We start from the raw sequence: 72089 nt of genomic DNA on the forward strand, positions 1-72089 counted from the left end.
AAACTACCTTGATAAGTTGGCCGGGATGAAAATTTTTACCCTGTTTTAGTAGATCAGGTATAAACTTTAAAGGAAAACTTCACTACGACGCAATATTGTCTACTAGGGGTGGACATTTGAAGAGGAGAGAGAATATATGATCCATGGGTGGGATATGAAAGGGCATGCACAAGAATTTGCACATTAACGCGGTGTGCTTCTTTTTCTCAAACTATAATTTACTTGTGGATTATTGTTCCATAGGTCAATCAATAATCTGCGAAAGCAGTTTAAACCAAAACCAACCACCTTAGCCTCAGTTTGGTTGCTTGTTTGGGGTTCATGCTGGGCAAGCGAAAGTGAGATTTCATTAGGTTGGGCTTGGGCTTGGGCTATGCCTCAACCCACACAACCACACAACACTTGTGCATGAAATGGAGGAAGGGCCTAGGAATGTCCTGTGGGCTTTCAAGATTACTTCTTATGCATAATCCAAATCAGTCATTTCGAATGAATTAAGTCCAAGACCAACACGCTAGTGTCCGTGCTATTGGGCTCAGAAAGCTTTCGGTTGGACTGGATAATAGGTGAAATGCAACTGGGCTTCCAATGAAAATTTGAAGAGAGCTAATGGGCGACAACTGAGCCCACTTTGGCCATCCAGTCAACACATGGGGCTTTATTTTATTGGATAAAGCCCAGGCCCAGTATATTGAGGGCCTTATTGGTAAGTTATTGGTAAGGTAGTGTGTCTTGATTATGTGGTGGTGGTTAACTGACTTGGTGATGACGATGATCATGTCATGAATGAATGAGTAAGATGATTGTGATGGTTGATGTTAACCACAACTTGGGTTGTCATGGAAAAATTGATTTGGTCCTTATTGTTCAATGCATAGGAGACATCATCTGGATAATTCTTCTGATTTTTTCTCTAAAGAATTGAAAGTTTTGATAGTTACAGTGGCTGTTTTTTGGGCAAGGATCACACGTAACCCACCAATCATATCTTGAATCGGTGCACCTTGTGCGTTATCTTCATTATTGGTTCTCAACCAACTAACGGTCCATGGTAGGGGGTCAACAAACTACCGGTCCATGGTGAAACTAATGGTCCATCGTCCACCTTGCGTGTTATCTTCGTTAAGGAGATTCTTTATATATATGAGAGAGACGTGAGGCCTAGTGGTTATATTTGATAGTGAAACAAATTTCACCTCACCATAAACGCAGAAAATCTTGTTTCTATCTTTTGAGGATATAAGAGAGACAATCTTATTAAATCACGTAAATCCTTACATTATGTGATTTATTTGTGGGAATTTCCATTCGTTTTTTACATCGTTTTGGAATTCAATTTCTGCAAAATAAATACCAAGATAATAGACGATGATTGAAGCGACACGTCAATGAAAGATTTCAGAGCTAATTAATCTGCCTTGCAGTACGTCAATTCAAGGAATATACTAAATCCTATCCCAAGTGGAGTAGCTGTCTTTGGTCTCAATTATTAGCAATATCTCTCTTCTAGAACACTTTTACCTTAGAAGGCTGAGGAAGACAGGGAGAGGGATATTTTTAAGTTCAACCCAAAAGGTGATTAAATTTTTCTTGGATGAGGAAAAAGTGATTTAAGTTGATAATATAAAAAATGTTGTCCTTTTCACATCTAGAAGCAACCTAATGGATGCTTTTACTATTAAAAGAAAGGGAAAAAGAACGTTAATTATGTTTGATCTCAAAGTATACTTCTTTGCCTTATCATCTATCCATGCCTCAATGGGTATATGATTTAGTATGAAGACTTTGTTCGTGTATCATCAATGAAAGCCTAAGGAGTTTGGATCAGCTCTTCATATATGGAGCGCATCTATTATTTATGTACTATTTCCTGACAAGACGTGTCATTTCATTTTATTTTTTTTGTACAAATATTTTTCTAAACACTCTTATATTAATAATAACATGAAGAATCATTTATGGAAATGAAAGGACATTGTGTCTTCACAAAAACATATGTGAAGGTTGAAATTTGAAGGTAATGTATCAGACATATAACATCATGTGGACGAATTAAGGCTATTAGAAAAGGCAGACCAAGTTACGTGAAAGAAACCATTTGCTCGATTTAGGTTTACCAAAAAGGAACATTAGTACATATAAAATCTCTGAGAATTGGAGGATAGCTAGTAGCACTCCTGGCTTGAGGCTAGTGTAGTGGAACCTTGCCTCTAAGGAGGTTTTGAGTTAAAATCTCCAGAATGGCCTATTTATCTTCAGTTGGAAGGTAACTCATGACAACTTTCTTCCAAGCATAGTTTTAAAAATCGGATTCCATCAGGCAGGATTGCCCAAATTGAATTGGTATTGGCCAAGATCAATCACAAGACTATTCTGATCCAATATCAATCCATTGGTAAAATAGTCTAAAATATTATTTTATTAAAAAAATAAACAAACATAAATCGTGGCTCGAGATTGGATCAATATCAGTTGAGATCAATCACAAGACCAATTCCTAAGTAAAATTCAATAGTGGGCAAGAGATCTACATATGACTGGCATGTAAAGATTAGTGAGGGAATGCCTCATGATACATATACTGAAGGGCCCACATGATCAAGAAGAGAGAGAGAGATGTTCTCATGGTTAAGGAGAAAAAGAATGAGCGCGATGCACATCTTTACTTCAATTTATGGAAAAGTATTACCCATGCAAGAGTGTAGGTACGTGAAAGCCAATTAAAGCACAAGAGAAAACTAAAAAACCTTTTTCCCTTTCATGGAGAGTGGGCATCATTTAACACCCACCTCCACCCTGTATCATGTGTTTGGGCACAAGAACCACACACCCCCACAAAAAAACATTTTCCCTTCAATTTATTTACTCACAAAAGAGCAGAAAACGCATGGTGCACTCATTACACACCACAAGCTCATCTCCCCTACCAAACTTTAATGAAGCCAATATAAGGGACAGTTTCTCAATCACTCTTACTTATTTTGAAAAGTTTGATCCCCAGATTGCTTTGTAGTTCGTAGGCAGTAAAACTAATTAAAATGAGTATTATTTCTAAAAATAAATTATTATTACATATTCAAAAATACTATTAAAAAAAATTCGTTTTGCCAATTATCTTTTCTCATACTGTGGCAGTGCCCCACCAGATGAGTCTTATAAGCTAAAGGAGTTGGGGATTTCAAAGCTGCAGACACTAGGCACATCATAGAACATGAAACAGCTCAAAAGCCAAGAAAACAACTTTCCAAAATGTTATGTCTATTTTCACAACTAATGAGGTTACATAGAAATTTTGGTACCTGATAATCCAAGGAAAAGTAATTGAACTGCACTGCCCTTCATTTAGAAGTACCATCATCGTCATCACTCAAAAACAGGGGAATGCCGAATGCGTTCCCCAAACTCTGCTTTAGATGGCATTGTGCTTTAAGAATAATACACCCACTACCAACTACAGAAATCAGAATATAAGTTCCTCAGAAGAGAAAAGGGGAGGGGAAGGTTGAGCAGAACAAGTGGAGGGATATGAAAAATGGGGGTGGAACTCAACAGATAATATGTGGTAATCTCGAGCCACCCATTAGGATGTCACCCACACCAAATCGCTTAAAAGATCTTGAAGATGAGCCCACCGTGTGTGGCAAAGAATGGAGCAAACACAAGCGACTCCACAGCCATGAGCTTGATGAGGATGTTAAGTGATGGGCCAGATGTGTCCTTCAGCGGATCCCCAATGGTGTCACCGATAACAGCTGCCTTGTGTGGATCTGATCCCTTGGGACCAAGGGTCCTTGCATGCTCCGAAGCACCAGCCTGTCCACACCAGGAGGCAAGAGTGCCAAACATAAGACCAAAAGTTTAATACGAAATCACAATTATAATCTCATGAAAGGTTAGATAGGGAGAGATCTTGCAAGCGCATCATTCAATAGATTTTTACCTCAATGTATTTCTTGGCATTATCCCATGCACCTCCAGTGTTGGATGCAGAGATCGCAATCTGATCATCAAAGAAAAAGGAATGTAAGTCTAACAGATCATCCATGAGAAGCAGAAAGGGACCAAGCAAGCTCTTCCAATATTACCTGCACACCGGAAACAAGAGAACCAGCCAGGACACCTGACAGAGTCTCCACACCGAAGATTATGCCAACAATGAGCGGTGTCAACATGACCAAGGCACCAGGTGGGATCATTTCCTTGATGGAGGCGTCTGTGGAGATCTTCACGCAAGTTGCGTAATCAGGCTTAGCAGTTCCCTCCATCAGACCAGGAATGGTATTGAACTGTCTGCGCACCTCCTCAACCATCTTCAAAGCTGCTTTTCCAACACTCTTCATGGTCATGGCAGAGAACCAATACGGAAGCATTGCTCCAACAATCAACCCAATGAAGACCTTTGGAGAGAGCACATCTACGGTTGTAATAGCTGCACGGCTCACGAAGGCACCAAAGAGTGCGAGGGACACCAGGGCAGCTGACCCAATCGCAAAGCCCTACAAAGAGATTGAAAATGAAATCAGTATCAAATAAAATATAAATAATATACAAAAAAAAAAAAACTAGATAAAAGCACAAAGGGAGTGGTATGGACATAGGCAGAAATAAAGTATACAACCTTCCCTATAGCAGCAGTAGTGTTCCCTGCAGCATCAAGGGCATCAGTTCTCTCTCTGATCCTGTGACTCATGCCAGCCATCTCAGCAATGCCTCCAGCATTGTCACTGATGGGACCGTAGGCATCAATGGCCAATCCAGTAGCAATGGTGCCCAGCATTCCTAGAGCAGCGACTGCAATACCATACATGGCAGCAAAGCTGAAACCTACATATATACAGATTGCAATGGCAAAAATGGGAATGATAACAGATTTATATCCCAAAGCAAGCCCAAAGATGACATTAGTAGCAGCTCCAGTTCTGCAGGCATCCGCCACATCTTGCACGGGGCTGCAATGACATGATTAGACATTAGTGTTATGTAACAAAAACTACCTAAAAATAATACAGATGAGAGATTGAAATGCAAACAATTACAAACCTGTATGCATTGCTGGTGTAATACTCAGTTACAAAACCAATAGCAAGTCCAGCCCATAGACCAACAGCAACACAAAGGAATAATTGCCTGCAAACAAAAATCAATGTCCTTGACTCCAATGCTAAACAAACTCCAATTAGAATTAAAAACGTCTCAGTTGGTCATTCCACAATCATAGGAGCAATGATGTGGCTTACCAGTTCTTCACAACCTTCTGAGTTCCAAAATTGAAGATTGTGAAGGATGATGGGAGCGCAAGCCAACTAATGAGTGCAACTCCAACAGTCATCAGAGCAGTCGAAATAATGAGTTGCTTCTTCAATGCAGGCTCAATTTCCTTGACAGCTTTGATTTCAAAGAAATCAGTCGCAAAGAGGGTGGTGATCAAGCACACAAGGATACCAACGGAACTAACAAGCAATGGATAACACATTGCAGTAAAGTCATGGTTGATCCCAAAAGAGGAGATGGAAGCAACAACAAGTGCAGCACAGGAGGACTCAGCATATGAGCCAAAAAGATCCGATCCCATTCCAGCAATATCCCCAACATTATCACCAACATTGTCAGCAATGACCTGAAAGCATATAGGAACAGAGATGAGCTAACGAAACAGAGCATCAAGTAAGCAAAATGATCAACAAAAAAGTGGAAAAGATTTCTTACAGCTGGGTTTCTCGGGTCATCCTCAGGAATATTCCTCTCAACTTTTCCAACAAGATCAGCACCTACATCAGCAGCCTTTGTGTAGATACCTCCACCAACTCTACCAAAGAGGGCCATGGAGGATCCACCGAGACCATAGCCCGTGATAGCCTCAAAAAGACCCTCCCAGTCATCACCATAGTATATCTTGAAGAGGTTGATAGCAATGTAAAGTACAAAAAGACCATTGGCAGCGAGAAGGAAACCCATAACTGCACCTGATCTGAAAGCAACAATGAAAGCCTTCCCAACTCCCTTCCTTGCTTCTAGGGTCGTTCTGGCATTTGCATAGGTAGCAATTTTCATTCCAAGGAAGCCAGACACCACTGAGGTGATAGCACCAAGGACGAAGGATACAGTACTGAAAACGGCAGTGGCAAGAGCAGGCTTGCAGAGTTTTTCAGTACTGTAAGTGCAAGGCTGGTTGTTGGTACTGAATCCCTCCACCGAACCAAGGAAGACAAAGATAAGAATTGCAAAGGCAACCATGAACACACCAACATACTGATATTCAGTAAAAAGGAAAGAAGTTGCTCCTGCCACATTCATGAACATGTTTGACATTAGAGAAATTTCAATGCTCAGCATAGATATAGGATAATCTTAAGAACAGATTTATACATCAAACACAAATGAACATGTTTGACATTAGAGAAATTTCAATGCTCAGCATAGATATAGGATAATCTTAAGAACAGATTTATACATCAAACACAAATTAACGTAGTAAATGCAAAATGATCGAGAACAACAACAACAATTCAGCCTACCCAACTAAATGGAGTCAGCTACATGGATCCTTGCCTTCCAATCAACTCTATTCGATGTCATATTTGCTACAAAGCATAAGCTATGCATGTCTTTCCTCATCACTTGGGTTCTCAATCATTTGTGACCCAACACCAAATTCAGGAACTAGAATAAACCAACGAATCCCAAACTAAACCAACTAACTCAAGAGAAAATACAGATGGCAATCTGTCATCATCCATGCCATGGTAGGTGTTCTCAGAGTTTGCCATGATTTCATACTATCTAAAGAGTTCTCAGGCTGTATGGGCCCTGGGAAGCCAACAGAGAGGATAACCAGACAAATTACCAACATACAGAAGTCAATTGAGATATCAGAGGCACCATGATGATTGGCTGTGCATGGCAACATACCTGATTCCCTCAAAAAAACCCAAATAAATCATGCTGTAAACATAAAAGATCTACATCTCAAACAGAAGGTAATTCCAGTCCATCTCTTGATAAATAATTATGAGGGGTAGTCAGTAGATCTAACTCCTTGAAAGGACCAAAAAAACGACTGATCCATTTAGACTCACCAAAACAAGCAGGAAACAGAACAAAGAGCAAATTTTAAAACCACTATCTTTTGAAACCAGTTTTTCCAAATTTTTCGATTAATCAAACCAGAAAATTTTGTTTAAACGGGTGCATAAAAGCGAAATCTAGACCAGCAACTGAACAAGAAACAACCTCATCAGCAAGGGAAAAATTATTGGAATAAAAGACCGGGGAAAAAGGGGCACCTGACATCTAAAGGACAGTCACAGACTAACATAAGTTGTCTGTAGCAGCAAAACTAATAGCAACAACCAATAAGAAATAAAACACGAAAATTTGGATTCATAAGAAGTGAAACTGCATATATTAGTTCTCATGTCTCATCACTCACGAACCTCCCTTCGAGCTTACATGATCCCAAAGAAGCAGCTTCAGATAAGCTCACCAAGTTCTATAATCACCAAAAGGGGGAAAAATCCAACCGAAGGAAATACCTTTCAAAGATCAATTCATAGAAAGAAAAAAAAAAATGGGGTAAATTAAATCTTCGGCAGCAACAAAATTCTTGCAGTTGCAATCCCGTACACGACCCAACTGCCCTAAACGACCTAAGCTGTATGTAGTTCACTCCAGAATAATAATAAGCACCAAAACTAAAAATACATTCCAAAACAATAAGAAAGCAGAGTACAACAGAGAGCTTACGAGATTAATTGAAGTTTTTCAAAAGCAAAGCAGCGCGAAGAAGACCGAGAAAAAGAAGAAATATATACAACAAAGAGAAGTATAAAGCGACCAGGCGAATGAAACCGATAAAATACAGACAACAAAGATCCGCATAAAGCCGCCACGCTAATGCAACCCATACCATAATTAAAGGAAAAACCACCAGATCTATCCGAAAATATCCCAAAAAAGATTTAGAAGATACTCGAGATCTAAGGTTGAAAGTTTCACCTTCAGAAATGGCAGTCTGTATTTCAGCGCATTTAAGAACAACGTTGTGATCATTGAGACCTTCCTCTTCTTCGATAAGGTAATCATTGTAACCATTCTTACTGTTGTTCGAAGAACTCTGTCTCTCAGGGGAGAGCTTTACACGAGAGACGAGAAACCATTGAACCCCAGAGAACACAATCCCGATGACCGCACACAAAGGGATCAAGATCTCCGTCGTGAGATCTGAAATAATCGCCATTTCGTACCGAAATGTCACCTCAAAACGGCAATTTCCACACCAAAATCTGCCGGCGACAATGAAGAAATGAAGCCTAAACGAAAACCAGGAAATCCGGAGACCGAAGGGTGTGTATACTCTTCGCTTTCCTCTCGCTTTGGGTTTTTATATATATGACGACCACTCAGAGAGAGAGAGAGATCTAGCCGGGAACGAAGTGGGAAAATAAAATAAAAATCATTATGTGAGAAAAAAAGAAAAAAAAAATTTTTTTGGCTGGCAGGGCATATTCGGATAATTTTCGGGCGCTCATCGTGTCCGAATCGGCCTTTTCCTTTCCCTCTAAATTTTCCACTTTTCCTTTTGAGAGTTAGTGCTCCCTATATCAGCATCTGAGCCTGATCAATAAATATCCACCGTTAATCTACATCAATCAACAACCTGATTTCATTACATCAATGAGACAGACCCCACTATTCTTAAACCATAATGCATCCAAGGATCTAGGATCTAATAATATAACTGTGGAACTAATCAAACAGTCTTGATGACCAATCTGGACGTGGGGTGTATAATCTTCAGTGTTCCTAGAAGTAGTATATCGTTTATTTTAGTTGCGGATACGGGGGGATTTTTGAACGGCTTGACGTTGCAGGCGTGTATTGAATGGCGTGCAATAACCCTTAACGGATAATCCTTTTTTTCTGCTGCTTTGACCTTTTTTGGTAAAAAGAAATTTTAAAAAAAATATATATTGGCTAATTTTAACCACTGCTTTGGTCTTATCTGCAATTTTACTAATTATAATTTGTCTCCTTTATCTTGAAGTAGAAGTTGACGAGTTCGGTTGAGGGTTGAGACACGGTTCTCATGGGCTGGTCCACACACCCGCTGGTACTGGACCTTCTAACTCACAAACCCAACCCTAACTGTTACGATTCCAATTTCTCAGATCCCATTTTCTCGTATGGTGATAAATTGAGAATATTAGGCACGTGGGAATGAACTTAGTGGCATTACTGACACGTGTGGTCCATTAATATAAATTAAAATAGGCAAAACCCGTTTTAACATTTTCGTAAAATAGGTTAATAGGCAACTAGGCAAGGAATCGTCAGACGGGGTTGTTCTCCTGGGGAAGATATCATATGAGGGAGGTTGCTACTGTATGTAATGACAAAAAAACCCTTCGCTTTCAATCTTATCTGAGGCTGACTCAGCCTTCTGGTTTTCGCTGTTGGTAAGGTCCTCTCGGCAACCAACGTGAACGAATTCCGAGGTGAATCTGTAGGGGTATGATTGAGATTTTGTATAGTTTGATAAGATCGTCTTGACTTCGACGAGGGAAATACGAGTGCCTCAAACCGAACCATGCCATAATGAGTTGCACAGCTGGTCCAAATCCTATATTGAACCAGAAACTTTTACTGGTCGAACCAATAATTTATTCCCTTTTTTTTTTTTTTTTTGTATATAAACCAATAAAAGTTCAAACACTTCAATCCATGGAAAATCTTTTGTGGTGGCTTCTGCCATTACCATTTGTTTTTGCCTTTTGAGCTCATTTTTAAGATAATATTAATAAAACTGAAACTCCGACGAACACTCTTACTTGTTGGCTAATAGTTGATGGTATTGTTCTCTTGTTTTTTTTTTTAAGTGGGGGAGTGGGGGAATAGGAATGGTAAAGTTGCTGGATGAGAATTTGATAAAGGATTTTTTTTTTTTTTGAAAAATATTTAGATAACATTTACAGAAGTCCAACCCAGAGCAGGCTTTGATCCTAGTGGAAAATTTTTTTTTTCTTTTAATTAAAAAATAAAAAAACTAGTGGGTTGACATGATAGTTTTATACTAATGTTGGACAATTAGGCTCTAGGGAGGACAAATTTTTTCCTACTATATTATTTGTGATTTTTTTATATATTTTGTGTCCTTTTTTTACGGTGGAAAATTATTGACATAAATGTCAACAAATTCTTTTTAACAATTTTTTTTTTTTTTAAGTTTCAAATTTAATAGTAAAAATTAATTTTAAGACAATCATAAAAATTAAGAGGACCAACAATGTCATTCCAACCATTTGGAGGATTAACTTGGCTAATGAATTATTATTGGTAAACAGTAAGAGTTGCAACGTAGATTAGTCAAAGTTTCATGATTATCTATGCGAATGGTATACCTATAACTATTCATTATCCTCATGAAAAATCGATCATGTTAGAACGTTTTCATGATCGAATCTACTTTGGATTTAATAAATGTATTATTTATGAAGTAGTTTTTCTTGCATTCCTAATTCTCATGAGCATATAGATGCAAGTCCAACTCTTCTCTCTGTGGGAGGTTTAGAATCAACAACTTATTAAACTATGTGTCTGCTTCCTAGATTTGAAAATATGAACATTGATTGTTGGAGTAAAATATTTTTCAACATGAGTTTTTTATATTTTTATTCAAGACTGGTATCATTTTGTTGATGCCATAGGAATCGCTAGAAAAATATGAAGCATTATTTTTAATAAATAAGGTGTCTTTAAATTGATCGCATGCTAAATTTGTGATTGTCTCAATTATATTATTAATATATATATATATATATATACACCTTTTGTTATATTTTCAATCATGTTTTCTTGATGACTTTATTTTACCATGAAATTGTGACTCTTCAAAACCTTAGAAAAAAATATACATTGATATAAAACAAAGCTAAAAGAGGATACCGATTAGAATAAGATAACACAAAATTTTATGGACAAAATATACGAGAAAAGTTATCTACTATGCCTTTCTCATCTTCAATTGGAAGCATTTCTTGTTACTTCACCAGGTACTATCATATGAGTTTATCATTTGGTCATTATAATATTTGTATAGATTATGAATACATTTCACGGGCAAATGTCAAAACTGATGGGCTAAGTTATCCATTTAACTAATCGCATGTATTCATGTTCTTCAAAGGTTTTACTATTTCAAACCAGGGAATGATTGATACATGTAAGTAAAGTTTGGGCAGCAACATATACCATCATATTATGAAAAAATGAAAAACATACAAACTAACTTTTAAGTTGAGGCATTGTTAATCACCCCCTCCCCCAAAAGAATATCATAGAAAAACAATGAATAATATAATAATATACTGAATAACTAAGGTAACAATAGACCCCCTCCCTTTGTAAAGGTAAATGTCATTTTTAATAAATCTTTCATACGTTTAATAAACATATAGTATGAAAATTACCGTGGAGTACTAAACCTTTAGCTTGAGTATTAAAAAAAATCATCGCTGGTTATGATGTTATTATTTATAGTAGTTGTTGTGAGAGAAAACTTGTATATCTTTCAAGTTGAGGCATTATTAATCACCCCTTCCCCCACATACGTATAAACAAAATATGTAAAAAAAAATGAGATAAAAAAAAACACCCTCAAAAGAATAAAATAGAAAAATAATGAATAATATAATAACATATTTATGGGTTAAGATAAACAATAGATGTCTTCCATTTTCAAATATGAAAGCCAATTTCAATAAATCTTTCATATGTTTAGTAAACATATAGTATATATGCAAATTATCGTAGAGTATTTAACCTCTATGTTTATGATGCTATTGCTTCTAGTAGTTGTTATAAAAGATAACTCTATATATTATATCTTTAATGAAATAATGTGTGTATTACAAGTATGAGGGGGAAAAATGACAAATAATAAAGATACTTATAGAGTATGATCACAGTGAATGATACCACAATAATAATATAATATAAATATACTTATAGTCTAAGTGAATAATACACATTTTTTTCCGTTTTGTATAAGTGAAAGCCATATGGAGTCAAACTTTGGTTTTACTTTTACAAAAATAAAAAGAAACCTTCGAGTTATGACAATGTTATTATCCATAGTAGTTGTTCTCAGAGAGAACTTTATATGATGTAAGATTAAATAGAATAAGCAAGTCTGATATTACAAATATACAATAAAAATAAACAAAAATATGATAAATATAATAAGAAAAAATAATAATCTAGCAAGAATATACTTATGAACTAAAGAGAACAAATGCACCACCTTTTTATTTTTTATATAGGCGAAAGATGTATTTAAAATTAAATTATTCAAACATTTAATACTATAGACTCAACCTTTGTTTTAGTCTATATAAACAAAGTTTTTTTTTTTTAAATTATGCATTAGTGTTAAATCAACATTCATGTTCAAGTACATCCCAATGAAAATAGGGAGACATACCCTACTATTTATAAGGAGATGTAACATTCAAAGATATTACAAAAGAAACTAAAAGATGAGCAGAAAAGTTTATAGACCTCAAAACATGTAAAAAACAACAATTAAGTTAGAGATTAAGCTACATATATCATGGATGAAAGGTAAAAAAATTCAAGTGGTACTAGAAAGATGTCTAGCGCACTAGATTAGATCAGCACAATATGATTCCACCATAATATTCTAAATTCTCAACTCTAAAACAATTTGGAGACCTAACATTATGACTTCATGTTTAGAAAATAGGGCACATCTAGGAATGTTTTTTGGAGCAACACCCGCCAAATAGTACACATCATTTTACTGGATTAGAGCACCATAATCAATATCTAATCCTTTAATAAAGGCACCATCATTTCACAATAATAATAATAATAATAATAATAATAATAATAATAATAATAATAATAATAATAAAAACACCATCAGAATTTAGTTTAACATATTCGTGTATGAGAGTATTCTAATATGAGATTCCCTACGAGGGATTGTTGATGAAAGAAGGAAAATCAATAGAGGCAGCTGCCAAGTTCTACACCAACCTATTAGCAAAGAATGAAGAGTATGTTCAAGAACTTTTTGTGCGCCAAAGTTCCTAAGAAAGATAATAATATTAAATTGGGCTAGTTTTTATAATAACTCATATCAAGATTTAACCCACTCTGCAAATATTTAGTAAGACATAGAGGGCCGAAGGCAAAATGGTTGTCCAAACCAGGCTAACTTAGCTTGGTTGTAAGATAAAAAAGTATAAGCAATGGTTTCATTAGGTTAATTGCAATAAGGACAAGAAGGATTAAGTATTTGATTCCCCTCAACCAAGTTGAATTTTATAGCTGAAGTATCATGATAGGCTCTCCAAACAAATGATTTAATTTTGAATGGGATATCTTAATTTCAAATAACTTTCAATGTGCAAGACAGGAGAGGGTTCGATCTACTTGATGTTGAAAGAGGAGAGGATGACTCAAAAACATGGTAAATTGTCTTGACTGAAAAACTACACAATTTTTTATTAAAAATTCAGATCCAATAATCATAAAAAACAACTCAATGAAGATAAATCTTATCACTTCATGAGCAAAATCTGATGAGAAGATTAAAAATAATAGCTTAAATTGTCATTCCCTAGTAGAATGGTCAATGAGATCATCAACAAATTCAAGACTACAATGAATAAATTTACAATTTGAGACTCTTGAATCATAAGTGAAACGAACCTAAGGATGAGACCAACTATTGATCGTTGTGTCACAACCAATTATATTTCTAATACCCTTAAAAAACACATTCACCCCGGCCATGCCACTTCTCTAATCATAGGACTCTTTGATTGCATATATATATATATATATATTTTTTCTGATAACTATTGCATGATGTTGTTGCTTGTAATAGTTGTTGTGAGAGAGAAAACTTTACATGATATACTCAATGGAGTAAAGTAAGTCTAATATTATAAATGGTTAAAGATTCATTACAAACCAAATATATAGTATAACTTGCAAATTCAATTTATGGTTGTTGCAAATATACTAAATAATAACAGAATTTTTTATATAAAAAATTAGATATTTAGAAAAGGATGGTAAGACAATATCCTTATTTTATATACAATTATTTATTATTAAGGTAGATCAACCAAATTTGACATCGACATTTCCTCTACACCATTGTTGTATATTGCATAATGTTTCATAGGTTTGGCTAATGAGTTTTTATGGCAATACTAATCAAGTACAAATACTCGTGTAGGGATTTCTTTATTAACTCCTCCTAATGTATCAAATAATTGAAACATTTTTTTCCTTTTAGTATAGTATAATTTTGTTTTTTTTTTTAACGAGGATATATATTGTTCTTTAGCATATATACTTGAAAAATGTTCAAGACAATGATAACTTTATAATAACATAAGTCATATTCAAATTATTTTTGAAAATCATTTTTTACTTTTACTTAAGAACTTTTACGAATAAACAAAAAGCAATCAAAGGAAGAAATCAAATTCTAAAATGAATGTTTACATTTGAAGAAATTATATGCCTTGCAAACGAATTAATATAGTTGATTACATTATTTGTCCCGACTTGTTTGATACAAGCCAAAGAAACTTTTACTTGTCCTTGACTTGGGACCTACATCCATCACACCATTTTAATCCCATAAACTTGCCCTACTACTCACTAAGATTCATGCCCCAATATGTTCACTTCAAGCTTTTGGTTTCTAGAGAATATATGTTGATGGGTGATCATAGACTAGATGTTTCTCCAGTTAAAAATCTTGGCAGAAGAATAATTAAAGAAATGTAAAAAATCTAAGTCAAAAGTGAGAAGAAATCATTTCGATTTTTCCTCTATCCTTCTTCATCTTTTTAATTCTTCCTTTTCGTTACAATTTGAGCTAAGGTATGGCTCGAATTTAGCCAATAAAATATGTTGTGCCGATTGCCATACTGATGTTACCAACACCTCTCCTAAATTTTTTTTGTCATGCTCATGCATAAAGCCCCAATCGGGTGTGAATATGGTGGTTCAATGTGCATTATTGTATTGTTTTTTGAGTGAATTTGTATTATTATTATTATTATTATTGTTATTGTTATTTATTAAAAAAAATGGGACAAGGTTTTCTATCCAAGAGTGGCCCATGCTCCACAGAAACAGGGGATGCAAAATGACCATTGTGCCCCACTTGGGTTCACACGCCCTTGTGTCTAGGCGCAAGGGGTGCTCCCAGACAGAAAACACTTGTCCAATATATATATATATATATATATATGAATTCCCATGCATGGACACCCTCAAGTAATTGATGAGCCCATTTCCCTGGTGAAGTAGGAGAGTCGTTCCCATGACCACTTGAGACCCATACTACTTGATTCATACCACTTGATTGCAATGGTATCGATAACGTACTAGTAGTTGACTTTGCCTTTATTTTGGTTTTAGAGTGATAAGAATCCCCTCATTGTCTACTAAAGTTTGTCATATGGTAGTATGATGTGATAATTTCAACAATTGGATAGAATAGTGGTGAATCTAGACTCTAAATAGGTCACTTGTCAAATTTCATACTCAAATTTAATTCAAACCCCTTATGTCTTGCATGCATATCCATGCGCATCAATTTTACTTTGACCACTACTATGCACTCTCCCATAATCCTAGATGTTAATGCTTTATTTTGTCCTTGGCAAACTCTATTGCGATTGGAACTCCACATGTGAGCAAAAGACTTAGGGACCTAATTGTCTAAAAATTTGGGCCCTAACCAAATATGTTATGTGGTAGGTTTTGTAAGGGTGTCAATTCGAGACTAGAACCAAGGGAATCATGTCTTTAAAATGTAATCTAAGTTAGCAAGAATTGCACTTTTTTTAACAATTGAGTGTCCCAGTTAGAATATGGATATTTTAGTCCTATATATTCTTTACTCATATTTTGTAGTATTAGTGGTAAAATAGGTATTTAGGCATTTTTTAAGGGGGTCGGGCCAATCGGGCTAAATGAGTCGATTATAAAGGACTTCTTAAGTGAGTCAGATCGGTCGGGCACCCGACGGGCTAGTGGCCTGCACCGTGAACCCTTGTTTAATAAACGGGCCAGGCTGAAGCCCGACATGTTTATTAAATGGGCCAATTCAGGTCAGGCCTTAAGTGAGTCAGGCTCGGTCGGGCCTACCGGTGCGAGCTCAGGATTGACACCCCTAAGTTATACTGCTATTTCTAAATAAGTTTATATAGTTAAAGAACTAGAGATCTATCGACTAAAATCTCTATAAGAGAAAATACCACCCAAAAACATCAAACTATAACCATAAACTTGAACAAAAGAACAAGAATATATCTTTTGAAATGGTACTTGTGGTTTCGGTTCCATCCGGTACCTAACGAATATTTTGGTATTGATTCTGTTGAGAGCCTCGCTCCAAAATTGTTCCGTCTCATTTATTATTTGGTACCAAAATCAGATCCGAGTACCATCCCATTTATTAATGGATGATCTGGTATTAAGTTTTAGCTGGACGATTATGGGATATTCAATTGTTATCAATTGTTCAATTGTTAAAGACATGATTCTCTTGGTTCCGGAATTGTGAATGTTATCCTTTAGTAGTTTTAAAACTAATATTTTAATACCTTTAAAAAATGATTTCAGGGTAGGCACGTTTAGAGCCCGTTTATAATTAAATAGGTCCATAGCCCGTTTAAGACCCGTTTAAGGTAGCCTGATTAAATCCCGACACCGACCGGCCCGATTACAAACTGTATTATGCCCACCAAATTTAGGCTCGTTTAAGTAAATTGGCGTTCACGATGCAAGGATCTCACACCGTTAGGCCCAGTTAGGCACGATCGAGACCAGCCCAGCTCGACTGATTGACACCCCTAGTATAATTACATCAGGGCAAATTTATTTGGTTATCGTTGATTTTTACTTGTCATTTTTTAGAAGTTTATATGTGACATTAGATAGTTTGAAGAAGCAAAATCATGAAATTGATCATGTTTTGTATTTTAATTTGCTTTATAAAATAAGGCACCTTAGATTTCATGAGAATGAAGAATCCACAAAACTAATAAAAGAGCTTGGAACCATTGAAGTTCTTGTCCCTTTTCCACTGTGCTTCGAACCATTTTGGACATGGTATCATCCCTTCCTGTTAGTAAACAATACAAGATCTAAGTTTAGTCCCATTAACTAAATAGAACAGTACTGGGTTTAGCATCTTTATTACCGGCATAGGTACACCCATCCCAAATGTCATAACTGTCCCCATTGACACCCTTAAGGTTTTGGACTGACCAAATAAACTTATTTAGTCTGAGTAATTAGATATAATTTATACCATATGTCATTGATGGGTTTAAAAAATATTTCCCCATTTAAAAATCCTTTAAGATGTAAGATTCAGGTCCTCTCCAGTCGCATTGGAGAATTAATGCACATCCAACGAATAGGAGGGTCCAAACACGCACCCTAACATATAGACGCATATCCCCAAGTCCTCCCAGTTATTGGATACGTGTTGGGCACCCAAGCAGCTAGAGAGGATATGAATCCTAAATTCAAACAAAAACAAAATATATTTATTTTTTCCAAAAAAAAATTTAAAATGGAAAATAAATAAAACAAAATAACATTATACTAAGCAATACTATGAGAATGTGAGGCAATAGATTCACAGGTAAAGGAGTCGGGATCGGATCAGTTAAATTTTATCAACTGCAATTGATCCGATTCATTGATTTTATAGGTTTTTCGTTTTTTGCCAAGCACTTCTGATTCTTTGCATATCACGATTCTTCCAAATTAAGATTTGGAATGGGGAATGGATCACACTAATCCAGGATATGGTTTAAGATATCGGAATAAATACTAGTATGATCTTGCTCTAAGGTATTAGATAGAAATATCTTTAGTTGTTATTAAATATTAATCTAATGACTAACAATCAAGATCAACCAGAGTTGATACTAATTCGATCTAACCAATTCAAATCAATCCGATCCGATCCCTCAAAATGTGACTCCACAATATTATCGTGTCCGTGTATAACATAGCACATTCTTTTAAATAAAAAAAAATTAAAGAAAAAAGAGAGAGGGGGAGGGGGCATCAAAGCCAAGCCAATCCACCACCTTGACCATGTAATAATGTGATCTCAATGCATGGGCCATGGGCCACCCTGGAGTATGTAGAATGGGGCCCACCGGTACTTGTGCCCGTTGTAAAGACTAAAGAGTGTGCTCATGATTTTTTTGGTAACCAAGAGTGTGCTCATGATAAGAGTAGCACTTACTAGTTGTGACGATATGTTAATATAAATGTAGAGTAATTCTAAGCTGTATGGGCCCCTTTAATTGGAAAACTTCCAAGCGCAAAAGCTGAACAGGGAATGATGTTTTGGCCAATTGATGGTGGGTCCTATTTCTTCTTGCACTCGTTTCCCAATTAAAATGCCTGTTCGGTTTAGTAACCCTCGTGAAGAGATTTTTCCTCCATTCTTGTGGCATCTCCCTCTGAATTATTTGTAAATTCATAAACCTATAAATAATTTGAGGCATGAATTAGATATTTTGGAGAAAAGTGTCCTAACCATTTGTGTCTCTTTACACTCGGATACAAAGGGGTGCGAAAAGATAGCATTGACCCCAAATGCCTCCATGTAGTCTCTCATGGCTCGTGAGCTAGTGTAATGACTATGAGAGCGAATAGGAGTCTCTTGCCCATATATTTTTAGGACAGAGGAATCTTATTAGTTTAGTATAAGAAATGCTAGGTATAATGGCCAATAAGAGTACATGCAAGAGCATCCTCAGAACACATAGGAATGGGGGCAGCAAGGCCATTTTGCATTTGTATGGGTGTTACACTGATAGGGTTCTTTTTCCCTAGGGTTATGATACAAAGAGGAATTTGGGGTTCTATCAAAAAACAAAAAGGGATGTGGATACTAGGTGTGGAACTGAGGTTCAAAACCAAAACAACATGACCTAATTGTTTACCCCACTAACCTAGTTGAAGTTATGCTAGCAACTTTCTATCACAACCATTGATATTTTTGTTGCCAATTTTCTTCAATTTTGAAGGTTTTTAAAACTAGTGGCAGCCCACTCTCCGTCGATAGTTTTAATTATAGACAAGGTTAATTATAAAGAGAGCGGTTCTTTGATCGAAAGCACCTCCCATCCTATGCCACTGCTCTCTATACTTATCTCTCTCCTTTTGAAAATAAAGAATAAAATATCTTTTCATATAGAGAGGAAAGAAATAAATATAAGAGAACATTGTCGGAGGTCACACTCTAGGATAGAGTTCTTTTTTACCAGTTATAGATAACAAACATCTTCTTTTCTTTGTCAATGAGCCATTTTGATGGGTTTTCTGAACTTTGATTAAACTATGCATTTCACCCTCTATTTCGAAACCACACCCTTTTTGTTTTTGTGAATATTCTATTTAAAAAAAAAAAACCACAGTATAAAAAATTTGAAATCAACATAATTATATTTCAGTTCTATGTTAGCCTATTCCAACTGAGTCTAATTGATTCTTACCATTTTGGACTGTTTCCTATTGAGTCCAACCATTTCCAAGACAATTTGAATTAGAATTAATGAAGATTGATTTTATATTAGATTCTAAATTTTAAATCTTTCTTGAGAGAAAAAAAAAAAAAGAAAGGCTGAGCATGCTATTGGGTGATCATCATACCCTTTGCATCCCAGCCTGCCTAAAATAATTTTTTGATTAATTTGTTAGCTCTAGAAAAATTAGTGATATGCCCAACCTTCTTCCAAAAAAAAAAAAAAAAAATACTATGAAACCATGTACATTGATTATGTTTGTTTTCAAGTAAAAGTCAAATAAAAGACAATAATTTTCAAATAAAATACTATCTTTTGAGAGCCATATTACTGAGTTCTCTAGTGGACTTGTATCATAATATACAGGTTAATAGCAATATGAAGACGCGTTCCAGAATTGCCAGCTAGATTTTCTCTTTCTTTTTTTCCCATTTTCCCTTGGAAACGGATGAACCCAAGCAAGTCTTTGTCATTGATGGGCTTAGATTTGTAACCTATACAATTTATTTATTTTTAGAAATAATAACTACAGTATATTATTATTATTATTATTTAGTAGGTAGCCTGTGGTTATCAACCGCGTTAAAACGTGTCAGTCAATTAGACATGGACTGTCCAATCCAATTGTAGATATTTTAGCTGGTCTGTCACCGTTGTGGCCTTGTGGGTTGTTAGATTGACAACCAATCCTACTTAGTTTATTCTTTGAGGGCTCGTTTGTTTGCAAGGGTTTTGGTTGAATGAGAAATTTTCACAAAAATACAGAAAATTGAATTATTTGATTAACTAGGGTGAGAAAATTTTGGATAATCTGTTCAAGTTAAGTTTTTCCTATCTACTGTATGTATTTTTTTCTTCACCTCACCCGTTTCCAAAGTTTCACCGATTTAGTCCCACCAGAACAACATGATTTTGGCATTATTCATGGGAAACATTGCAACGATTCTATGCTTCTCACTTACTTCTTTTCTCCTCTTCTCCATTCTAGTAGGGAATGAGAAAAATATTTTCGAGCAAGGCTGGGTTAACTATGGAAATGATCCAAGAGGAAAAAATTGAGGGCCGGGGAAAAAGAAAAGAGCTTCTTTCTGTTCTTTTTCGATGGTGGATGCATACAATTATGGCAAATCTCAATGTCTAGTTTCAAATATGGACTCTCATGCCCCACAAACCCAACCAAACCCAAGTAGTTCAATTAACTTTTCTTATATAAAGCTGTTTTTCTCACGATTTTGCTTGTTATTCTTCTACTTTTCCCTTCTCAAGATCCCGAGTTAGTAACTAGAAGATGGAAGCTTTTTCATTCTATTTGTTAGAATTATTGTATTTATAGCCTAATCACCTGATGACATGTCGAAATAGAAAAGGAAAACCAATAGAAAAATTGATAGTAAGTGTATCGCTAGAGAAATTAATTGCTCAAAGTTAATTTGCGGGGTTAAATCAAGGATGAAAAAAGAATTTGTTGGTAGCTTGGATTTCATGACTAAGAGCAAAGCGAATGAAGATTAGGTTTTAGGGATTTCCATCATTTCAACTTAGCTCTTATGTCTAAGCAAGCTTGGAAGCTTGGAATTTGCTTACTAACCCTTCTTATATTCCTAGAAAAGCCTCTTATGTTGGAGAATTATCATTGCTAGAAGGGACATCCTCCTCACAGACATTAGAAGGATTATAGGTAGCGGCTTGTCGGTCAATATATGATCTGATCCCTAGGTTCCCTTCACCTAAGATTATAGAGTTTTCCATCCTAAGCCCAATCATTGTAATTTAGAGTACATTGCTGATCTTATTGACCGACCTGGTCAGCAAATAAAACAAGGGGGCATGCCCACCCACTTACAAGGGATTTTAAAGGTGTTTCATCTAATTCATATGACTTTAATTATGTTTGGATACTAGGATGTTATAGGACTTGGTAGTTATGAATAACGTAAAGCTAAGGCACAAACCATCACATATAAAAAGATGAGAAATAATATTAATTTAAACTATTCAAATTGGTTTTTTTGGACACACAATATTTGAGTCTTCAACAACGGAGGGAAGTAAGTAATAGTTAAGGGGTTCAAACTCGAGACGTCCTGGTGAGCATGAGATTTTTGCACACCATAGCTCACCAACTGTACTAAGCAGTTGTTGTTAGAAGTGATAATTAACAATGAACCTATAATCCAATCATAATATCACAGCTTTATTGATGAAGATATTCTCTCTTAATTTAGCACAAAATTTGTCCAATTAATAAAACCAGACTGACTCAACGAGGCCATTCCTGAGTTGGACCACTTATGATAGCTATGACCAATACAAATCCCAAAAACAACTCTATCGTCTATTCATCTGTATCCATTTATCAAAAAAATCTATTCTGTTTGTATTCATATTTTTTTCCTACCCATTGTTTTCAAAATGACAAGAAAGGAGAGAGAGAGAGAGAGATTTCCTTTGAACGTTGGTGTTGTCTATTCGATGATGAAAGAATCAGGTCCCGTGACTCACCCTCAAAAAATCATTCCAACTTCTTTTCTGGCTTGGTTGAAGGATATAGACCACCTTGTGGAAAAGCTATTACTTTGGAATCATTCGTATTAGGGACTAATAGAATAGACTGGACCCTTCATTTAGGATAGCATATTTGAGTAGAAATGGTTAGATAAATCAGAATACTTCTGTTTTTGGGAAAGTTAGAATATTTTGATTTTGGAAAAAATTTCCTTCAATAATTGGACCCTTTTGATGAACAAATTCTCTTCACAAATATTTACACACAGTAGCCCACAAGGGAAGAGAAATATCCAAGCTAACCCACCAAAACAAGAGAACACTACACATATGAGTTTTATGGAGAAAATTTTCTATCACCCATGGTGAAGAAAGAATCTCTTCTCTCTTATTGTACGAAATCAAAAAATTACCTTTTCCCAATTTAATCCAATTAAAAGTTGGATGTCATGGTTTAAGTGTTTAAGATTTTCTCTTTTTACTATAGGTGAAGCGAAACTTGATCCGATTTCTTCCCCCCACCCCCCTTCCAAAAAAAAAAAAAAAAACAACGAAACATGATGAAATCCAAGTCAGCTCTGATGCCAATATCCCTCAATTATCAATGATCTGAAGTTGGGTGTAAAAGTCTACCTGAAGGTGCTTATCAAAAAAAAAAAAAAAAAAAATATCTACCTGAAGGCCTGTGAACAAAGCCCTCAGTTTCACACTAGGAATCTCTTAATCCAACTTTGAATCTCTATTTTCTCCTTTTAGAACATGTTCAATATCCATAATCTATTCCAAAAATACATATCAAACACAACCTTAAAATGGTTTCTAAACAACTTAAGAAGGAAGCTGCCGCATCTAACCATCACATACAAATTGATGCAAATTGCGCGCACTCGCTACAGCTTTCTCGGTATATATCAGAAACTAGAATTAAGTGCCTCTAGGCTGGGCTCTGTATGGGCCTGGGCCCACTTACTTTTCAAATCTTTCCTTCTTAGCTAGTGAAAGAGCGAAACAAGAGAGAAGCATAACATGTCCTTCTTTCAGGCTTAGTCCCTTTATTCGCTTGTTAGAACTGTAACGCTTTAATTCATATTTCCTTATTCTAATCTATAGAAAAGATAAATCCCAATTCTCATATCTCCCCCGTCTGATGACATCTGCTGTTCAATCTCTATAATGGGCACGTGTAGTTAAGGATGGCCTCCCGTTAAGAGCATTTATGTGTTGTATCCAACATATTGGGATGCCAACAACTGCCGAGTGTAGTTGATTTAAAACATGTTTGATATCCATAATCTATTCCACAAAAACGTACCAAACACAAACGTAGAATGGTTTCTAAACAACTTAAGAAGGAAGCAGCGGCATGTAACCATTACATTGTCATGGTTTGATGATATAATCACAACAAATTGATGCAACTTGCACTCTCCTCAGCTTCTCGGTATCCAAAAAAAAATATTAAGTGCCTCTGGGCTGGGCCTTTGCACGGGCATGGGCCCAGTTACTTTTCAAATCTTTCCTTCTTAGCTAGTGAAAGCGCAAAACGCAGAGAAGCATAGCATGCCATCGTTTCAGACTTTCAGGCTTGGTCCGTTTGTTCGCTCGCTAGAACTTCTACGCTTTAATTCATATTTTCTCGCTCTATTTATATAAAATATAAATTTCAATTATCGGTTTAGATCATTGAAGACTTGGAAAAGAAAAACATGTAGAAATTCAGTTTAGATCTTAGAATGACATCTAATAGAGTTGTTTTGAGGATAAAGATCTATGTTGCCGATCTCTTTTAGGTGAGATGTTCTGGAAGTGTTGCTTTGTTTTTTTCCTTTTCTTTTCTTTTTTCCTTTTTTCCCTTCACTTTTATTTTATAAATTTATCTACCACGAATCAATGTAATCCATCCCATTTAATTGGGATAAAGCTTTATTGTTATTTGTTTTATGTTATAAATCTCAATTCTCATATCTCCAAGGGGCAGGTAGCTGGGGATGCCCTCCGGTCATAAGGGCATCTGTGTTGTATGTAAAGAAGCCTTTTTTCCCTTTTTTTTAAGGATTACGGCTCAACAATGATCCCATTCTGTCTTGTTGCTTTCTCCCCAAATCGTTACGCTGGTGGAGTGAGGGACTCTGGGTTACTCCACAGCACCACCCAGGCCGTTGAAGGGAAAAACGGACAAACTAGTCCCACCTCGTACTAAATCCAACGGTCTAGATTGCAGAGAAACTATGATTGGGGAATTGGGTGACGTGGCGCTGTTTGAGTTTCGGTTTGGGACATGCTTTGGCGGCATGAATGCATGCTCCGCTCGCTCGCGTGGCCTCACCGTTAAAAGGGATATTGGTTTCGTCTTTTGTTCGCTGTTCGGGTGCTTTTATAATGGCCGTACATAGAAGGAGAGGGGGTCCGCTCTCCTCTGCTTTAACACTGGGTGGCCACTCAGAGTTTCTCCACAGTAACAGAAGCCTTTGAAATGGCGGTTTTCTAGCCGTTGAGTTCAAAGAGAAAAAGAAAAAGGGAAGTCCCGAAGTTTCATTCATTATTGTTTATTCTTCTTTACATTATTATGGGGAGAAGGAAGCGAAGAACTGACCACAACAAACCTGCCGTTTCTTCTTTACCTTCTGGTACGTCTTTTTCTACTTCCCCCTCCTCAAAATTGGGTCTCCTCTGCATCATCTAGCAGTTCATGGCTTGAGCTTTAGGGGTTATCTCTTCTTCTATTTTCTGGGGTTTCTTCCACAATGTAGATTCACCGTCTGTTTTTAAATTCCGAATCTTGATTTTTTAATTTGGGGTTACTTTCCTGTTCTGCGTATTGTGCCTGTTTCAATTCTCTCTCTCTCTCTCTCTCTCTCTCTCTTGCTAAAAAGATGATTTATATTAAAAGAAGAGAAGAAAAAGAGAACATCCAAGCTGGAAATGCAAGAAATCCAGAAACAAAAACAAAGAGGAGGGGAAGAAACCCCGGGATCACTCCCCACCTTCGTCATGGCCGTCAGCAGGGGAGACGACCCACTACTCCACTAGGAATTACAAGAAACGAAATCTGCCCCTGGAATTTGCATCCATACAAAGATCATCTAAAACAAATCGAGGAATAGGGGGGCAAATAGAGGACAAACCACTTCAAGCAGCAACCAATTTTCTCTCTTTTTGATGTGCCTTTAATGATCGTGATCAATGTTTAATCGGTCGTGGGATCCTTTTATTTTCTTCCAAATTTAGTCTTAAACTCTAAATGTATTAATGTCAGGTATGGTAAAGAATTATTTGATTGTTCCTTTATTGGCCTGGATGGTTCTAATTTCTTGAGTATATAACTTGGTTCCTAGAGGTAGGAGATGTGGGTTTAAATTGGTAACAGAAATAGGGTAGTGTATCTTCTCTAGGTATAGATAAAGGATCAACTTATTGTGAGTTGATTTTGATGTTTTCATGATGTATTTCAAAACATATAAAGTTGACTAATGAAGAAGTTGGAACCACTCACATTGGGAACTCAATGATATTATCATATGTGTTCGCTACCGTTTCACCTAAAACCTCGAACTGTTAGGGAAGTGGTCCTTGCATGTGGAGCTCACGCGGCATTTCCTTCGTGCGGCACCAAGGGAGAAGAAATGTAAGGAGAACTCTTCTGATACACTTCCCAAGAGTTGAACACTTGACCTCACTGCTCTTATTCCATGTTTGCTACTGCTTCTCTAACTGTTAGGGAAGGGCAGCGTTAATGTATTCATCAACAGTATGCATAGATGCAATGTGTACATATTGAAAACTAAGTCCAGTAGTTGGGTGGAGCATATGGTAAAGAATGTGGTAAGCCGGTGATCAGTAGAACTACGGAACGTAGAAGGGAATTCAACTGATTTTTGCTCCTTACACTTTTGTCGTTTATAAACTTCTCATCCTCAAAGAGAGAAAAGTCAACGGATTGAGCTTTATCCAATCTTTGTATGGCTCAGTTCCGCAATCTCTTTGAAAATTGTCACATTTAATGGAAAGCTTGATATATTATGTTGCAAGTAGGTCTAAGCAAGTCTATAATGAAGGGTATTTATGGAAAAGATTATATCTTTCTTAATGCCATGGACTTGACCTTTCTCAAATTAATAGTGAGATCAAAAACATCTTTGAAGAATTAAGGGATACACCAAAGGTACAATATTAAAGATTTTGGAGCTTCCCAAAGACGACTATCATAACTGAGTTTAAGTGAATTACTCGTCCTCAAAACATCAGCGAGAAACATTTGACTGAATTTAGGGATTTGTCTTTTGATTTAGTTGCCGAAATCCTCTAAAATCTGTGATAATTGGGAGGATTCAACTTCAGGTTCTTTAACAACTTTTCAAACCTGGAGGGTTAAACATCTCTAAAGTCAGGATGAACCATAAGCTACTAGGACTGACGGTTTTATCCATTGGTTCACACAAGTGCAGAAGACATAGTTTTCATGTAGTGAGTGATGGTCATCATGCATCTCACATTTAGGGCATACAACTTAAATGATTAAGCCTAAATGTCCTTTAAAGCTCAAAGATTGAGCCTCAAATGCCTTTTAAGAGGCTAATGCAATATGACAAATCTGATTTTGCAAGATCAACAGATGTGTAGATCTGAAAGTTTGGTGCATTCCTGTGATTACTTGTTGGTTTTTGGTGGGATCAATTTCACCCTGCTTGTAATTTGATTGGACAATGTCTTGATTATGTCAATTAAATGTATACTGCTGTGTACTTCTTTAAGATCAGTTCTCCTTTCAACTATGCAGCACTTTTGATACTCATTTTCTACTCTCATGGGTTCAGCATTACCGTGTTTTTCCCTGCTCATGTCGATGCTGATTCTCACTAGTTTGAGCTCTCATCGTTCCATTGAGTTTTAAGTTAAAACAGCTCTCTCCCAACAAGTTAATTCTGAACCATCATAGCTTGTAGCTACTGAATATTACTTTTAGATAATATACTGCTTCATTGGTTTCATCTGCTGCTTCACTCACTAACCTTTTTGATCATGGCAGTGGATATTGCTTGGTTTGCAAGGCCATTTGGTTATGCTTAACTATTATTAATTCCTGGGGTTGAGATCTTATCTGAAAGTTGTGATCTACATGTTATGTTTGGGTTGGTCAATTTTGGACTCCTGATTCAGCACTCAGTTTCTGAGTTATGAGGTTTTCTAGGCTGAAAAGACAACTCCAGAAAACTAAAAGGAAACCAGAATTACAGTGAGACAATATTGATGATCTATGGCAGAAATTTGGATCAAATGGAGGGCCTAATGGATAGACTAAGGTTAGCTAACGTTTGGATTAGAAGAAACAAACAAGACCAGAAAGTAGAAACTAAGAGAAAACAGAATTACTAAATCGTGTCAACCAAATTATGGTTGAATGTCGTGAAGAGGATAGGGATCATAATACCAAAAATTGAAGCCTATCCAGTGGTTAGAATAAGAGAAATAATATGACAAAGTTACTGATATCATATAGGCTGAACCAGGAATCATACGAAGAAAACTGAGAATAGCCTGCAAAACAGTGAGTATCCAATAGGGACGTGACATATATAATGAAGGACATAAGAGAAAATAGGAGTTACCTATTGATGGCCACGATAGAAGGGAGAGAGGTTTGCACAGTAGGAGAAATAAGAAAGAGAAATAGAGACGATAGAAGAAGGGTAGAGGGGATATGACTTGGTATCATCACTAACCCTAGGTCAGCCTCACCACCAACCAACCATAGGAATGCAACTGATACAAACAGCAGCAAAAACTCACAAAAGAGCATTATGTTGTTCAACCAAAATTGTGGGCAACATGCACCTCCTCTTTCATTTATAATAGCAATTAACCTATTACAAGAATGGCAACCCTTATGCATGGGGAAGGGTTACTTGGCTGCCAATCTAATTTGGATCTTTTAGAATGAGATCCTAAGATATATAGAAAGAAAAAGTAAATAAAATTGAAACAAATACTTAGCTAAGCTATCTTTCAACATATGATTTGCTAGATGACACATGTGGAGCATGTGGAGTGAGCCATGCTGGGGAATTAGAAGCTAAATAACTTGTAGCAACACCCATGTGGCAGTCACATGCGTAGTTGTCAAGGCGTCGCCTAGGCGACGACTAGGCGTCTAGGTGGTTTGCCTGGGGCCTAGGCGACAGTCGCCTTGTGTTTTGACACTTATTTATACCAAATATCATTTAAGTATATTTCATTTACTTAAGATATTATTCATAAATAAGCAAATACCCCCTATTTGAATCCAATAAAAATAGTTTAAAAATCAAATACCAAAAGGATAAAAAGTTAACTCCCCAATCCAAGAACAAAAACTGGATTTTGGTTATAGGGGCGATTTTCAACTTTTAAATGCTGGGGTTTTTCTCAATTATGAAAATTTTATAAATTCTATCATGTTAAAACATTGCTAAAAATCAAAAGTCACGTAAAATAATATTTTGCTTTGATATCAATAAAAATATTTTCATTCATACGTTTTTAACAGTATTCGCACACTTAAAAATAAGTTTGACCGGAGCATAACTTTGTCATTGCAACTCAGATTGAAGTAATCTTAGACTTGTTAGAAAGCTGGTTTTATGTTATAACTAATACAAAAAGTCTCATGTAAATATAAAATCATTTGACTGGTCAAAATTATTATAGAATAAGAGAATTTCTCTAAATGTTGATTTTTTATAACTTAATATGACTTAATGTTAATTTTTTAATGATTTGATGTGGTTAAATGTTGATTTTTAATGACTTGATGTGGCTTAATCTTAATTTTTTATGATACAAGGTATATATAACTTACTAAATAATGTTAGAAAATAGAAAAATAAAAAATAACACTTGTTCGCCTTATTCGCCTTAAGGCGGGGCGCCTTCTCGCCTAAGCGCTTAGACAACCCTCCACCACCTTGGTTCGCCTTGGCGCCGTGACAACTATAGTCACATAGGCCCACAAAATCCTATTCATAAGGCTGACTGATGGCTACTTAAAAGCTCTTAATGTGCTTAAGTGATAAGTAGTGATGGGCCTGACTAAAACTTATAACGGGGCATATCGTGGGCTGGTTAAAATACTCAAGTTGTTGAGCCCATGGTTCGAGAACTCGAGTGAAACATGCGAAATTTTGCATGTTTCGCAAGTATCGACCCAGGTCGAAACGAAACCATAGGGGATTTTAAAAATCACCTATTTTGACATAGTTTCGACAAGTTTTGACCAGGTTTCCCATTTTCGACCTAGTTTCAATAGGTTTCGACCAAGTATTCCATGTTTTGACCGAAACATGGGAAATTTCAACCTTCTCTTGTGCAATTTTTCTCCCAAGTGTGGGAAACTTGGAGAAACAGTGGAGATTTTCATTTTTTGGCACTTATTTATGCCAAATATCATTTAAGTAAATAAAAATATCATTTAAGTAAATGTTTATTTACTTAAGATATTATTCATAAATAAGGAAATATCCCCTATTTGAATCCAATAAAAATAGTTTAAAAAACAAATTCCTAAAGGATAAAAAGTCAACTCCCCAGTCCAAGAAGAAAAATTGGGTTTTGGTTATAGGGGCGCTATTCAACTTTTAAATGCTGGGTTTTTTCTCAATTATGAAAATTTTATAAATCCTATAATGTTAAAACATTGCTAAAAACCAAAAGTCTGGTAAAATATTCTTTTGTATTGATATCCCTAAAATTATTTTCATTCAGGCGATTTTAATAGCATTCGTGCACTTAAAAATAAGTTTGACCGAAGCATAACTATGTCATTACAACTCAGATTTAAGTAATCTTAGACTTGTTGGAAAGCTGATTTTATGTTATTCCTAATACAAAAAGTCTTATATAAAAATAAAAATCATTTGACCAATCAAACTTATTATAAAACAAAAGCATTTCTCTAAATGTTGATTTTTTATGATTTGATGTGGCTAAATGTTGATTTTAATGACTTAATGTGGCTTAATGTTGATTTTTTATGATATAAGGTATATATAGCTTACTAAATAATGTTAGAAAAGATAACATGTGTGCCTTGAGGGTAGTGAGTCACTACTTGGATGGAACCGCCTAGACACTTTACTTGGAATTGAGTCACTACTTTCGAGTGTTGAGTAATTGAGTCACTATTGTTCAGTGTTGATAGATAACTGTTGATGATGTAATATTTTTATTTATTTAGGATCATTTGGATTATGTGTTATTTTTTGATGTAGATTGTAGACTATGTAGTAAAGTTTTACAATTTAAAGTCAACAAGTCAGCGTAATGATTATCGAACCTTTGGTTCACCACACAAGTAAGACTTTGTGTTTTTTTATGAAACTAATGATGTGAATGTGTTAGAAATATTTAAAATAGGCTATACGCAAAAAATCAGACAAAAAAAACACTGTTTGGGGGTCGAAACCTAAGTTTCCACCATACCGGGAAAAATTCCCTGGTATCCTCGAAATTTCCTAGGTTTCCATCAAAATTTCGGTCTCCCCAGAGGTCGAAACCCGATACCGTGAACCTTGGTTGAGCCTAATTTTGGGCCTGTTTCTGGCCTTTATTTCTCCCTGAATACACCTTTAAATCTGCATCACTGAGCCTTATTGGAGGTTCACAATATTGATCTTTGAATTTATAGCATTTATATATTAGGTATGGACTGCATGAGAAAGAGCCACAATTTAGTTTAGGAATTTGTGGAATAGAAGTGTGGAAGAGCTTAGGAATCTATGGTTTATCTTGGCTAACCAAGCTATTTAACAAATTATGAGTACAAGGAAAATTCCGAATGAATGGATGAGAAGCATTGTGGTTTCAATTTATAAAAATAAAGATGATGTCAAAGCTGCAATAACTGCAGAGGCATAAAACTAATAAGTTTATACTATAAATTATAGGAGAGGGTTATTGAAACCTACTTGAGACAAGAACTACTATTTCCGAGAACCAATTTGATTTTATGCCAAGAAGATCCACGACAAAGCCATTGTAAGTATTTTTGCGCATGGTCTTTATTGACCTAGGAAAAGCTTATGAAAGAATCCCTAGAGAGTTAGTCTGGCAAGTACTAGATAAGAGAAGTGTTTCAAGTACAAATGTAGACATAATTAAAGATATGTATGATAGTGTGTTAACTAGTGTAAGCACTGTGGTGGGGGGGTCAAGGTAGTTGATTTCCAATTACAATTAGGTTACGTCAAGCACTTATTTGCTTGCGCTTATCATGGATGATTTAACCAGAGACATATCAAGATGAGGTTCCTTGGTGTATGCTTTTTGCTGATGTGATATTGTTTTGGCGGATGAGACAAAAGTAGGGATTAATGCTAAGTTAGAGTTATGGAGATGAACCTTGAAATCAGAAGGCTTAAAGACAAGTAGAACGAAGATGAAATATTTAGGTCTATTAAAGCTGGGCTTGGTCGAAGAAGCAGAACAACCTCAAATTGCAAGTCCGAAGTCTGATTCCTTATCTTTTCCCATTGAATCCTTCTTTTTACACTATTTTATCTACTTACTTCCTATTGGCAACCATAGTTACAACAGGGACCCACAGTCAGAAATTAAATTGACAGAATCATACCTCTTGCTCGAGGCTGTGTTCTATGCCCTTTAAGTTAATCGGCTTCTTAGGCCCTGATTCGGAGTCTGGGCTTTGGAGGAATTTTTCCAATCACTTTGTAGAGCGGTGGTTGAGCGAAGAAGAAGACCGGCCTCAAATTGCAAGTTTGTTATCATTCCTTTCTAATGCCTGGTAGAGTGATGGTTGATTGAAGAAGAAGACCAGCATCAAATCGTAAGTCTTAGATAATCACACCTCTAGATCGAGACTGCGTTCTTTGCCATAGAAGTTGATCGGGTTTCTGTGGTTCTGATTTGGAGTTTTGGGTTTTGGAGGTTTCCGTGTCCACTGTTGGATATTCTGTTGCCTGCTTTAATTAACCACCTCGCAAATTCCACACTGAAATCAACTTATCATTCATGAACTAGAGTCCGCATATTTATGGATAACTTCGGACTTAACACTCTTTCAAGCACAAACAATACAAAGATGAAGCTTACAAAGAACAAACATACAAAAAATGCAAAGATAAAGCTTACAAAGCACAAACAATACAAATAGTACAAACAATACAAAGATAATGTTTACAAAACATATTGAAATCCGGGATAGATTCCTATCTTCAAAATTTGCTATTGTTGGATGAATTAGAGTCTGGCATGTTGGATAGCAGCTGTTCTCAAGGAATCCAAAGTATTCTTCTTCTGATTGATTCACAAGCGGGTCGTGAAGAATATCTTTGAGGGCCCATGCTGTCTAAGTAGAATTAATAAGACAAGAGGGAACAGTCTTATAATCCACATTATTGGTACAACACATGTTGTGCATGAAGGCCTTCCATTCTTCCATCTCATTTTCAATTGCTTGAGAGATTTTACCCACTCATCCTTTAGTATGGTATTATGCTCTCCCCCAGCAAGATCTAGATTGGGATTGACACAGTAGACTTCCTTAGTGTTCAAATTCAAGATGGACAGTACCAGTTGCAACCCCATATTGCAACTTCTCCTGCAGCATTTTTCTGATGAACCTCTAACCAAGCAACAAATACAACAATTCCTTGGGAATGAAGGCCCTCAATGATATTCTCCAAGACTTGCTCGTGAATCAGTCAGAGAAGACTACTTTGGATTCCTTGAGAACAATTACTATAACAACATGCTAGACTCTAATTCATCTGACAATAGCAAATTTTGAAGATAGGAATCTTATCTCGGATTTCAATATGTTTTGTAAATTTAATTTCTGTACTGTTTGTGCTTTGTAAGCTTTACCTTTGTCTGTTTGTGTAAGCTTTATCTTTGTACTGTTTGTGCTTGAAAGAGTGTTAACCAAAGTTATCCATAACTATGCGAACTCTAGTTCATGAATGATAAGCTGATTTTAGTGTGGAATTTGTGAATCGGGATTTTGGGGCTGGGAAGGATCAGTTCTGCATTTGTGAGAGAGCGAAAGCCTTTGAGTGTTCGATTAGGCTGCGTCTGGTCTGGGTTTCTCCAAACTGGTGAAGGGAACGAAATCACTTCTTGTCATTGTGTTGCTCCGCCATCCCTCTTATCTACCGTACTATCATCTCCATGTGAAGATCAGCCCTGCCAGCCATTTTATCACTTTATTGCTTTCCACCATTGTTTGATTTCCATAGAAGTGTGAAGGGAAAAAAAATTTCCCTTGAAGAGAAGAATTCCTTATTCTTCTTTGGCAGAAGGGAGAGATCCTTGTTCTCCTCTGTGCTTTCTTGCTGCTATTTTATGTTTTATCTATTGGTTGGTTCATTTATTTGTCGTTTTTATGATTTTATCTATTTCATGTTCTTTTGTTACTGTTTCATATCTGTTCTGTTCATATATTTGCTGGTTCTATATAATGTTCCATCTATTTGTTAGTTCTAGCTATTTGTTGCTCCATTCTATTTGTTGTTTGCATATGATTGCGTTGGATTGTCTCTTGTGTTTAAATAGTTCAACTTTCTTATTGTTCTGGTGTGTCAGGTAGGCAGCCGGGCAGCCAGCACGTAAAAATTTAGCTAAATTGCCTTTTGTGCATGGGTCTTATTGAATAATAATTAGGAATTATGTCATATCAATCTTATGTTAGGGCATTCCCCAGAAGCGATACACTGTGCTATGACCCAGACGCAATGACATGTAGATAAGGGGTTTTGCACAATGGATGAGTAAAGAAGCTAGCTCAAGAGCGGAGGATTAGATTAGCATCTTGGGACTCAGGAACTTTAACGGGAAAGAGTCTAGAATTGGTAGATGTAATGAAAAAAAGAAGAATTAACATAGCTTTATACAAGAGACGAAGTGGAAGCTAAGGCTTTAAATGACTATAAACTTTAATATAATGGGGATTCAAATAATAAAAATGGTGTGGAAATAAGAGTAGATAAAGATTTAAATAATGATGTATTGATGTCGTAGATGTTAAAAGAATTAGTGACAAGATAATATCCATCAAACTTATATTAGGAAAGGAGAGAATATAATTAGAGCTTACACACCTCAAGTGGGATTAGATGAAAGTACCATGTAACAATTTTGGGAGCACATAGATGATCTAACGCAAGGAGTTAATAAAAATGAAAGATTATAATAGGAGGAGATCTAAATGGGCATTTTGGAAGGGATAATAGAGGCTATGTAATAATTCATGGAGGATTTGGTTTTGGAAATGGAAAAAGAAGAGATTTCAGTTTCAGATTTTGCGGTAGCTTACAATTTATTGGTAGTAAATACAACATTTAATAACTTTCAAAAGTGGAGTACATAATATCCAATTAGGCTTCTTTCTAATTGGACGAGCGTAGGTTATCATGTAAATATTGTAAGATTATGGCAGGGGACAGCTTAACCATGCAACATAGATAAATGACCTTAAATGTGTTTTAAAATGCCGAATTGTAAGAGTCATGAGATTCTTTGCCCTAGGATAAGATGGTAGAACTTAAAGGGTGAAAACATAAAGACATTTATTGTTAAATTAGTTTCACATGGAAGGTGGGATTTAGATGACCCTAATGTAATGTTGATCGAGATGGTTGCTTATATTTGAAATATAGTTAAATATGTTCTAGGTGAATCTAAAGGAATACGACACTCATCTAGGGAGACTTGGTGGTGGGTTGAGGAAGTTCAAACAACAATTAAGGCTACGTAATCTAGTGTTTAAAAAAAGTAGAACAAAAATAGAGTATATAATGTCTAACTTTAGTAAAAATAGGACTGAGAGTGGGGTGGTGAAAATTAATGATAGGGAGTTACCGCAAAGTGATAACTGTAGATACCTAGGTTCAGTTATGAATAAAGAAGGAGAAATAAAGGATGATATTATGTAAATAATTAGAATAGAGTAGTTGAAATGGAGGGGTTCATCCGGAGTGTTGTGTGATTGATGCATACCTCTAAGACTGAAAAAAAAAAAACTTTATGAAACAGTTATACGACCAGCAATGACATATAGGGCTGAATATTGGGCAGCAAAGAAATAAAAATTTCAACAAACTTAATGTGACTGAAATGAGGATGTTTCAGTGGATGAGTGGTGAAAGTAGGAAAGATAAAATGAAGAACAAACAAATTAGGGTAAACATGGGCGTGGCCCCTATTCATGATAAGTTGAGAGAAACTTGTCTGAGGTGGCATGGACATGTGCAATGGAGGCCTAAGAATGGTCCAGTATGAAGAAGGGATTTATTTCAAATTGAAGGTGCTAAATGTACTCGAAGTAGGCCCAAAATAACCTTAGGAGAAGTAGTGAGGACAAGACATGTGTGGCTAAGGATTGGAATCTTGTATGGCTTTGAACGGAGCTGATTGGAGAAATAGGATCCATTTAGCTGACCCCATTTAGTTAGGATAAGGCTGAGTTGAGTTGAGTTTAGAATGAAGACGGAGTATATGGGGTGTGAATTTAGTTACATAGGATGGATAATGAGGTGGTGAAAATTGAAGAGAGGGAGATTCCACAAAGTGATTATTTTTTGTATTTGGGATTAATCATAAATAAAAAAGGTGATATAGAGGATGATGTTTCATAGAGAATTAAAAAAGGATGGATGAAGTGGAGAGGTTTGTCCGGACTCTGGAGTGTTATGTGGTCGAATGTATTCTTTTAAAACTTAAACGAAAATTTTATAGGATATTCATATGACTGGTTATGATGTCTGGTGCGAAATGTTGTGAAGTTAAGAAGCATCATGTAGATAAACTCAGTGTAGTAGAGATGAAGATGTTGAGATGGATGTGGCAAAATAGGAAAGATAAAGTAAAGGATGATCAAATTAGAGCTAATATGGGAGTAGCACCGATACAGGTTAAGCTTTAAGGTGGCATGGTCATGTTCAATAGAGGCCTTTCACTGTTTCAATACAAAGGAGTAATTTGATTTAGATTGAAGGAACTGAAAATCCAGGGGTAGACCTAAAATGACCCTAGGAGAAATGGTGAGAGAAGACATGCATAGCATAGGCCTTGTATCAAGTATGACCTCGAATAGAGCTGATCGAGGGCAAGGATCCATGTAGTCGACCCCATTTAGTTAGGATTAGACTGAGCTGTTGTATAGATTAGGTATGGTCCGTATGGAATCCACTGGCATGATTTAAACAGAGTTCCTCGGAACTCCTGGGAAGAATAGAAATTAATCACTCACATTTTTTTTTCTACCAAGAATTTTTTTGAAACCCTTTGTCTCCCGAATTTTGGATTATCCTACTTTCACGTGATTCATAGGGTCAACAAGCAATCGATATTTCACGATCAAGTATTTCATGATCAGACATGATAGCCTTCTGATTTCCTTCCCCGAAATGGAAGAGTTGGAACTATTTAGTTCTGTCCTAAATTTAGGCATAGAACTTATCATGCCATGTTCCATTGGAATGGATTTGTCATCAGAAGTGGTCAGTTACTTCTGATGAAAAATCAGAATAAAAAAAAAGTGGAACTATTTAGTTCTGTCCTAAATTTAGGCATAGAACTAAAAAAATTGTCTATTCATTTCTTATTTATATTTAATGTGAATAACATGATGTGAAAAGTATACACGCCTTCATTATGATACTAGGGTGATTGGTTTCTTTTGTTACTGCAGATATCATGCCATGTTCCATTGGAATGGATTTGTCATCAGAAGTGGTTAGTTACTTGATTAATCTTGTTTATTGTAATATTAAGTTTCTCATCCCAGATTTCATTGTTTTTCTCTTAAAATTAATTGAAAATGGGCCGAGCCTTACATTTCTTCCCTAATTAACCTATTTTCTGCCTGCAGAAATCTTCCCCTTGTGTTTCTTCAGTTGATTCTGCTGTAGTACATCCTCTTTCATCTGTTATTGACACCACAGATAGTTCTGTTAAGCTGCAAAATTCACACCCTTCACATGCACATCATCATTACAATCTTAGTCGTGCAATGTTCTTAAGACGCTCACGGCATAACTATAGCAATCATTACTCTCAGCGAAACTCAGGTAGCCATGCTGATACATTAGGCTCACTATGCAAGGGTGCTTCTCCATTGTGTGATGAGAAACTTTCTTTCAAGTTAGCTAGTCGATGCAGCTCAGAGTCTGGATATCATGGAGGTAACCTAAATATTCATCTAAGCTGAACTTATTAATTGTCTCGCATTTTCTTAGGTTATCTTTCCTTTTTCTTTCTTTCTTCCCCCAGAGAGAAGGCCTTTCCATGGACCAGACAGAATAAGGTGCAGTCCCTTGGTAAGGGATGCAGCATCGCCTGATGCAGCTAAGATGGTGTGTGGCATATGTATGAAGCTGTTAAGACGTAAAGCTTATGCTTTGGGAAACACAATGTCGTCTAGTGATCTGGCTGTTGTTGCAGTCTTAGTTTGTGGCCACGTTTATCATGCGGACTGCTTGGAGCAGAGAACATCTGAGGCTGACAAACGGGATCCCCCATGTCCATTGTGTGTTGAGTGGTCTTCAAAGGTCGATTCCTTTGGAGGACAGGAGTGAATTGTACAGATGACTTTTTCTTTATTCAGGTCAGATCCAGAATGAAATGAGCAATTCTTACATTTCAAGCAGAGAGGGGTTTTCAGGCTAATATTTTTAGAATTGCATTATTGCAGGTCTCTGATTCTTAGATTGTTACAATACTGTATATCTCAGGTTCACTTGGGGAAAATGTTTTCAAATGTTCTCTAATAACTTCAATTATTGAGCTGATAGTGGCACCTTAATATGAGTGAAGGCTGTTTCAGGTAACTTTCTTGGGTGCCATCTTCAATCAACAGCTTTTTGCACCCAAAATAATAATAGTAATAATTTCTCATCTTATACAGATGTAATTTCATAATTTATATTATATATGCATACATATATATAATGGGAGAACGTACGTTTTCTGTGGGGGAGTGTAATGCGAAATGATGCTGCGCTCCCCCCATTAATGCTCAAATCCCACTCTGGCAGATGCACTTGCGTGCCCTCATTGGCCCCCCGGCACGCACAGGGGCCACACTGCCCCACAGAAAACATTCTTTCTCTCTCTCTCTCGCTCTATATATATATATATATTTTTTTTTTCATTTTCCTTTTCAATTGCTTTGCATGTACCCCTTTTTATTTTGGACTTAGATTTACTTTCATCGTCATTATAAATTATGACAGGAACGCATCCTTACAGCTTTATGATAAAGTAGTCATTACAGAATCCAAATGGGCATAAAACATCACAATCAAATCTCAACTTTATACTGGAAGAAAATACATTTGTGTGCAATAATCATGAAGGATGCATTAGCTTTTCTGGAAATAGGTGCTTCTGGTGCTAAAATTGAGACTTATTATTGTACCAAGTTATGCCAAAACTCTCTTTCGACTAACAAGAGGAATTTTTGTTAGATGGATAACAATAATTTTATTGCCATATAAGTAGAAAAGGATATATAGATAGTGTACAACAACGACGATAGAGGAAGGGGAACCCCCATTCAACTTCAAAGGGGGACTACTCAATGGGATAAGGACCCACATATATTGCTTCCCTATTAACCCCACCCCTAGTGAACTCATCTTGCAGGGAATTAGCAGACTTTATCTCAAAGAGGACTGGAAGTTCCCTTGAGAGCACAGGTGGCTGGCTTCCCTAATTAAGCGTAAATAGTGCCAGAGTAAGGTAAGGTACGAACATTGTGACCTGGTGGTCAAGAGGTCAAAACAGCCTCTCGACATTCTCGGGGTAAGGCTATGTAGTTCTCGCCCCCCTCCCCGCGGGACCTCGCACATGCAAGAACCTTGTGCACTGGTTATGCCCTTCTTTTTTTAGGGAAATTTACAGTGCCACCCCCTAGAGAATGCCAATATTAACAAAACACCAAACTGACAATTACACTCGGACCCTTTACCGTCAGTCTCTATTAGGGAATGTACCTTAAGTGCTGATACCAGCTGTTCTTTTTTTAATACCAAAATACCCTCATAAAATCTGAACTACCCGATATACCCTTCTCTTAACCCCCAAACCCCCATTACATACCCTCCATCGTCTTCATCTCCAAACAGTGAAGAGCAGCAGCGGTAAAGAACGATTTGTCAACCCTTCCCTTAACAATTCTGGCTACAAAACCGGCGTTGAGAGAAATAGGTTTATGCTTCTTCCCCAAATCGAGAGAGGTATATCTTCATTCTCAGCAACTCTTGGATAGCAGTGCTTGTGTTCAAATTTTCTACAATTTCTTTGAAGTTGAGAAACAACAGCTTGAAGATTTACTCTCTTTCATGGTTTGAAATCTCGGCGATATCTCGGAAATTTTGGATTTTTTTTTTAACGAGTCAAAATGACTTGCGAAATACAAAAAGGAACAACATATTTTGGTATCTCGCCAAAATTTCGCGTACCATTTTGGAGAGATACCGAAATGTTACATGGATGTGTTATAAATACTCAATCTCATGAGGGGGAGTCAAGTTTCGAATCCAACTCGACTGTCTCGGCGAAATTTCGCCTCCTTGCTTTAACTCACAAAATCAGTCCATTGTCAATTAATTTGTTACACCATCACATCTATTACAATGAAGATCACTCCAAGTTGAAAATACGCATTTCAAGTTTTGGAAAAGTAAACCACTTTCCCCAAAACCATTTTTTTTTAAATAGTAACATAAATACATGTTGGTTAGGGCTAGATCTTTATATTTTAGACACTAGAGGCCGATCTATGACCTCATAGAGTCAAAAAAAAAAAAATTTTTTGGTTCATAAATATATATATATTTGGTTTAAAAAGTTCATTTTCGATCAACATAAAATGTAATTTTTTTTTGTTCATATAGCTTTGATGGAATTATTATATATATGTTACTCACCATTGGCTGATCTACGACTCTATTGAATCAATTTATTTTTTCAGTGGGTAAATATTTTTTTTATTTAAAAAAAAAGGATAAATAGATTAATAATTAAAAATAAATAAAAAATAGAGAAAAATATTTTGTTTTGATTTAAAAATAAAGGAAGAATATGAGATTAATTTTAAATTGTTTTGAAGCGTACATTATGCTTGTTATGTTATACCATATTTGATTTTGTTTTATAGTAGCTACCATATACTTGTAAGTTGTAAGTTAATAATGACATTTTTTTTTCTATGCATCAGCATTAGGGTGATATATAATGGTTGACAGAGGAGGCGACGAAGAAGGGAGAAGGGAGAAGAGGAAGAGGAGGTGGGAGATGTGATAGGAGTCGAGATAGTGGAGAGATTTGCATGGAAACACGGATTGCCGATTGATGGTGATAAGAGGAAAACAGAGTGCAACTATTGTCACAAGAAGTTTATGGGTGGTGGGGCCACAAGACTTAAGCAACATTTGGTTGGAAATTGCTTAAATGTGGCTACATGCACTGAAGTGCCCGATCATATTAGTAACACCATAACTGAAGACATGAAGGGAGGGAATAAGAGGAAAGTGACGAAGGAAAAGGCGAGGGTGAGAATTTGAGGAGGCACTAAATGCTCCCATGCAACGTTATGACAATGATAGTGATGACCCTATATATGTGCCTGATGACATACAGACTGAGGAAGAGGCTTGAAATTGGTGGCGGGGCCAAGGGTTGAGTCGATTAAGTCTTCATAAGGAGGAAAGACGTAGATAGGCTAGAGGAGGAGCTGGTCCACCTAGATCAAGAGGTAGTGGATCTTCAAAGCTTCCTTTTCCATTTAGGAGAATACAGAGTACAAGGGCTGCCCCACCTCCACCTCCACGTCCACCTCCAGTGGTACCACCTCGTGTGAATCCCGTTCTATAACAGAATCCCCGTAGGTACAAGAAAAAGGGCAGCAAGCAGCGTAAGATAAATGGGATGTGGACTAATATGAAGGCTTATGTTTGGGAGTCTGTATCTGAACCAGCAAATGCCACTACAGGTCCCTTTTACTAGCCGATGCTTGATGCTGCTGCTAAGGCCGAACCAGGGTTAAAGGGGCCCATTGCATTTAAGGTGATGAATGTGTATTTTCCATAAGAGATGAGAGAGTTGAAAGTATACATAGATGAATTAAAGGTTTTATGGAAGAGCTATGGGGTCACCATAATGTGTGATGGTAGGACAAGGCCTATGAGAAAGTCCATCATCAACTTTATAGTTTATTTTGATGGTAGAAAAATTTCTCTAAAATCTGTTGATGCATCCAAAGGAAACAAAGGATGCAAAATACATCTACAAGATTTTGAAGGAGGCTGTGTAAGAAGTTGGGATAGAGAACGTTGTTCAAATTGTGAAGGGCAACGGAAGCAACTACAAGAAGGCCGGTCAGAAAATGATGAATAATAGCAGATAGTTAGAATGTAAGGTTTGTGATTGACTAAGAGAGAAGGAGAGAAAGTGAAAGAAGAGGAAGAAGAAGAATGGTAGAATGTGTATTGTGAGTAAAGTCTCACTAACACCAATATATTACTTCACTAACATATTTACAAGACATTACACATACCTCCCTAAGAAGGGAAAGGAAAATAAAAATAAAACATATAGGGACAAATTACTAAATTACCCTTAGGGAAACATAACTAATCTCTCTAACACTCCCCCTCAAGCTGGAGAATAAATATTATACATTCCCAGCTTGGATAGCAGAGAACTGAACTGATGATGAAGAAGACCCTTTGTGAAGATATCAGCCAGCTAATCTCCAGTCCTCACAAAAGGTATGCATATATGTAACCAGTGTCAATCTTCTCTTTAATAAAGTATCTGTCCACCTCTATATGCTTTGTCCTGTCACGCTGCACAGGATTGTGGGCTATACTTATGGCAGCCTTGTTGTCACAATAAAACCTCATAGGTGCTTCAGTATCAAATCCCAACTCTTGGATCAGCCTTCTCAACTAGAGAAGCTCACACACTCCATGAGCCATGGCTCTAAGTAGTCATTTTCTTGGAAAGGACTTCAAGTACCAGAGAATGTAGTAAACCGCATCCAAGTGCCCACTCGTGGGAGCATGCATAAACTGACTCACCACTTCTACTGCATAAGTAATGTCTGGACGACTCAAGGATAAATAAATAAGCTTCTCGACTAGTTTTTGATATTTCCCTGCATCAACAAGAGAAGGGCCAATATCTTCTCCCAGCTTATGATTCTACTCAATAAGAGAACTTGCAGGCGTGCAGCCTAACATTCCTGTCTCTTTCAATAGGTCTAGAATAAACTTCCTTTAGCATATATTTATGCCCTTCTTAGATTTAAAAACTTCAATCCCCAGGAAATATTTTAAGGATCCGAGATCCTTAATCTCAAACTGTTGGGCTAAGTAGTTCTTCAGATTGGCTATCTTAGACCTGTCATCGCCAGTTACCATAATGTCATCCACATAGAAAATTAAGACTGTGATGGTGCCATTACCACGCTTAGTAAACATAGTGTGGTCAGCCTGACTTTGGGAATAACCATTCTTCAGGATAGCCAGTCGGAACCTTTCAAACCAGGCCTTTGGAGACTGTTTAAGACCATATAGGGCCTTCTTGAGAAGACACACCTTTCTAGCAACAAAAGTGAACTTAAAGCCATGAGGAGTTTGCATATACACCTCCTCTAAGTTACCATGTAAAAAGGCATTCTTCATATCTAATTAGTACAATGGCCAATCCCTATTTGCTGCCAGAAATAAAAGGACCCTTATAGTATTATGCTTAACCACAGGAGCAAATGTCTCCTGATAGTCAATCCCATACACTTGGCTATATCCTTTCGTCACCAACCATGCTTTGTACCTCTCAATAGTACCATCTGACCGGTACTTGATTGTGTAGACCCACTTGCATCCAACTGGAGTTCTCCCCCTTAAAAGGTCAACTAATTTCCAGGTATAATTTTTTTCAGGGGCCATCATTTCCTCAGTCATGGCTTGCTTCCACTTAGGGTCAGACATAACTTCAGAAACATTCTTGGGAGTAAAAGCAAATGAGAGAGCAATGGTAAATGCAACAGATGTAGGAGAGAGAGTCATAGGAAACAAACTGTTCTATAGGATTAGTACAAGCTCTCTTTCCCTTCCTAATAGCAATAGGAAGATTTAACTCTGATGGGGGAAGGAAGGATATTACCTGACTGAAGAGGGTGGATCTTAGGAGTTGGATTCAAAGAGGACTCTTGGCAGGTCTTCTTGTTCCTCCTTGTGTTCACAATGGTCTCCTTTTCATTTCCTGAACCTGAACCACCTCTTGAATGATCACCAACATCAATGATATCCACCTCTTTGTGTTTTTCAATGTCAAGCATAAAAGGAGAGATAGGCAATGGGGAAAGAAAAGGGATCTCATTAGTAGCTTTTTCACCTCTGTTATGCTGCCCCTGAAAAGGATGCTGAGAAGGGGCAAAAAAAGGTGTAGACTCTGATACCAAGTTAGAATGTAAGGTTTGTGATAGACTAAGAGAGGAGAGAAAGAGAGAGAAGAGGAAGAATCGGTTGGAGAGGAAGAAGATGAAGAAGAAGAATGGTAGAGTGTGTGTTGTGAGTAAAGTCTCACTAACACCAATATATTACTTCACTAACATATTTACAAGATATTACACATACCTCCCTAAGGAGGGAAATTACATATACCTCGCTAAGGAGGGAAAGGAAAATAAAAATAAAACATATAGGGACAAATTACTAAACTACCCTTAGGAAAACATGACTAATATCTCTAACACAGATTCCAACTCTTTTGGACTCCTTTTGCAACACACTGCATTGTTAAGCTCAATTGCCTTGCCCTATCAACCATAGTCTTCACAATTTTGAGTTTACCCATGTCCTTCGACACCAGATTAATGCAGTGTGCTGCACAAGGAGTCTAAAAGAGTTGGAATCTATTATTCATTATTTTCTGACCGACCTTCTTATAGTTGCTTCCGTTGGCTGTCACAATTTGAACAACGTTCTCTATCCCAACTTTTTGCACATAACCTCTTTCAAAATCTTGTAGATGTATTTTGCATCCTTTGTTTCCTTGGATGCATCAACAGATTTTAGAGAAATTGTTCTACCATCACAATAAACCATAAAGTTGATGATGGAGTCATAGTTGTCAAGGCGACGCCTAGGCGGTTTGCCTGAGGCCTAGGCGACAGCCGCCTTGTTGCACTGCATGTTGTCTTGTGTTTCAGCACTTATTTATGCCAAATATCATTCAAGTAAATGTTTTTATATTCATAAATAAGCAAATACCCCCTATTTGAATCCAATAAAAATAGTTTAAAAATCAAATTCCAAAAGGATAAAAAGTCAACCCCCCAGTCCAAGAACAAAAACTGGATTTTGGTTATAGGGACGATTTTCAACTTTTAAATGTTAGGGTTTTTCTCAATTATGAAAATTTTATAAATTCTATCATGTTAAAACATTGCTAAAAACCAAAAGTCCGGTAAAAAAATATTTTGTTTTGATATTCATAAAATTATTTTCATTCAGGCGATTTTAACAGTATTCGCGCACTTAAAAATAAGTTTGACTGAAACATAACTTTGTCATTGCAACTCAGATTTAAGTAATCTTAGACTTGTTAGAAAGCTGGTTTTATATTATAATTAATACAAAAAGTCTCATGTAAAAATAAAATCATTTGACCAATCAAACTTATTATAGAATAAGAGCATTTCTCTAAATGTTGATTTTTTATAACTTAATATGACTTAATGTTAATTTTTTATGATTTGATGTGGCTAAATGGTGATTTTTAATGACTTGATGTGGCTTAATCTTGATTTTTTATGATACAAGGTATATATAACTTACTAAATAATGTTAGAAAATAGGAAAAATAAAAAATAATACTTGTTCGCCTAGTTCGCCTTAAGGCGGGCGCCTTCTCGCCTAAGTGCTTAGACAACCCTCCACCGCCTTGGTTTGCCTTGGCACCGTGACAACTATGGATGGAGTTTCTTATGGGCCCTGTCCAACCATCACACATTATCGTGACCCCATAGCTCTTCCATAAAACCTTTAATTCATCTATGTATGCTTTCAACTCTCTCTTCTCTTGTGGCAAATACACATTCATCACCTCGTATGCAATGGGCCCCTTTAACCCTGTCCGGCCTTAGCAACAACATCAAACATCAGCTAGTAAAAGAGACTTGTAGTGGCATTTGCTGGGATGCTATGAAATAACATCTACTTAAATGCAACCTCCTAAACATAAGCCTTCATATTAGTCTACATGCTCTTTATCTTACGTTGCTTACTGCCCTTTTTCCTATACGTACGGGGATCCTGTTATAGAATGGGATCCACACGAGGTGGTACCACTGGAGGTGGAGGTGGGGTAGCCCTTGTACTCTTTATTCTCCTAAATGGCAATGGAGGCTTTGAAGTTCCACTACCTCCTGACCTAGGTGGACTAGCTCCTCCTCTAGCTTTCTACATCTTTCCTCCTCACGAAGACTTAATCAGCTCAACGCTTGGCCCCGCCACCAATTTCAAGCCTCTTCCTCAGTCTGTATGTCATCAAGCATATATATAGGGTCATCACTGTCATCATCATAACGTGTATGGGATTATGGGAGCATGTAGTGCCTCCTCAAATTCTCATCCTCGCCGCTTTCCTCTTATTCCCTCCCTTTATGTCTTTAGCTATTGCCTTAGCAATATGATTAGGCTCTTAAGTGCATGTAGTCACATCTGAGCAATTTCTAACCAAATGTTGCTTAAGTCTTGTGGCCCCACCACCCACAAACTTCTTGTGACAATAGTGGCGCTCTGTTTTCTTCTTCTCACTATCAATCGGCACTCTGTATTTCCATGCAATCTCTGCACTATCACGACTCCTATCATGTCTCCCACCTCTCCCTCTTCTCTTCTAGGTTGCCTCCTTTGTTTGCCATTATATATCACCCTAATGCTGATGCATAAAAAAAAGAATGTCATTATTAACTTACAAGTATATGGTAGCTACTTATATTTTTTTCTTACATAAAATTAATTTTTAATCAATTTTAGAAAATGTTTTAATGACATAATACAATAAAATCAAATATGGTATAACATAACAAGCATTATGTACACTTTAAAATTAATCTCATATTTTTCCTTTATTTTAAAATAAAAAAGAATATTTTTCTCTATTTTAAAATTTTTTAGTTATTAATCTATTTATCTTATTTTTTGAAAATTAAAATAAATATTTATCGGCTGGAAAAAATTCGATCTAATAGAGTCATAGATTAGCCAATGGTGAGTAAAAAATATATATAATTGAGTTCCATAAAAGCTTTATTAACTATAAAAAAAATACATTTTATGTTGATGGAAAATTAAATTTTCAAACAAAAAAAAAAACTTCAAATCCGTGAGGTCATGGATCGGCCTCTAGGGTCTAACGTATAAAAATCTAGCCCTAACCAACATTATTTATGTTACTATTTCATAAAAAAAATGGTTTTAATGATAGTGGCTTACATTTCCAAAGCTTAAAATGTGTAGATTTTCAACTTGGGGTGATCTTCAATGCAGTAGATGTGATGATGTGGCAAATTAGTTGACAATTGACTGATTTTGTGAGTTAAAGCAAGGAATCGAAATTTTTCCAAGGTAGTCGAGTTGGAGTCAAAATTTCGACTGCCCCTAACGAGATTCAGTATTTATAGCACACTTATGTAACGTGTCGGTATCTTGCCAAAATGGTACACAATTTTGGCGAGATACCAAAATTTCGATCGAAATATGTTCCTTTTTGTATTTCGTAGGTCATTTCAACTCGTTAAAAAAAAACTCCAGAATTTTTGAGGTATCACCGATATTTCAAACCATGGTGTTGTAAGGGGGTTCGGCACCGATATTGAGGAAGATTTCCATCAAAGTACTCTCACAAACATGTTCTGGATCTGGTGGTGAGAGAAATTAGAGTACATTTTCACTCATCCACTCGAAAAGGTGGAATCAATTAGGTTCAGAACGTCTCGCTGACTTGGTGTATGTGCACTACAATATGAGACTGAGGATACAACATATACGCATAGGTATGGAGAATGATAGGGGCTAGATCAAGTTTGCTGATATTGTCCAAATTGACTCAGATGAAGAGGATCCTCTAGTAGACTGGGTGAGGGATAGAGGTGAGCCGTTAATGGATCAGCCGGGAGGTAGGCCGGACCCATATATAGTGCAAGAGATGGCTGTCAATGTGGATGAGTATATGGTTATGGAGGGAAGGATACATTCACAGACCCTCCGACCATTCGAGCCTGCACCTGGTAGGGATGATTCAGATGGAGACGATGATTGGTCCACTTCCGCGAGTGGTCGTACCCAGACTCAGACTCAAACGCAACATCGAGCACCAGGTGGTGATGAGGGTGGTGATGATGGTGATGGTGATGGTGATGGGGGTGGGGGTGGGGGTGGGGGTGGTGATAGATTTGAAGGAGTTCGAGAGCAGTATGAATAGGGTGAGCCGGTGCAATTGACTGGGGAGAGTCAGTTTAAGTATGCCACACAAGATGCTGATCACGACGTACGTTAATCAGGTGCGGGGAGGAGTTCAGGCTACACTAGAGTGCCTCATCGTCGATTCGGTGGAGATGGGCAGTGAGATTGTATGGACGTTGCTAGTCTATCCACTTCTATTGGCAGAATGAGTTTGAGTAAAGGGGATAGTTATCCTCACAGTGACAGTAGAGGGCGTGGGCATTGGCGTGCTCCATCATTTACTGGAGAGAGCACCTGGTCAGAGTATTATGGACCTAATGGTCAATTCACTGGGATAGGGCATACATTTGGTTCATCCATTCCTAGTATTGACTATGGCTTCCAGACCCAGTCACATGGTGGTGGCTTTGTGGACAGCTTATTCTCCTACCCAGCCTAGCCGTACATGTTACTGGAAGGATTAGTTAACAGTAGCTCAATGGCTGATTCTTCTTCATACTATAGGTGATACATACTCTTGGATAGGTTACCTTTAGTATGTAGATGACTCAGTTTTTTTGGCAGTTGTGAGGACTACGTTCGATTCTTCTCTCAGAATATGACGTGACATGCATTTGTGGTGCAGGCAGAGGAAAATGCACATAAACTCCATCGTACTGGGCGTGAATCCATCCAGGCCGTCATAGTTCATTTCAGTAAATAGTCATTATGATTAGTGTTGTATAACTAATATGTTTGGGACTTGGGATATTGCCATTTGGGACTTTGAGATTTAAGAGTAAGTCGTTTAGTGGATGACTTTAGTTGAGACTTGGGAGTTAGGGAGTTGCATAGTATATTACTCTAGTACAATAAATGTTGGTTAATTAATGTTGAGGTATGTTTTGATCATGGCTTGGATGCATAATTTACGGGTTTTACTATCATATTATATCTTATTCTAACAATATTTCATAAAATCTCCAGAACAGTTTGACGATTACTGCCAAACAAGGGTGCAACTCTAAAACACTGTCATGTTCTAATATTTTTGCAAATTAAAGTTCTAAGCATGTTTATTAACCTTAAAACAAGCTCTCCACCAAGTTTCAGGTCATAATATAGTTGTTTGACCACCGAAACAGGCAATCAAATAAAAAAAAAAAAATTCACACCTCGCCGAGTTTTCGACATCGGTGGTTTCAAACCACCAAAATACCGAAACGAAATGACTTTTCAAACCTTGCTCTTTTTATAAAGGATATGAGAAAGAATGTATACAGGCTTCAAAAGATTTCATTGAAGGAAGGAATTACATACAGTTCTTTACTATAACACAGTCCTCCCCAGGTATTCACAGACTACCAAATAGATATCTACCACTAGGTACATAAATATAATACAAAAGCAATCATTTCTCTAATGAAAATGAAATCTAAATAATTAAGGGTGTGTGTCATTGACCAATTCACTAGGCGAAATAGTTTGAATGTCGGAGTTGGCGACACGAGACTTAAAGAAACTGGCAATAAAAACAGAGGCCTTCCAGTCAATGTTAGGTTCAGCAACCCATTGGTCTTTGTCTTCGTCGTTGTGTCATACCCTTCTCATGTTCACTGCTTTGTCCCACATATCTTCTCCATCATCGCCAGACCTCCTCCCCTACCAGACTTGAATACGTTGAAAGGGGAATCCAGCTTGTACCAATACAACTCCTACTGTCGAGAGAGCGCATTCATCAGTTGGAGGAGAGAGGCAACGAAGCTCTCCCTGCTCTAATGAATCTCTCGACTTATTATTGCATAGTTAGAAACTAACCCTAATCCTAAGCGCTCCACTTTATCGTGATTGGTGAAGCGACCCCTTTCTAAGAGAATTTCTGTTTCCGTTAGTACCGGTGGGCCATCTCCCTTCCTTGCCCATGCCTGCTGCTCTTTTCACCACGCATCTCTCTCTCTCTCTTTTCTTCTTCTTCTCTTTGTCCATTCTTTGTCTCACTCACTCATGGTGTACTACTACTAGTACTTTTGTTTGGCTCTGGTTTCCAGTTGTAACAAAGGTTTCTCGCATTTATACTACCAGGAAGGATGGAGGAACCCCACCCGGCCACCAGCTAGCTTGATTACACTATAGGAGATATTGAGATTCTACACAATTCGGATCGACCTCGGCGGGACTTATAGGGATGGAGACGCCCTTCAGGTCCTTTGTTTTCCATGGTAGAGGTGAGGGGTGTGAGGGGTTAGGGTAAAATGGGATTGGGTTTACGTGCTTTAGTCAAAAGGGTAAAAACATCAATTCAAATCCTCACTTAATAGAAACTGACGGTAAGGGGTCCGAGAGTATTTGTTAGTTATGTAAGGGGGATTCATTAATAGTGGCATTCTCTAGGGGGTGGCACTGTAAATTTACCTTTTTTTAGTGCCATGGTCTTGACTCTTGAATTCCCTTCTATAATAGTGTTCAACCACCCACTGGTGATTACTAGCCCCAACCTTGAATTTCCGCCTTATGTTCAGCTGCAGCAGAATATGAAATGTCAATAGGACCTGACGACACAAAGAAGATATCCCCTTTGGCATTTCTAAATTCTAAAAGCCCCACCTATTTTCTTGTCATATATTGTATTTTTCCTTCTTTTTTTCCCTTTTATCTCCCAAGAGAGGTGTGTGTAATTTCTCTTATCATGTTAGTGAATCAATATAGGTGGGTAGAGCTCTCTCTCTCTCTCTCTCTCTCTCTCTCTCTCTCTCTCTCTCTCTCTCTCTCTCTCTCATACAATTGCACACATCTCTTGTCCTAACTCATCTTCTTCTCTCTTCCTCTTACCTCTCTTCTCTTCTCTAATACCTTGATCCTTGCTTACTTCCAACTTGGTATCAGAGCCAAGTTGGTTTGAGAATCGACCAACAGCCCTCGCTCATTCTTTCTGCCTCTCTTGGAACCCTAGAAAAGCAAAGGGTCCAATAAAGGCTCTACCATGCAAGAAGATACAATCATACAAGTAGAAGATCTAATGGAGTTCCATCATCAAGTAGAAGACTCAATGGAAGGAGATTGGGGGACTGTGAAGATCGATTAAAGCTCAAATCAAGAAGGGGCAGATTTTTCTAGGTTACTGCCAGCTTGGAGTCAAACACTTCTTTCTTCTTCAACCGTCATGTATTGGAGTTGGGGCTGGGCTGATATAATCGCCCAGACCCCCTTTCAATCCCCCATGGTGATGCAGATTAATTACCAAACTAGGCTTGTTTTATTAGGAATAAGCCTAGGGTTGGGTTGTATATGTGTTGGGCCTTCAGTCCATGTGGTTTGGAGTGTATTGGGCCACTTTTAAGGGTCTAAAAGAGGGGCTCTAAGGATGCATACGGGATTCTCTGATTTGTTCCCTTTTCATTAGTTTCCTTTTTAGATGGGGTTATTTAGCTTCTAATTTCAGTACCTAATTAGTTTCTAATTTCAGTACTTCTTATTTCCTAGCTTATATTTCTAGTTTTAGTAACTAAAAGACTTTCTATTTTGTAAGTTTCTATTTTCAGTTTTAGTAACTAAGTGAGTTTTTAATTTTTAGTTTCTTATTCCAGTTTTTGGAAACTAAAGTTAGTTTCATTTTATGTAACCCCCATCGTTATTATAAATAAAAGAGAGTTCTCATTAGTAGAGCCACGATTTTTATGAATGAAAAAAGAATGCTTCTGCGTTTTTCTCCTTGTGGGTGGCTTTGTGTTTGATCAAAGTGTGGGATTGGTGTTTGATCTAATTGACTCCTTGCAGCTGGAAGTCCAGGAGGTCCTTTCAAGTTTATTTATTCTTCTTCTCAAGCTATTTACAAGGTCCATCGATTCAGGAAGAGATCTAACTGGTTTCTCAATTTCTGGGTTTGTAATCTCAGTTTTCTCCCTGTCGCCCTTCTCTGTTCTGAGAGTTACAGCCATCCGATGGCCATGGATTTTTGATCAAGTGTTGGGGTCCTCTAGAAGAGGACTCGATCCTAGTCACAGCTTGATCAGACCAGGGATTTGGGAGATCTGAGAATTCTCCTATTCTGGCCAATTGGTTTCTGCTCAGATCTGTCCAGATTGTTGGGGTTGTTTGTTCTGAGTTTGAGCCTTACTTTGGTTATTGTTTACCCATCATTCTGTCCCTGAATTTTCTGGTTATCATCAGCTACTGAATTGTTGGAATTTTGACATCGATAGGACTGATATCTGATTAGTTATTTCAGTTTTGTTAGTATTCTATTGTTCATATGTTGGAGATGGTTTGGGTGTTCTTTGGTTTGAAAGTCCTGCAGATTGAGACTTGGTTAGACCCCTATCCTAGTCTACATTGTTGTTGAAGGTGTAAGTTGTTGGAGCACGACCCTTTCTTCCATAGACTTGCTTACATGCTGCCAGCTTGGGGTTTTTTTGCTTTTTCTTTGGTCTGAAATGCTATGTGTGATTCTTCCGGTTGCTTTGTGTTGGTGAATTGCTTTATTTGGTTCTTATGATTTGGTATGGAATGAAGCTACACCTTGAACGTGTATGTGATTTGAGTTGACTCAAGTTTTATGGTTTACTCCCTTGCTGGGATTTTTTTCTTTTTTTTTGGGAAATTATCCAGTACCACCCCTAAAATTGAAAATAACTTGGAGTGACCCCCAAAAATGAAAATAATGTCTAGTAGACCCTCACTTTCTCAAAATTATATCTAAAAAACCCATTCCGTTAGGTTTAAGTCGTTAAGTGATGATGTCATCAGTCATTTTTTCGCTAAATGGCCAGTCTACCCTTATGGATATGTTAAGTTACTATTATGACCTTCGATTACAATCTGCTCCGACTACCTCTGCTCCGTATACCTGCGAAGAAGAAAGGAAGAGGAAGAGGAAGAGGAAGAAGAAGGTAGCTCACGACTATTTATTGTCTATTTTTTTCTTAATTTCCTAGAATCTTGACACCCTTTATAATTTATCCTTTATTTTAGATGTAAATACCCTTTCTTCCCCCGATAACTATCGATCTCGGCCCTAATTTTCTTTTTTGTCTGCGTGCTATCTCATTATCGATTATGTATCTCTGCGATTGGGGTATAGGAATGCCAAACTCCTTATGTTTTTTCTCGAGGCTGTGAGTCTTCTTCCTGATTATCTTGTATCTCTTGTGAAGCCCTAAAGTCATGACAAACACTTCATTGATCTCCTCTCACCCTCTGACATTACGTTTCAAAATCCTACCGCTTGATTTCACTCTGGGTGACGACTTTGTCCCTTCATAGAAATCACTCTGCATAGTATCTTTTTTATGGTTCCATCTCCGATCATCTCTAGCGAAGCCCTAAAGACACTACAATGGGGAATTAATTTCAAATGGATAATGGTATTTATTATTTGCGCTTCTCTGATACAACTCTCACTCTTAGATGATAGGGTTTCAAAACCACACCGCCTGAGTTCGCTCTGCATCACACCTTCATCCCTTCTGAGAAATCATTGATAGCAACCAACAAGGTAAATTTCTTTCTATCTTTTTACTGGGTTAATTTAATGTGAAGAATAAAGAGCGGTACAACTGTTCAAGTTCCTATGTTAGTGTTTATGATATTGTTATATTACCTGTGATGATGGGCTTGGAATACCTCTTTTCTATGCTGCCATTTGAATGCGGACAGGGAAACTGCTGGAAGAGAATTGATAGATATAAGCGGGAATCTGCTGAATTGGCTGCTTTCTTCTTCCTCTTCACAGTAACTCTCTCATTCACACTTTTTAATGGATAGGTTACATAGAGTTGTAGCAGGCATTGTAGAGATTCATTTGCGGCTTATGGGGATTCAACAGTGATGAATTGAGGTAATTAACTTCAATAATTTTCTTTCTTTCAGAAGGAGAAAGATGGGGTTTTTCTCTACCAGGGTCGCAGATGAAGATTTGGTGCAAAGCTACCCACCGCAACTTCTGCCTGCTGTTGTTAGTGTTATAATCGCCCAGCTAGGGTCGCAGCTGAACTGACGGTGATAATATGTAAGGGTTTGGAAGGGTAAAAATGAGCTCTTTTTAGAGTTTTAAGTATAAGGGTAAAAATGTCATTTCTCACTTTTAGTTAACTATGTTACAAATTAGGGGTGCGATGGATATTATTTTCATTTTTAGGGGTCACTCCAAGTTATTTTCAATTTTAGGGGTGGTACTAGATAATTTCCCTTTTTTTTGTCTGAGTATCTACAAAGGAGTTTTTGGGTAGAGTGTGCACTCCTCATTTGGTTTGGATGTTCAATGGTTTCAACCAATTTTCTTAGGTGAATAGTATTCATACATCATGTCACAGGTCAGTGGAACTATGGAAGCTTTGGTTGGTGGTTCAAGTGGTTCCAATCCCATTCCGATTGCATTTGAAAATCTCAATACTCAGATGATATCCATTGTGAAGTTGGACAACACTAACTACTGTATTGGTCACATCCACTGAAGTTATCCCTACAAAGTCTAGGGACGTTTGGGTACATTACTGGTACCACTAAGGCTCCTCATTCAAGTGATTCCACATATAAAAAATGGAAGACTGAGAACTCAACCATTATAACTTAGTTGATTAGTATTTATCCAGATTTTGTTCTCTTAGTATCAGTTGATAAAGTCAATGCTATTTTATTTAATTACTTCTATAGATCTAGTTTTATAGATTAAAGATAGTTTTTTTCTATGAAACCTAAGATTGGCAAGGAAATTTGGGATAATGTCTCTAAGAATTTTGATTGCGTGGGTGAGTCGGCTAAGGTTTTCCAACTCCTTTAAAAGGTTATCACCATGATGCACGGAGACAGAACTACAACAACAATAACAACTAACTCGCCTTATCCTAACTTAATGGGGTCGGCTACATGGATCCGTGCAAAACAAAGAGGGGAAATGAAAATAAAACAAGTGAAGCAAAAGGGAAATGAGAGTAAAATGAAAGAGCATAGCACCAACAAGTCAGGAATGCCTCAGCTATATGGGGTCGACTACATGGATCCTAGTCCTCTAGGATTATCTCTGAGTATTATAACACTGTTACTGGACTATGGGAGGAGTATGATCATTATTAGGATCTTCGATTGTCCAATCCCGAGGATGAAACAAATGTCTATAGAAATCTTGAAAAGGAGCGTGTCTTGATTCTCCTTGGTCGGTTGAACCTGGACTTAGAGCCTATCCAGGTTCAAATTTTAGGCAAATCACCTCTTCTATCTTTGGATGAAGTATATCGCTATTTGCAAAATGAGGAGAGATAAAGAGTAGCCATGGAAACTATATCATCCCTTGAAAGATCTGCACTATCCTGTAGTTCCCCAAGAGATTGACGTGGTGGAGGAAGAGGCCAAGGGCCATACTATAGGGATGAGGATGACAGATACAGACCTAGGTGTGACCACTGTGGGAAATCAGGGCAAAGTAAAGAGAGGTGTTGGGTGCTTCATGATCGTCCCCTTGGTATGTGTGGTGGACCTACTGGTATGCATGGTGGCAGGAGAGGGGGCCTAGAGCACACACCACACCGGGATGGCTTTATTGTGCATACTCAGTCTGAGACTAGTGGAAAGGTGATCACCTTTCCTTATTGTACATACAAATTGTTTGGGGACCTTCTCCCTTACCTCTTTATTTGGTTATCTTTGTTGTATTATTTGTTGATGATTGTTCCCAGACCACAATGGCCTTTTTGATGAAACATAAAAATGAGGTCTATGATGCTTTCAGAATCTTCTATCAAATTAACCGCACTCAATTTGATACTAGAATTAAAATTGTTCGCTCTAATAAAGGGGGGGTCTACATGTATGTTGGACTCTAACACTTTTATTTTTTACTGATAATAGCATTATCCATTAGCTTGCTTATGTTGACACAACCCAACAGAATGTGGTGTCTAAGAAGAAAAATCAACATTTATTAGAAGTCACTAGGAGTCTGCTATTTGGCATGCATGTCCCTAAGACTTTTTGGTTTGATGCCCTTCTTATTGCTGCCTTCCTAATCAACTGTTTCCCTACCTAGGTTCTTGGTTTGAATCCCCTTCGGACATTTTGTCTTCAGGCCTCTATTTTCTCCCTTCCATCCAAGGTGTTTGGATGTGAATGTTATGTTCATCTCAACAAATCTATTCAGACTGAACTTGACCATAAGGCCCTCAAATACATTTTTCTTTGGTATTCTCCCTTTACCAAAGGGTGTAAGCGCTACCATCCCTTTTCCCGAAGTCGTCTTCTGTCCAAAGTTATCACCTTCTTTGAATCTTTGCCTTTCTTTACTCCTTTTTAGCTCCTTATTTAGGGGAAGAACAATGGGAGTGAAGAGGCTGCTAATGTCACCCCCTATTCCTCCTTTTCTTCTTGATGAAACACAAACATGTAGATGTTGTTGATGTTATTAGTCATTCAGGGAGTGCTGGTAATGAGGAGTTACTTGTTTACAGGAGAAAGGGAAAGAAAGCATGTCAAGAGTCCTCTTTGGATCCACATCCTAAGATCCACCCTCAGTTAGGTAGCTATTCTTCCCTTCCTTCCGAGATCTTCCCATTGCTATTTGGAAGAGAAAGAAAGCATGATTAATCCTATAGCCCAATTTGTTTCCTATGATGCTATCTCTCCTATGTTGTTTTCTCTATTGCCCTTTCCACCACTCACATTCCCAAGAATGTTGTCATTGAGGCTCTGTTTGACCAAAGTGGAAGGAAGCTATGTTTGGCGAAATGATGGCACTTGAAAACAAATGTACTTGGAATTTGGTTGATCTTCCTAGGGGGAGAGGGAGAGTTCCAGTTGGATGTAGATGGGTCTATACAATCAAGTATCAGTCAGATGGTGTTGTCTAGAGATATAAGGCCAGACTGGTGGCTAAAGGATATAGTCAAGTGCATGGGATTGACTATCAAGAGATGTTTGGTCTTATGGCCAAATATAATTCGATAAGAGTCTTCTTATCATTGGCTACCAATAAAGATTGCCATTGTATCAGCTGGATGTGAATAATGCATTTCTCTATGGTGACGAAGAGGAAGTATATATGAAAAATCCACCAAGCTTCAAGTTTGTCTCTGCTAAAGGGAAAATGTGTCTTCTCAAGAAACCTCCATATGGCCTCAAACATTCTCCCAAAGTTGGTTTGAGACGTTTAGACAGGCAATTTTGAAGAATGGATAAACCCAAAGTCAGGCTGATCATACTCTATTTACCCGAGGAGGTAATGGTACTATCGCTGCTCAAATTGTTTATGTGGATGACATTGTGGTGACTAAAAATGATAGGGTTGAGATAAATAGACTGAAGTCCTACTCGGCTCAATAGTTTGGCATCAAAGATCTTAGATGTTTGAAATAATCCTTGGGGATTAAAGTGTCAAGGTCTAAGAAGGGAATAAATATTTGTCAAAGGAAGTTTGTGCTTAATTTGTTGAAGGAAACAAGAATATCAGGTTGTAAACCAGCAACCTCTTCTATTGAGCAAAACCAAAAATTAGGAGAAGACTATGGTTTTTCCCTTGTTGATGCAGGGCAGTATCAGAGACTCGTGGAAAAGTTGATTTACCTATGCAGTTGGAGTGGTGATCCATTTTATGCATGCTTCCAAGAGTAGACATTTGGATATTGTGTATCGCATCCTCAAGTACTTGAAGTCCACCCCAGGAAAAGGATTGTTGTATGCTGGGCACAACCATTTGAGGATTGAAGGCTACACCAATGCCAATTGGGCTAGTTCAAATTCTGCTAAAGGTCTACATCGGGCTATTGCATGTTTGTGGGTGGTAAAGTCACATGGAGGAGCTCAAAACAGTCTGTTGTGGCTTGATCAAGTGCAGAGGTAGAATTTGTACAATGGTTCATGGAGTATGTGAACTTCTATGGTTGAGACAGTTGGTCCAAGATTTGAGATTTGTCACTGAGGGATCAATGCGGCTCTATTGTGATAACAAGGCTGCTATAAGTATTTCTCACAATCCCGCGCAAGATGACCAAACAAAGCACATTGAAGTAGATCGACACTTCATCAAGGAGAAGATAGGCTCTAGTTAAATTTGCACTCCTTTTGTGAAAACATGTGATCGATTGGCAGATATCATCATCGAATGGTTCATCTTTCAGTAGTTCAATACCCTTTTATACAAGTTAGGAATGCATGACATTTATTCTCCAGCTTGAGGGGGAGTGTTAGAGATATATAATAGGAGTACTTTGGGAACTGGTTTATTTCCCTGTTGTCTTATATTGAATTTTCCCTTTTACCTCCCTAGGGAGGTGTAGGTAATTATTCTTATCATGTTAGTGAATCAAAATAGGTGGGAACAGCTCTCTCTCTCTCTCTCTCTCTCCTCCACACGATTGCACACATCTCTTCTCTGCTAACTCATCTTTTTCTCTCTTCCTGTTACTTCTCATCTGTTCTCTCTTACTTTGGTCCTTCCTTACTTCCAACTATATCTGCCAGACCTGAGTTTCCCAGGGGCTTCTATCAACATTTAATGTGATAATTTGTGGAGGGTTTTCCACATATGATGGATCTGAAGAGGGTAAATGGATGAACTTGCTGCAATCGACCAATGTCTGATGGAGTCGTTCTGCACTCCACAGAATGTTTCCGTGGCAGAGCCCTCACCTGGAAAGAAGAAAAAAGCAGTTTCAGAGTCCCCAAGAGAACCAGCTGATTCGTCACTTCTGACAAAAGAAGGCATCTTCACAAGCTGCGAGAGAAGCATAGGCACTCATTTAGAGCCCTCTCAAGAGAAAGCAAGTGTTGATTGGATGGGTCCTACTTCTTCTGGGACCAGATGAAATAACAGATTCTTTGCTTTGGGACAAAGTGGTCCTTAATACAATTTAATCAATCACATCCTGCAAATATCTTATCCATCCTTGAAAAATTCTACATTCCTAGCGTTCTTTTCCTCTCAAATGGTCCAAATGTCAACCAGACAAATTGAAGCCCCACTCAAGTTCCCTCTCTTATTGATTGACTGGGAGGAAGAATGAAAGTAAACTCTATTAAAAAAAAAAGCCTTCTTTACCAAGTTCAAACAAAGACTGGTTCTCTGGGCTGGGGTAAATTACTATGATCAATTAATTGAAGCCGGCAAATATTATATAGATATTACCATTTATGGTATTTAGTTAAAAAGAAAAAATAAAAAAGATAGTACAATATATAGTACAATATACGCTGAATAGAAGTGAATCCCATAAAATAAGATCTAAAGTGCTGTCCATCTCTTTGGAACAAACACAAAATATCCTAACTTCTTTTTTAAATGTTAAAGTAGTTTCAACTTTTACTCTTCTGTTTTGTTTGAGTGTATGATGCATGCCTTCTTGTTTTATACTGCATGTGTATTGGAAATGGGATTTATATTACATGGATTACAAATATAATTTGGCTCTTTTAATATTCAAGTGACAGACGATTTGCCATTTAACCAACTAAGTGAATGTATTCAAAGAAATACTTTGGCTCTTTTTATATTCAAGTGATGTACGATTTGCCATTTTATCAGCAAAGTGAATGTGTAAGTTCAATCTACTGAAGATCTGAGTTAATTGAATAGGAAAAAGTTTCTCATGATGCCAGTGCAATATTTCCCTCTCATGTGGGTTTTTCTTTTAATTGTTTTCTCTCACTTGTCCTGATCCATGTGGCCCGATATGAATGATTCCATTTTCCATCCCATGTTGGTGTGGCTTCAGAGATTCTCCCCCACCCCCAACACTAGGGCTGTGTGGAACACTCTTCCTAATTGGACGTTTTATTTATGTGATTTGGGTACATTCATTGGGATGGCTGAATGTGACATGCATGCTTGTTCTTTACTTTTCCTAGCTTGGCAGATGTGCCAGATTTTATCCTTAATTTGTCCTCTCTTTTTTTCCTTGTTCTATGGTACTGCACAAGTGTTCAATTTTTTCCATAGGGTTTGAAGTAGTTGAATTAAAAGATTTCTTTGAGGTTCTTTTAAGGGGTACATGGATTATTGTTGTCTGGGTATGATTGATGGCCAGTCTAATATCCTCCTATTAATTGTGTGAATGATTCACCTCTCTATCACAACGAAAATTGATTTGGACCTTCATCGCTTTCATGCATATTTTTTGTAATTAAAAGAATATATGACAAATTGCATGTTGTCTGCTCATCAATCTGGTCTGCTTTTTACATGTGAGATATGTTTGGGGGACTTATGTTGGTGGGTCTTACTCTTTCCTGCAGGTATGGAGACACAGAATTCAAGAGAAATCTCTTCAGACATTCTAATGCTTTATACCTCAATGTAATTAATAATCGTAAAAAAATAATAGAAATTTTAATGACTTTATGTTGCAATTTTCCCACCCCCCTCCGTTTTGTACCTATTCTATTTATCTGTTTATCATTATGTAGATAGAAACATAGTATTAATTGTAAATTAGTCGTGTTGGTGCTTGAATAAAATGCATTTGGAAGCCCCAGGCTCTTGATTGTTGTAGCTGCCTTGCAATTGAATGTGAAAAACAGAGGAAAATATCTTTAGTTGCTGCTTTTCTCCTGTTGTTGTTTTTCTTCCCAGTCAAATTTTGAGGGAAACTCTCTACTTGTTGAACTTGGTCTCAAGCACAAAACAAGTACTTGAGAACACCAGTGAGGCTGGTCACCTTTGACATCATATGTCAAGGAGAGAATTTCTAACCTTGATCATCTATGGATTCTTTATATGATCTTCTGAATTTGGTTTTGATTTTTCTTTGTTTTGAGGGTAGATCCTAAATTAAAATGCAGTGTTAGCATACTTCTCAGGCATAATGAGATTGTTAACTGAAAAGCTAGACTGGACTTGGGTTGGCAAGTTTTGACCTTTACTAACTATCCAACTTCTATTGCAATTCGGTTGCCCTGATCTCCATGGGGTTGACATCTATTCGAACTTTTAGCTCTCTCTTCTCATTCTCAGATCAGGTGCAAGTGTGTAAAAAGTAGCAAGTTTATTGTTTGAATGGGTGTCAGATTTGCAATTAATAGATGAGAGATGCGCACTTTGTATGGAATTTGTGTTTGTCAAAATGATGTGGCATATGTGAAATAAAATTGCCAATCCTGCATCAATGTGTCCTAGATAGTAGGTTACACATCCAGTGATATGTTTTGACATGAGTTTATTCAATCTTGAGAAACTGGGCATGCAAGTGTTTGAGAACAGCCTTGAAGAGCAGATTTTCGTAAGGACTGGGGAGGGGAATTATCCAAACAAATGAGATCTTGAATCTAGCAATGTCCATTATCAGCCCAACAGAGAAAATTATGTTACCCTCCTTGCTTGTCTTTGGACCAAGTAAGATGTGTCCTTTGTATGACAGAAAACAGAATCCAATAATATCCATGAATTGTTGAAAGGGGAAAATAGCATCCACAGCTTGATACTGCAGCCACCTTATTATTATTATTTTTTTTTATACTGAGAAAGTGGAATTAAAATCACCACTCATCATCCATGGAGCTGATATTATTGTGGATACTTGGCACGGACTGTTCCAAAGTTGCGAACTGTTAGAACAAACACCAAAGAAATGAAAAAAACAAATAGGTTCACACAAACGCAATGATTTTGTGAGGTACACACACCAATGTGTTGTGCTACATCCTTGGGTGAAGAAGAAGAAGATGATTCATTATATGATGGAATGGAAGAAAAGTTATAGTGGAGATCTCTTAAGAACACTCGAACTCTCATCAAGAACTCTTGCCTAAAAATCCTAATTCAAAAATACCCAAATTTCACTTACTTACACAACAAGACAAGTATAAATATATACTTCAAGTTGAGTCGTGTCATCAGGCCCATCCGGTCAAGTTGTACTATACCATGGGGGCTTCATCCCCACACCTCCATACGAAAATCAGTGATGGGCTCTTTTGCTACTGTCCCACCTCTCGCTTCCCTGTGATCACCCTCCCTGTAGCCGCCCTTCATTAATTTACTTGCCTCTCCACCCCTGCAATTCTTTCATACGATCTCCATGTGAACCGCCTCCGCTGACCTTTCTCCCCAACTCCTGCCCCACCAATCTCTCTCTCTCTCTCTCTCTCTCTCTCTCTCAATGGCCACCTACGGCTTTGATCGTGTTTGTTTGGCACAAAGTTGACCGTCGGAAGGCTAATATGATTGTTCCTACAGTTGCTTCTGGTTTAATCAGTGGGGATGGGTTGTGGCTCCTACACTCTTCCATCCTAGCTTCGCTTTGGACATTACCTCCCATCTATAATCTGTATAAGATTTGTAGCTAATTGGGTATGTGAGAACAAATTATGGAACCATAACAAGAAAAGAAGAAGAAACTGGTAAACAAGAAAAATCATTTAATAAGAGATAACGGATGGGTAGCCAAGTTGGCAAGGGACAAGAAATGAAGACGATTAAGATAAACAAGAAAAATCATTCAATATGAGATAAGGGAATGGAAAACTCTAAGGGGGTAATTGAGTTGGCGAGGGATCTTTTTCTCAGGAAGCATGTGGTGCTGAGACTCCTATTACCTCCTTCAGACCACTCACATGGGGTGTATAGTGTTTTTCAATTTTTTTGGTCAAAATTGAATGATCCTCATTCAATCTCAGGATAATTTGTATTAAAAAAAAAAAAAGTCATAAATGAGCCTCAGCTAATAACAAAAAAGTCAAGAAGTCAATAACAAGCCAAGCCAAAAAGAAAACCCCTCTCTTGTTCTTATCATTTTGACTCATTCCACTCTCAGCTAAACTCCCAAATTTGCTCAAGGGAAGCCAGATTGTGCCTTCTCAAATGCAATTGGATCAGAGAGACTTTTTGTCTTCGTGGATAAAATCCGAGGCGACTTGGTTGGATTGGGTTTGATATTCTTATAGATTTTTTTTTTTTTTTTTTTTTGTTAATGATATTCTTGGTAGTTGAAATTACAGATGAGGTCGTTAAACAGCTCTCCTTGGTAAATTTCAACTTTACAAAATTAAAATTGAGAAGAACGAGCAAAAGATTTTTCAAAATCTATGATTTACCCCTTCTAGATTATATCCAAAAAATCTTTCTACTAAGGTATGTTTCCTTGATTTTGATTAAAAAACATAACAATAACAAGGAATCAAGCATTCAAATCAAGATTCTAAGAATTGATTGGAATCACGATTCCGATCCCAATTTTCATTCAAATTCAGATAAGAAGATTCATAATCTTCCAAAAAATTTTGCTTACCTTTTTTCCTTTAAGATAATTCTTTTAATTAATTTTTTCAAAAATATTTTTTTTATATTATTTTACTTTTGATTTGCAATACCTAATCTAAAATTAGTCAAAATATTAATATTGGCCGATTTCGATACGATCAAGCGAATTCAATACCAATACTTAAAAGTTAGAACCCTTCCAATCTTTAGTTTACATTTTTTGTCTTTTAATTAAGTTTTTCTTCACCTGCACGCAGAGAAGAGTGAATCTCTTCATCAATGGTGACATGATTGTGTTTTGCATCCAACCCAACAATGCATGCAATGCATGCATGTATATGTGTGAAGAGGGTAAAAAAAAAAGGGGCATCTAACATGATCCCACGACTTCCACCAAAGTGAATCCAGTGCATAGCGCACTGGTTGCAGCTTTCACTAGTAGAGCAGGGACCAGGTTTACGGTCTAGAGATCAACTCCTGTCACACGCACCCCCGCTCTTTCCTATCATCCCCCTCCCCTCTTATGTGCGAGTAAAATCCCTTGGGCAGCTCTATAAGATATATATATATATATATATAGATATATATTGAAAAAAACAAAAGGACAGTTCTTAGGTGGGTCCATTTTAAATATCCATCCAACAACCTACTTCTCACGACACAAACGCTGATAACACCCTTTTATTTTCTTCTTGGTTGCAAAAAGAAAAAGAAGAGAACAGCACACGTGTCACTTGTATCACCGTTGGATATGTATTGGCCTGGTTTTAGTAAACCAAGATCTTCGGGAACTGACGTCACCCGACTGATGAAGTTGTCGTCCCAACTCTGTCTTCAAATAGAGGAAATTCAAAGCTACTATGTATAGTATACGTTATCTCCGTTTATTTGGATAAACTTTAACCACATTTTTCCAACGTAATCGCTTCCCCAGGTATTGGGATTTGGGATTGGATTTATATAAATAACTGAAACGATCTCTACCTGCCTTATGACTCTTTCTTCTTCATTCTTCACTGTTCATCCTCTGTTTTTTCCTCTGTTTTCAAGAAAGGATTGAGAAGATGTCTAAGAAAGAAGCTTTTATTGGGTCTATTGATCAAGGAACGACCAGTACCAGATTCATAATCTATGATCATTCATGTAAGGCTATTAGTTCTCACCAGACTGAGTTCTCTCAGATATTTCCTCAAGCTGGGTAAGAATGCGAGCTTATTTTGTTACTATTTTTTCCCCTTCTTTTTCTTTTGGGTTTTAGATTTTTTGAATTTTGAAGTTATTTTCTGGTTTTTGGAACAGATGGGTAGAACACAATCCGATGGAGATTCTGGAGAGTGTGCGGCTTTGTATGGCGAAGGCTATTGATAAGGCAACGGCGGATGGACACAACGTGGATAGTGGATTAACGGCGATTGGCGTTACAAATCAGAGAGAGACGACGGTTGTTTGGAGTAAATCTACTGGTCTTCCGCTTTATAACGCTATTGTATGGATGGATGTTCGAACCAGTGCTATCTGCAGGTTTGGTTTTTGTTTAATTGGATCTGGGTATTGCTACTTTGGGATTTTAAGCAAAAACCATGTCTTTGATATTGTGATTGAAATCTGGGTTTAGTATTTTGGCAAATTAGAAAAGAATCTAATCCTTTGAATTTCATGTTTGATATCTCACAGGAGATTAGAGGAACAATTTCCAGGGGGAAGAACCCATTTCGTGGAGACATGTGGTTTGCCTATTAGTACTTATTTCAGTGCAACCAAATTTCTGTGGATGTTAGAAAATGTTGAAGCTGTTAAGAAAGCTGTGGACTCAGGGGATGCTCTGTTTGGAACTATTGACTGTTGGTTGATCTGGAACCTCACTGGAGGTTCTGGTGGTATAGATCCATCCAAGAATTCTGTGGTCGGTTTGCATGTCACTGATGTCTCAAATGCAGCTCGAACGATGCTTATGAATCTCAAGACTCTTGATTGGGATAAACCCACATTAGAGGAATTGGGGATACCAATTGAAGTCCTTCCCAAGATTGTCAGCAATTCTGAAATTATTGGAAATGTTGCAAACGGATGGCCAACCGCTGGTGTTCCAATTTCAGGCTGTCTTGGTGATCAACATGCAGCAATGATGGGTCAGGCATGCCGGAAAGGGGAGGCAAAGAGCACCTATGGCACTGGTGCTTTCATACTCCTTAACACTGGTGAGGAGATTATTAAATCAAATCATGGTCTCCTGAGTACTGTTGCATACAAACTTGGTCCAAATGCACCGATGAATTATGCATTAGAGGGCTCCATTGCAATTGCCGGAGCAGCAGTTCAGTGGCTTAGAGACAGCCTTGGCATTATTAAGTCTGCCCCGGAGGTTGAAGATTTGGCAAAGAAAGTTGATAATTCGGGTGGGGTCTATTTTGTGCCGGCATTCAATGGCTTGTTTGCTCCATGGTGGAAAGATGATGCAAGAGGTGTACTAGTTGGGATCACAAGGTTCACACACAAGTCACACATTGCTTGGGCTGTTCTTGAGAGTATATGTTTTCAGGTGAATGATGTATTGGACTCAATGCACAAAGATTCAAAGGAGAAGGCTGGGAAGGATGTGGAATTTTTGCTCAGGGTTGATGGTGGTGCATCTGCCAACAACCTCATGATGCAAATTCAGGTATGGTTACTTTTGAAGTTTTTTGATTCACATACCATTATTGTTGCTTTTTCCTGATTCACCTATGTATGAATTCCTTTGTAGTGATTCATCTACTATTTCTTTTGATTGTGACCTTGGTGCTTTGTTTTAGTTTCACCAAAAAAGGCGGTGTGTCAGTTGTGGTTGTGTATCATTTTCTTTCACAATGGTATTGGGACAAAGCTAAATGGTACTGTGTCATGAATGATGGATTCCAATACCCCCAACTCATTACAACCACAATAACTGAAGTTGGAGACTAGGACTGGTTGGTCCTAGTATAGATGTGATTGAATGTATCTATTGATATCAGTCTTTGGCTATTGAATGGTTTGTTTGAAGCATCTGTGTCTGTAGGAAAAAAAATTAGAATATCAGTTATGCAAAGTGAAGGATCAAATGTCTTTTAATTTTATTTATCTATCGAAGCATACTCATGTGGTTAAGAGCAACAACATATAATGGTTTCTTCCATAGTTAAGGTCTCAAAGCAACCATCTGAAAATTGTTCTGTGGGCAGTTAAACACAACTTTTGTGACATTAGCTGTAAATGTTTAATGCTAATTGTCATTTTTTGATGTCTTACTAATTGGCAGGCGGATTTGTTGGGGAGTCCAGTGCTAAGACCGAGTGATATAGAGACAACGGCTCTAGGGGCAGCCTATGCAGCTGGCTTGGCTGTGGGTGTTTGGACAGAAGATGAAATTTTCTCCACAGAAAAGCGGAAAGAAAAAGCAGTCACTTTCCATCCCAAACTTCAGGAGGAACAGAGGAAGAAGAAGTCTGAGTCCTGGTGCAAGGCTGTAGCAAGAAGTTTTGATTTGGCAAGCCTTTCCCTTTAGCTTCTACCATTACCCGCTTTCTCATATTTTCCCCAATTTAGTGATTTTATTCTGAATAATGTTCCAAGTGCTTGTGTAAATCTTGAGAATGAGACAATAATTTATGTCTTTAATTTTGATTTCAGTAATTTTAATTGATTCAGAAACTAGTAGATTCTTTCAGGTGTAATAACATCATGATGGTAATGGTCTTCATCATGAAAAATAAAAAATAAAAATCATAGTTATAGGCTTCACCCGAAAAAAAAAAGAAAAAAAGGAAAAGCCTTGTTTAGGCAGATATAATCTGTGATCTTTAATCTTATTCCTGCCCAAGTCTCTTTTTAGAAGAACTAAATGATACCCCCACTTGCTTAAAAACATGCTTTGATCTGTTTGTATGCTCAGCCGTATATTACATGTACAATACATTCTTAAATTAATACTAGTTGCTTTACTGCTCTCATTCTCATTAGATATCTATGAATTGGTGGATGCTACAACAGAGGATACATTTGAAAGAGGAATGCTAGCCATATGGCCAATAAGCATCCACTGGTTGGCTCAGTTGGACCTAAAATAACCTAGAGAGAGGGAGGGAGGGAGGGAGGGAGGGGATGAATAGGTTATACTAGTGGAATTTTAACTCTTTTCGAAGTACTGTCCCAAGTGTGATTGTAAATAATAAATGCGAAATAAAATAGAACAAGCACAATCACACAACACCGAGAATTATAGTGGTTCGACTCAATCTGAGTCTAGTCCACTCCCTACAAGAATCCTCTTGTAAGGTATTCCACTAGTTCTCCCTTTCAGTACGGTAGGTAGGGAAGAAAACCTTTGCAATCTTTTTATGGATAAGAGTATATACAAATCCCCTTTACAGGCAGAGATGTGCCTTTACAATCTCCTTTGCAGGTAAAGAGGCACCTTACAATCTCCTTTAAGGTAGAGAGGCACCTTACACTCTTTTAAGGATAAGAGGATCCTTACAATCTCTTAAGGATGAGAGGGTCCTTACACAAGCCTAAGTACAGTCTAGACTTAATGTAAAATAGAAATTGGAGAAGTGGAATAAAAGAGGATTACCTCCGGTGTGATGCAAATGAAATATGCAATGATGATAAAATGAATGCACCTTTTGAAGTCTTCTTGATGCTTGTAATGTAAATGTCAAGATGTAGATGAAGACTTATAGATGGCCTTGAGTTCTTCTTGAATGTAAAATGAAGAATTTGAACTCAAGAGATGGTGTAAACCAATTCTCACTTTTAATGCTCAAATAATGCTTCTCCAAAGTTGAGATTAATTGTTAATTAATGAGTAACATTAGAGGTATTTGTAGGTGAGCTTAGGAGAATATTTTAGGTAGTAAATCTCACTTAAACGGTCATATTCTGGGTCCATCGGTCGATCGCCATCAGTAGTCGGTCAATCGCCAAGAGCCGTTGAGGCAAAATATAACCGTTGGGACACTTTCAGGCAGTCATCGGTTAATCGAGACTTTTCACAGGTCGACCGGATATGGTCTCAGACAGTTCCAGTCAATCAGGGCTTCCAACCGGTCGACCGCCAACATGACAAACTGTTTTGACAGAATGCTATCATACTAACCACTCATAAGTTTTTTGATCATAACTTTTCGATCCTACCTCGGATTGACTTGAAATCAGTTGCGTTGGAATCGTGGCTGGATTTCATATAACTTCCTTGAAGGTTTTATATCCTGATACCGAATCTAATATTACCCAAAATATTCTTGAGTCAGGTTAATGTGGTTTTCACAGAATTTCACTAGAACACATTTTTCCTAATATATTCCTCACCATTTAGAGATTTTCTATACTTGGTCAAGGTATGCTCTATGGTCATTTTAATATGATGCAATGCATATGCATGTGATGAGTGCATATATATATATATATGTGGAAGTTACAAATTACAATAAAAATGACCAATCTATCCTAGTGGTCTTCTTCTTCACTTGAACCTTCCATTCTTTGGCGCTTCATCTTCTTTTCTTTTTGTTTGTAATTCCAAGTCTTCGAGCTTCATGTCTTGACATCTTGAAGCTTGAAATCTTCTAATACATTCTTCAAGTATTGATACCAACTTGTTGATACTCCTCATTTGATGACTTCAATCTTCATTTCTTCCTTTCATTCATCAAATTCGATCTTTGATATGAAGTCTCTACAAAACAATACTTGAAGGCAAATTGTGAAATACCTTTATATGTTTGTTATCATCAAAATCAACTATAAGAGTGTGGTCATATCCTTAACAATCTCCCCCTTTTTTATGATGACAAACAGATGATTATCAAATAAAATAAATAATCAATTATCAATAAATTGGAGAATCATTTCACAATTTATCCCCCTTTGTCAACAGCAAAAAGTGGGGTATTAAAAATCTCTATATTATCTTTCCCCCGTTTTAACCTTGACAAGGAGTGTGGGCAAAATAGCCCCCCCAAGGGTATGCTTAAGAGGAAAAAAAAATAAGCATGTAGTCAAGACTAAGACACGCTCCCCCTAAGCATATGCATCATGTAAAAATGCATTCAAATAACGAGTATTAAGGTGAAGATCCCCCTAAAAATATGCAATAGATGTCAATGAAGCTAACATACATTCAAGCAAGATAGACCATTAAAAATTCTAAGATGGTTGATGATGCTAATCATTACCAATTTTGCCAAACATTCTAGTGTTTCAAATTTTCCAGCAAATATATCTATCAGAGAACCTTTTGGAGAAGGATATTTCATCCCTTCTCTAATGATACCAAAACAACCATCAATGCATCATCCATCTTTTACTTTGGCTCTTTAAGCCAATAGAATCAAGCATATATTGGTCCCCATAATCTCATGGGTCCATCCATGTTACAATCAAAATACTCCTTCGGTTTCCAAACCCTTTTGGGTGTGTGAGGTCTAAATGGTGTGTATGTCCTTTTGTGAATCATATATTTCATAATGTGCAGGTGGCCTATAAGATTTAAAATCTCTTTGAGTCTTTTATGGTTTATAAAGTGGATAAAGCTCTGTGGTGCATATGATTGTTGTGGAGTATGTGACCTATGATGTGTTTGTGGCCAATAGGGAGTATGTGGTCTGAAACTCCTTTAAGATTTGAAATTCCTTTGAGGTCTATCATGCCTCTTGGAGGGAGTGTAATAATATGCATAATGGATGTTATTCCTTTTTGGAACTTGCCTTTGGTCATAATGGAGATTTCTTCTCTTTGGAGAAACTACATTTTCTTTTTCTTTCCTTTAAGGTGAGGTTCCACCATCATAGCCAAGTCCTTCTTTGTCTTTAGGACTTTTGCATTGGGATCCTAATAATGTATCCAAAGTCTTTTGACCTTTAGTAAATGTATAAAATATGGTAGTTAATTTTGAGTTGTCCTCCTCAAGTTCATACATTTTAGATATCAAATATTCTATCCTCTTGTTGAGGGAAAGAACCTCCTTTTCCAAATTAGACTTTTCAGTCTCAAATTTCAAGCTTTCTTCATATAAAGCTTCAAAAGCTTGTTGAAGATCATCATCATTAGATTCATTATTTGAAGTATCTAAATAATGAGATTGAGAACTTACCTCTTGTTCTTTGTCTCTATGAGCCATTAAGGCAAGGTCTGTGACTTCTTCATCGGAGTCACTTTCATCTTCATCTGATGAGACTACCTCATTATTTTCTTCTTCACTTTCTTCATCCAATTCTTTAGATGTTTTGAAAGCAATGCATTTGGGATGTGCTTTTTTGAATTCTTCATAGAGATCTTTTTCATGGGTAAGAAGTGAGCCCATTAATTCATATAGACTTATCTCGTTCAAGTTTCGGGTTTCATTGATAGCAGTCGTCTTTGGTTTCCACTTGGTAGGTAGTAAGCTAAGAATTTTCTTGCCCATCTCAGAGTTGGTGTAAGCCTTACCAAGTCCTTTCAAGGAATTTACAATATTAGTAAGTCTAGTAAACATGTCAGAAATATTTTCATATTCATGCATTTGAAATAATTCACATTCTTGTATAAGCATGTCTACTTTTCTTTCTCTTACCTCTGTAGTACCTTCATGTGTTACTACAAGTGTATCCCAATTTTTTTTGGCGTTTTCACACATACTTACTCTGTTGAATTCTTCCTCATTTAAAGCACATTGAAGATAGGTGAGAGCCTTAAAATTGTATTGAAGAAGTACTAGATCATCAACTGTCAATTCTGATTCATCCTTTGGCACTGTGTTTTCATTTACAATTTTGGTGATGACATATGGTCCACTTTCTATAGTTCTCCAAATAAGAAAATTATATCCACAAATAAAATTCTTAAATCTATATTTCCAGAATGAGAAGTTTTCTCTATTGAAGTATGGAGAACTAGATGCATCCATTCCTTCAGGTGGTCGATTAAATATGGTCATGGTCTTTGACTCACTTGAAGATAAATAAGTCTTATATATTGAGCTCCCGCTCTGATACCAATTGAAATAACCTAAAAGGGGGGTGAATAGGTTATGCTAGTGGAATTTTAACTCTTTTCGAAGTACTGCCCAAGTGTGATTGTAAATAATAAATGTGGAATAAAATAGAATAAATACAATCACACAACACCAAGAATTATAGTGGTTCGACTCAATCTGAGTCTAGTCCACTCCCTACAAGAATCCTCTTGTAAGGTATTCCACTAGTTCTTCCTTCCAATACGGTAGGTAGGGAAGAAAATCTTTACAATCTTTTTATGGATAAGAGTATACTTACAAATCCCCTTTACAGGCAGAGAGGCGCCTTTACAATCTTCTTTGTAGGTAGAGAGACACCTTACAATCTCCTTCAAGGTATAGAGGCATCTTACATTCTTTTAAGGATAAGAGGATCCTTACAATCTCTGAAGGATGAGAGGGTCTTTACACAAGCCTAAGTACAGTCTAGACTTAATGTAAAATAGAAAATGAAAAAGTGGAATAAAAGAGGATTACCTCCGGTGTGGTGCAAATGAAATATGAAATGATGATAGAATGAATCACCTTTTGAAGTTTTCTTGATGCTTGTAATGTAAATGCTAAGATGTAGATGAAGACTTGTAGATGGCCTTGAGTTATTCTTTAAATGTAAAATGAAGAATTTGAACTCAAGTGATGGTGTAGACCAATTCTCACTTTTAATGCTCAAATAATGCTTCTCCAAAGTTGAGATTAATTGTTAATTAATGAGTAACATTAGAGGTATTTGTAGGTGAGCTTAGGAGAATATTTTAGGTAGTAAATCTCACTTAAACGGTCATATTCTGGGTCCATCGGTCGATCGCCATCAGTAGTCGGTCGATCGCCAAGAGCCGTTGAGGCAAAATATAACCGTTGGGACACTTTCAGGCAGTCATCGGTTAATCGAGACTTTTCACAGGTCGACCGGATATGGTCTCAGACAGTTCCAGTCAATCAGGGCTTCCAACCGGTCGACCGCCAACATGACAAACTGTTTTGACAGAATGCTATCATACTAACCACTCATAAGTTTTTTGATCATAACTTTTCGATCCTACCTCGGATTGACTTGAAATCAGTTGCGTTGGAATCGTGGCTGGATTTCATATAACTTCCTTGAAGGTTTTATATCCTGATACCGAATCTAATATTACCCAAAATATCCTTGAGTCAGGTTAATGTGGTTTTCACAGAATTTCACTAGAACACATTTTTCCTAATATGTTCCTCACCACTTAGAGATTTTCTATACTTGGTCAAGGTATGCTCTATGGTCATTTTAATATGATGCAATGCATATGCATGTGATGAGTGCATATATATATATATATGTGGAAGTTACAAATTACAATAAAAAT

The 72089-nt window shown here is 37.1% G+C and overlaps 3 protein-coding genes across 11 annotated transcripts; 2 read left to right on the forward strand and 1 right to left on the reverse strand.

Annotated features, from left to right (window-relative positions):
* Positions 1 to 3207: 3207 nt before the first annotated feature.
* Positions 3208 to 8373, reverse strand: LOC122081557 (pyrophosphate-energized vacuolar membrane proton pump). Its single transcript, XM_042648734.1, has 8 exons — positions 7996 to 8373; positions 5707 to 6281; positions 5238 to 5617; positions 5041 to 5127; positions 4619 to 4949; positions 4086 to 4496; positions 3941 to 4000; positions 3208 to 3813 (listed from the first exon to the last, which is right to left on the reverse strand). The coding sequence occupies exons 1-8, from the start codon at positions 8234 to 8236 to the stop codon at positions 3607 to 3609; spliced, it is 2292 nt and encodes a 763-aa protein (XP_042504668.1). The 5' UTR covers positions 8237 to 8373; the 3' UTR covers positions 3208 to 3606.
* A 16115-nt stretch (positions 8374 to 24488) lies between these two features.
* LOC122082025 lies at positions 24489 to 60032 on the forward strand. Of its 9 annotated transcripts, none has more exons than XM_042649519.1 (6): positions 24489 to 24742; positions 36796 to 36839; positions 36976 to 37288; positions 37377 to 37710; positions 37798 to 37929; positions 59777 to 60032. In XM_042649519.1, exons 1-4 carry the CDS (start codon positions 24682 to 24684, stop codon positions 37679 to 37681), a joined length of 723 nt encoding a protein of 240 aa, XP_042505453.1. In that variant the 5' UTR covers positions 24489 to 24681; the 3' UTR covers positions 37682 to 37710; positions 37798 to 37929; positions 59777 to 60032. The 9 variants fall into 9 exon arrangements, 8 of the variants coding, with proteins under 8 accessions (XP_042505453.1, XP_042505454.1, XP_042505455.1 ...); XM_042649520.1 differs by having other exon boundaries at positions 24491 to 25371; XM_042649521.1 differs by lacking the exon at positions 24489 to 24742 and adding an exon at positions 31540 to 31932.
* Positions 60033 to 63605: 3573 nt separating this feature from the next.
* LOC122081341 (glycerol kinase-like) lies at positions 63606 to 66374 on the forward strand. The gene is made up of 4 exons (XM_042648416.1): positions 63606 to 63936; positions 64038 to 64259; positions 64413 to 65397; positions 66016 to 66374. The coding sequence occupies exons 1-4, from the start codon at positions 63803 to 63805 to the stop codon at positions 66259 to 66261; spliced, it is 1587 nt and encodes a 528-aa protein (XP_042504350.1). The 5' UTR covers positions 63606 to 63802; the 3' UTR covers positions 66262 to 66374.
* Positions 66375 to 72089: the final 5715 nt, after the last annotated feature.

This window comes from Macadamia integrifolia, chromosome 6 (genome assembly GCF_013358625.1).
Source record: "Macadamia integrifolia cultivar HAES 741 chromosome 6, SCU_Mint_v3, whole genome shotgun sequence".
In the NCBI taxonomy this organism is placed as follows: Eukaryota; Viridiplantae; Streptophyta; class Magnoliopsida; order Proteales; family Proteaceae; genus Macadamia; species Macadamia integrifolia.

What these genes read in the sequence shown, in the direction of transcription:
- LOC122081557 (XM_042648734.1), bottom strand. Translation starts at nt 8,236, where the DNA reads ATGGCGATTATTTCAGATCTCACGACGGAGATCTTGATCCCTTTGTGT. An exon ending in TACACCAGCAATGCATACAG is followed by an intron (nt 4,950 to 5,040) that starts GTTTGTAATTGT and finishes ATGTCATTGCAG; the next exon opens with CCCCGTGCAAGATGTGGCGG. An exon ending in CTCTTGTTTCCGGTGTGCAG is followed by an intron (nt 4,001 to 4,085) that starts GTAATATTGGAA and finishes TTTGATGATCAG; the next exon opens with ATTGCGATCTCTGCATCCAA.
- LOC122082025 (XM_042649517.1), top strand. Translation starts at nt 36,473, where the DNA reads ATGATCAGACATGATAGCCTTCTGATTTCCTTCCCCGAAATGGAAGAG. An exon ending in TGGATTTGTCATCAGAAGTG is followed by an intron (nt 36,605 to 36,975) that starts GTCAGTTACTTC and finishes TTCTGCCTGCAG; the next exon opens with AAATCTTCCCCTTGTGTTTC. An exon ending in AGAGTCTGGATATCATGGAG is followed by an intron (nt 37,289 to 37,376) that starts GTAACCTAAATA and finishes TTCTTCCCCCAG; the next exon opens with AGAGAAGGCCTTTCCATGGA.
- LOC122081341 (XM_042648416.1), top strand. Translation starts at nt 63,803, where the DNA reads ATGTCTAAGAAAGAAGCTTTTATTGGGTCTATTGATCAAGGAACGACC. An exon ending in CAGATATTTCCTCAAGCTGG is followed by an intron (nt 63,937 to 64,037) that starts GTAAGAATGCGA and finishes TTTTTGGAACAG; the next exon opens with ATGGGTAGAACACAATCCGA. An exon ending in CGAACCAGTGCTATCTGCAG is followed by an intron (nt 64,260 to 64,412) that starts GTTTGGTTTTTG and finishes GATATCTCACAG; the next exon opens with GAGATTAGAGGAACAATTTC.